Source organism: Pinus tabuliformis, chromosome X, assembly GCF_031772625.1.
Source record: "Pinus tabuliformis cultivar Carrire ecotype Pingquan chromosome X, CPIR1, whole genome shotgun sequence".
NCBI lineage: Eukaryota > Viridiplantae > Streptophyta > Pinopsida > Pinales > Pinaceae > Pinus > Pinus tabuliformis.
Genome location: NC_142308.1, coordinates 638,411,242 through 638,483,330, shown reverse-complemented (window position 1 = coordinate 638,483,330; position 72,089 = coordinate 638,411,242). Strand labels below are relative to the sequence as shown.

General features: G+C 37.0%; 2 protein-coding genes across 2 annotated transcripts; both read right to left on the bottom strand.

Moving 5' to 3' along the window:
- Positions 1-30,344: 30,344 nt before the first annotated feature.
- On the bottom strand, positions 30,345-30,794 carry LOC149141607 (uncharacterized). The gene has a single exon (XM_089451279.1). The coding sequence runs from the start codon at positions 30,792-30,794 to the stop codon at positions 30,345-30,347; it is 450 nt and encodes a 149-aa protein (XP_089307405.1).
- Positions 30,795-34,919: 4,125 nt separating this feature from the next.
- LOC149141606 (uncharacterized) lies at positions 34,920-36,623 on the bottom strand. The gene has a single exon (XM_089451278.1). The coding sequence runs from the start codon at positions 36,621-36,623 to the stop codon at positions 34,920-34,922; it is 1,704 nt and encodes a 567-aa protein (XP_089307404.1).
- Positions 36,624-72,089: the final 35,466 nt, after the last annotated feature.

The window sequence follows — 72,089 nt, the reverse complement described above, 5'->3', positions numbered from 1 at the left end:
TGCCTACTAACAGATGCATAGTGCCAGACCAAAAATACAATGCCCAACTGCAATAGGGGCGCATCGCCAATTTAATGCGCAACACTGGGGAAATAATGCACAGTGCCGGGAAGATGCTGCAAAGTTTTCCTCTATTTTCTCCCTTTGGCTCGAAACCGCATTTTTCAAGTCTCCTTAACTCTCAAAGTCAACAATGAAACATTAGAAGATATGAATTAGCCTTTTTATACTTTTCTCTCTTTCGATTTTTCATAAACAAAAACCCTCTTTCCTAATGTTTTGTCACTTTTGAACAATACTCTGTTTTTTTGAATTTTGGACATTTTGAATTTTTTGCAGGTGGACTTACTCTCTTCATGGAGCTTTTGCAGTGGCAGAAGCTGACATTGTTACCAGGTCATCAGGAGCACTTATTACATATAGTAATAGTAAAATTGCATAATTTACGTGAAATGAAACCATGAAGTACAAATGCTTTGTTTCACTTCAAAACAAAGTTTGGAGGTGAAAGAGCTTTATTTCAGCATATGAGAAGTAAATTCATGACTATATGAACCTTTTTATCCTCCTCCTATGCCTGCTGACATTTTTATTCAACTTGGATGACCATGATGACAAACCCTAAGACCTAGTGAAACTAAACCATAAAACTGGTTTTTATAAATGAAATGAACTGAAATGACTATAATTGACTAAAAAGAGGTTTGAACAGGCCAATAGGTATATGACATGAGGGAAACTAAAATGAAATCATTGCCATCAGTTGATCCATGACCTAATGGAATGCAGCTGATTGAATGAGACCCCTAATATGCATGCAAAAGAGAAATTTTATCACCGATGGAAGTGTGAAGACACTGACACTAACACTAGCCGTGACTTTCCATTAGAAGTTGGTAGAGCATGGAATGATACTAGTTGACTATGGTTAACCAAATATATCCATGATTAATAATGGTTAACCATGGTTGACCATATTAAACCATCAAGACCTTGATCATGGTTGACATTATTCAACCATGGTTGATCATGGTTGACCATATTCAACCATGGTTGAAAATGGTTGACAATGGTTGATGCTGACATATTCTCATTGACATTGGACAACCATAGTTGACAATGGTTGACCATGGTTAAACATAGTTGACCATGGTTGACCATGGTTGGTCACATTGGACCATGGTTAACTATTGTTGACCATAGAGACCTTGATTGACCATTACAGTTTACCATATTAAACCATAGAGACCTCGATTTACCATGTTTGACCATTCTAACCATAGAGATCTTGATTGACCATTATGGTTGATCATGATTAATCATGGTTGAACATGGTCAATCATGCTCAACCATGGTTGATCATGGTTGATCTTGGTTGACCATGTTGATCTTGGTTGACCATGGTTGAATGTGGTTGATCTTGGTTGATCTTAGTTCACCATGTTCGGAAATGGTTGATCATGGTTGACCATATTCAACCATTCTAACCATAGAGATCTTGATTGACCATTATTGCAATCATGGCTGATCATGGTAAACTATGGTAGATCATTGTTGACCGTGGTTGATCATTATTGCCCATGGTAGACCATGGTATAGTTTATCAAGGTTGAAGATGGTTTTCCATGGTTGATGATGGATGACCTGCATGGTAGACCATGGTTGACCATGTTTGACCATCCTAAGCATGTTGATGTTGATTTCCCTTAGTTGATTATGGTTGACCTTGGCTGACCATGGTTGATTATGGTTGACCATGGTTGATCTTGGTTGACCATGTTTGACCATTATAACAATAGATATTTTAGTCGACTATTATAGTTCATCATGGTTGACCATGGTTTACCTTGGTTGACCATGTTCAACGATTTTAACCATGTTGATATCAGTTGACCAAGGTTGACGATGGTTTCCCATGCTTGATATTAGTTGACATTAGTTGACTATGGTTGACCATAGTAGACAATGGGTGACCTTGGTTGACCATTCTAACCATGTTGACCTTAGATGACCTTGGTTGATCATGGTTGGCCATGGTGGATCAGGGTTGACCTAGATACCTTGACTGACCATTATGGTTGACCATGTTTGACCACTCTAACCATAAAGCTATTAACTAACCATTATGGTTGATCATGGTTGAATATGGTCTTATGTTATTGGTATTACCATTAATATTATTAATTAATAGGAAAAATGTTATATTTTTAATATTATTTACATTAATGTTATTGTTTTTCCGAGGAAGAAATTGCAACTTTCTATCAAAAATAAAAAGTTACAATAATACATGCATAGAGTGCATTCGTTTACTATCCCTAAAGACCATTTATGTGTGCTTTAAGTACTCACCATAACTTTTCTACCTAAAAGAAAACTAACATTTACCGAGATAAACTAGGTTTCTCTTTTTTACCTTGTTTCTTTTGAACTTCATGCCAAACACCAGAATTTGGAGTGGCCATTACAATTACCATTTCTTCTTTTGTTGATTTTCCTAGCATTTCCTTGTTCGGCTCTGAATTCTCAGAAACATGTGTTCTCTTAATTTCACCTACTCCTTGGGTGTTTCCATTTTCCTCATGTTGATTTCGAGGATGCTAAATCATTGTTAATTTGGTGGCTTTCTTGTCATGTTTGAATAAATCCTTTTTCCTCTCTTCTCCCTTAATAATTTGGGAGCCTTGTTGATTATGTGCTTTTGAATGTTGTTGACTCTTATCCATAGAGGAAATTTCAACTAAAAAATAACCACCTAAGAAAAAATTAAGAAATTAAATGTAGACAATTTTTTAATAAATCATTTTTATTATTTTACTTTTATCAAAATTATTGAAATAAATGTCAAATTTATCAAAGTATATATATATAGATAAGTAAGTGATGTTTATTTAAATTAATAAAATTAATAAAAAATAATAATTAATAATTATTGTGCTAATATTTTTTTTAAATTAATTTAAATATAATATATATATAATATATATATATATATATATATATATATATATATATATATATATATATATATATATATATAAAGTTATAATGTCGAGAATATTTTTAATGAATGGTATTATATGGGTTGTGTGTTTTTAATGACGTGTAACTAATTTATTTTTTTTTTTTTTTTAAGTTAAATTTTATTAAATCTTGTGTTTATATATATATAAACACAAGATTTCATAAAATTTAACTTAAAAAAAATAAAAAATTAAAAAATTAAATTAGTTACACGTAAAAAAAACACAGTCAAGCCATATAATACCTTTCATTAAAAATATTCTTGACATTATAACTTCACAAAATAATATATTATTTTTGTTTTCAATATTTAATGTAGTTTTGGGTCCCTTGGGCACCATTCATGCTTAAGGTACATAAATTATATTATTAAAAAAAAATCTGGTTTCTAATCACACCTGTATCGCTTTTGAATTTTAAATGATTTTGATTGACTTACAAAACATGACATGAAAATTCAATGTTAATTTTTTATAAATCAAATAACCTGTAATTGGCGTCATCTAAAGAATGCAGATTTGGAAATTTCCATCCCTTTGGATTTTGTGGTATCTCTTTGTCCCTTTTTTACTTAAGGTCATGATTTTTCCAGGTGCCCTGTCTAATGGCAGATGTAATACCTGAAGGTAGTATTTTCAAAATCTAGCCATTATGTCCACTTAAAGTCTTGATGACTCAACCACATGTAGTTTGGGAGGCCTTTTCTAAGGTCTCTCTCCACGCATATATGGGAATAAGTAAATATACATTTTTCCATTCTTTCTCGGTCCATCTTTAAAAATATCCCCAATGAATTTCCAATGCCTTTTAAAATTAATGTTTCCAAAAAGGAAGAGGGAGGTTATGTAACCTTAGTCATATCAACATTTTTGTAACCACCATTGTTGTGGAATCAAAGACTAGAAACCATGTAGTTACAAAAATACCCTCTCGCCCAAAAAACCAAGGAATTTCATTTATGACATAATCCAGATATCTATATTTGTCAAATTGGACCAAAATAAATCCCTTCGCGCATAGGTAAATATCACAATTTCTAGTTTAATTGAGGCAAATATTTTGATGTAGTTCTTCATACATAGGCCATAAACCATTAAATCAACAAATGATGGCTTTGGCTTAGAGAATAGTGAAAAGACCACTCACTTCTGGTAGTTTTATTGATAGATCTGGAATTTTCTCCATCTTATCAACTAGGTAAGGTCCTAGGATTATCAGATTTGTAGATTTTATGTTCGGTGTGGCTGCTTTCCCTTTCATTGCAATCTTAAATAATCTTTAACCCTTTGCAACATAAGATAATCTAGGAAGAAAGCTCACTCATGAGGCTCCTCCCCACAATCTCAAATTGATGATGATGGTAGAATTTTATTTGAAGTCATACTCTTTCAATTAGATGGAATATTGCAATAGTTTATCATCATAGATTAGGTTTTGAATGCTCGTTGATATAACTAATGTTTCTTGCACCACCTTTTTCAGATCTAATACTAGATCCACTGATAACACCCCTAGAATGAGAGATTTTCCACTTAAGGTCTTCAAAAAAGTTTGAAATTCTTCGTTATGATCCAGACCTAAGACCCAATGATCATGACCCTGATATGAGAAAATAAAGGCCCATGATGTAGATTTGGAGAAGATTTGATCCAATCGTCGTCCACCTAATCCAACATCCATCCTCAAACATGAGTGTATCATTACCTGCGCTTCGATATGAAAAGAGAGAACCCATTGGAAGGCAAAAAAAATTGGATCCAAATTGCATATATATGCCAAATATTGGGTATAAATATGGCATGCACACACTATTATTGCAAATGCATATTGCATTGTGGTGTTTGGAAAACCTCGCCGTTAGACACCACATATAATTTGTAACTTGTTAACATTTCGAAAAAAGGAGAAACCTTCAAAAGCCCTGTTGCAAAGACAAGGCAACGTTTGAAATATCTCTCCAAAATCTCCACCATTAGAGACCACAACGTTGATATGAAGCTTGACGACATATGCTACAGAAAAAACCTTAGCCATTTCACCTTTTCTTTCATTTATTTTTATTTTTTTGGTTCTTCCTATCTTCGATTCAAAAGTTGGTAATGTTAATTGAGGGATCATTTACATTAATATCATTATTAATGATATTAATAATAATAATATTAGCCCAAGGGTTATCTCAGTTGGTAAAAATCAATGCCTCTCCATTCGGGAGGTCACAGGGTCCATTCTGCCCGAAGCCCTTGGGATTAGGCCATGCTAGTGGGCCGCAGGGCTAGATTCCCTTTGGGGTCGATCAACCTATATTTTTCTGTGGATGTAGCAACCACCCGTTGAACAAGGTGTTCGTGAACCACAACCAAGAAAATAAAAATAAAAATATTATTATTGTAATAATATTAATAAATGTTATTATTAACTATATTAAAATTAATAAGAATAAGAATATATTAATATGAATACGAGTATTATTTTAATGATATTAACATTAATAATAATAGTAATATTATTATTGTTAATAATATTAATATTTATGTTGATTATGGTTTATCATGATTGACCATGGTTGATTGTGGTTGATCATTTTTTTACTGTGGTAGACCATGGTTGATCTTGGTTAACCATGGTTCACCATGGTTTCTCATCATTTATCTTGATTGACCATGGTTGACCATAATTGATCATCGTTGACTATGGTTGATCACTGTAGACCATGGGTGACATTAACAGACCATTCTAACCATGTTGATCTTGGATGACCTTGGTTGAACATAGTTTACCATGGTTGATCATGGTTGGCACTAATGGTTGACCATGATTGATCGTTGTTGATCATGGTTGCCAATGGTTGGCCATGGTTAACCATGGTTGGCATGGCTAACCATAGATACCTTGATTGACCATTATCATTGATCATATTCAACCCTTGAGACTTTCGTTGACCATGTTAGACCGTTCTAACCAAAGAGGTCTTGATGTACCATTATGGTTGACCATGGTTGATGATGGGAAGCACATTAAACACTCCTATAGAGGAGGATATCTTTTCTTTGGAAGACATGGAGTTTTGGATCAAGAAGCTTGCTAATAGGAAGGCTAACAATATTTAATGGGACCAAGATGAAATTTTCAAGATAGGAAGATCTATCCTCATCCCTCATATACAAAAACTCCTCATCTTGGCAGTGAAACACAACTTTCCTAGGCCTTGGATGGAAAGCCTTATTGTGCTATCATTAAAATTGGGGATAAAAAAATTCCCTCTAACTATAGAACCTTATGATCAACGACATTTTAGCCAAACCATATGGTCTCATTTTGGAAAATAATATTAGCCTCTGTCGTGAAATCCATGGTAAAAGAGCTAAAGGACAAGCTGGTTTTAGGATATATTACTCAAATATTGACCATATTATCACTCTCGGTATTATTTTGAGAAATTTCGTTATAATAAAATGACCTCTTTTATTCTTTTGTTGACTTTAGAAAATACTTTGACATGGCTGCTTTAGATAATCTATGGTAGATACTTGAAGAGAGGATTATTCCTCTTGATTTGAGGATTGTTGTGACTAACCTATACGAGAACATTTTTTCCAAGCCTAATGTAACACCCTGTCGTACCAGGTCCACCCAAGCAACGAACCCATCAGGAAAACATGTCATGAGAGAGGTTACTATAAGGGATTTAATATCCTTGGTGACCTTAATGAAATGGAATCGATGGAACTCACAAAAAAACCCATCCACATCAACAACAACACCCCCAGGAGATATGTCAGACACTCAGGCATCTTGTCCCTAGGTATCACTTATGTTTTAAGCCTTTTAACTCAAAGTGAATCTCGTGCTATAGGAAAGACAAGAACTAGTAGCTCAAATTCACTCTCATAGGCCTCTATGCTAGTGACTATGGAATTTTCTAAGTAGACCTATGCTAACGACCCTACGATTTGAGCCACTTTTCTAGGCCAAAATCCTGACCTCTACCCATAACTTGCTACAACCTTCAAAATCCATCAAAGACATGATAAAAATGCTCATAAATAAAATATCAACCTCAGGATTAGGTCCAAGCATCCCTAACTGGGACTGGCATTCTGTTAGACACTTAACATCAATGAATCCTACAGATATAGGATACAAGAGAGAGTATAAATTACTCAAAAAACTTATGAAAAATAACCAGAAGGAACACCTCCTTCTCCATTCAGCTATTATATAATCAATTAGGTCTTGCATCCATCCATTTAAAAATTACAAGTAAATACATGAAATAACCATGACATGAACAAATCATTTAACCATGCTTATAAGCAACATAAACCATATAAATATCATAGATATGACAACCATTAAATCCACATATAAGCCAATGAAAACATAAGAGAACTTAGCTTTTATTAATCATCGGAAAATCCAACTAGGTTCGAGACTTCGACATACCACCTGACCCTAGAAATGGCTGAACCAAATCTCTCTTTCAACAAGTCACCGTTGTGCCATATTCCAAGAATGAATGTGGGATCTCATAGAAAAACCAATCCAAGGACAACCAAGGGAATCCAAAGGTTAAACCACAACCACCCTCATCAAATCGTGATCACACCAAAACTGGTGCTTCGATCAGAATTGAATCGAACTTGGAATGCCATCTGGAATCCATCACTATCCTTAAGGAAATATTTGTCTCTTTGTCTCTCAGGCTTTACCACAACGCAATCTTAGACCATTAGGCCCTAAACTGAGACTAATATCTCATGCTTTACCACAATCCAGACCCAATCACTAAGCCCTAAACTAAGAATTATCCCTCAGGCTTTATCATGTATCTTTCCAAAGTCGGTCAAGGGATTCCTAGGCATTTGGGAATGAACCATGATACCACTTGTGCCTCAGATTCCAAAATCCATCCGATAAACCAAAGCTCAAAACCGAGATAAACATCCCAACACCATGAAATCCTAAAAAAGGGCAAGGCTAGGTTGAAAACCATTTTCATAACCTGAAAAAACCATGCCATAGACAACAAGAGAACCATACATGAACATGCATAAACATGCATGTCCAAACCAACTAGGAAATCACACATGAATGAGGTTACATGAAAATATTCCTACTAAAGCTTCTTGATCCTACTTTCCTTTCCTTGATCCTTGCTTTCCTTCCTTTCCCTTTGCTTTCTTTTCATTTCTTTCTCCAAAGCTAAAATGACCCAAGAAAGCTCTAAGTTACCAAGAGTATGAGAGAGAGAGAGAATAATCGTTTAGAAATAGCAACAAGAAATTCTAGTTTAATTTTTCCTTGAATTAAACTGCTAGGGTCCCACCCTAACCCCCTTATTTATGTCATGGGATCACGTCATAGTCAAGAGTCAATAAAGCCCATATTAATATTTGTAAGTGGTTAACCCACAATTAATGACGGGACCACAGTTAGTTGCAAATGGGCCGTAGTATTAGATAGATGGTATTAATAAAACCCACAGTATTGGCCCGTGGTATTGCATGTATGAGTCATATATAAAGGATAGAGACTCCCTGCGAGGAGCATGGCGTCTTATTTCTGTAGTCGAGCTCTGCTCTATTGGAGGTTGCCCCCTCGAAGAGGCAAGTGAACATTACTCTCTGAATAATAAAATCATTGCTATTCTGTCTTCTGGGTATCTTTTCTTAGCATATTCTGTATTTGGGTATCATTTTGCAGGTTAAGAGCATAACAAGTGGTATCAGAGCACTTTCCAGGGCCGATGGGATCTCCAATTCTTAGCAAAAAAAAATTTCGGCTAGAGATGTGTTCCGGCGTCTTTAAACGACGGGATCTGTCGTTGAGCGCATAAACCTGCAGATTTGGGGAGGCATACACGCAGGAAATACAAGAGGTGGTCACGTCTGTTGGACTCCCTTGTAACCCCTGTGGGTACCCCTTCGAGTAGTAGCGCATTAGACAGAACCGCGCACGAACTGTCTGCCACGTACCCTCTGGGTATATCGGAAGCCCCCTAGGCTCCCTTGAAACCTGGCCATAGATAAACCGTCGGCCATCTTGTGGCTACAGTACACCAAGAACAGCACTCGGAGAGATTACTCACCCGTATGTTAGGGAAGTCGGGTTGTACGGCTAAGGGTACGGTCGATCCTCCTTAGTTAGAGCCCTGAAACATTGGGCCGAGTACTACTGCCAGACCCTTATGTATATTGCGATCTGTAGCACCTGACACTCCTCACAACCATAGTTTCCTTTTCTATCCGGGGATCACACATCATCTATTCCCGATCCGCGTGTGCAAAGAGGTGCAGCAGCAGCAGACATGAGTCCCGCAGATCCATCAGATTCGCCGCCGCAGTTGTTCCGCCATTCAGATCTCTCAGACCCACCAGATCGGAGTTGTTGTGAAGGGTTCCTATACCGGGGTATACTTTTCGCAAGACTTTTGGCAGCATTGACATTTTGAGGATTTGGCGACTGCAGTATTGATCAAGAAGGAGGAGATCTTCCGGGGCGCTTATTGGTGATATAGCCCATCAGAATCAGGACAACGAGTTGAGCAAGGTGGTACCATTCAATTTATTAGTAAAAAAATTTTAGGCGGTCTCAATTTTTCATCAGGTTGGTGTATGGTAGAAACTAGAGCTCAAGCGATGGCCAATGAAAGGATGGACAAACTGGAAGAAACTGTAAACTCCATCCAAACTGAGATTTGCGGACTAAGTCTCCAGATACAGCAATTACTCCCGAAGGGCAAGGAGCAAGCCCACGAGGAGGCGTATAATGGCCATGAATACAATGAGGGTGAGTCTAGCCACTCTCCTCATGTCTGGCACACCCATCCACCACCCAGTCAGCGACCTCCCAAGTTGGATGTGCATAAATTTGACGGTTCTCACCCGTCCGCATGGCTAGCACAAATGGAGCAGTATTTCAAATTGAATCATATCCCAAAGGATGCAGCTAAGCTTATGTTGGGGAGCATGTACTTGGACAATGAATGGTGGCAATGGTGGGAATGGCATCAGTGTTGCAATGGACCTTTTAGGACTTGGACCCAATTTACCAAAGCTCTTCAAGATCGCCTTGAACAGGAAGACTCCTTTTTGGGTCATCTCACTAAGCTCCGACATACTGTTACATTGGATGAATATATTACCGCTTTTGAAGCCTTAGCCTTCCGCACTAGGGGTCTCACAGATGAGTTCTACACGGAATGTTTTATTAGTGGTCTTAAAGAAGCCATCAAAGCTCAAGTTCTACTTCACCACCCTCCCACATGGACGGAGGCTTGCCAGGTAGCTCGTAAGGTGGAACGTGCATTAGCAGCCCAATACAGTCGCCCAAATTTCCCCGCTAAAGGTCGTCCCCCACAGGCTCACAACACGACTCAAACACTTAAGGTCCAAAAGGTGTCACCTGCGGAAATGGCCGAAAGAAGGAAGCAAGGACTATGTTACTACTGTGATGAAAAATACTCCCCAGGTCATAAATGCAAGGAGCCCAAATTTTTTCAAATAGATGCCACTGACGACAGCTCAACAGAGGAAGATCCACCACTTGAGGAACATGAGGCGCTAGAAGAAGACAACCCAAAGGAGAATGTCTCTGACAAACCAGTTATTTCGCTGCATGCGTTGGTAGGGATTTCTTCCCCTCAAACTCTCAAAATCCGAGGTTTTCTTAAACATCGCCCAGTAGTACTCTTGATTGATAGTGGAAGTACCCATAATTTCATCCATCAAAAAATCGCAGAAGCAGCGCATTGTTTTGTACGAGCAGTTTCTAACTTCCAAGTCCAAATTGCGGATGGGAGCACAATGAAATGTGAAGGCCGCTGTGAAAATGTCAAACTTCAAATGGGGGATTATTAGTTGAAAACCCACATGTTTGCCATACACATGGGGGATTGCGACATTGTCCTCGGCGCTGAATGGCTCCGCACTCTTGGGCCAATCACAATGGATTTCTAGGAGTTATATATGAGTTTTAAGCAGAACAACTCCACACATACCCTCCGTGGACTCCAGGCGGGAGCCCCCTCTATCATCAGCTCGCATAGGATGGAAAAATTGTTAAAAAAGGGCCATCATGGAGTAGTAGCTCAATTTAATGCCATCCAGGTAGTCGAAACCATGTCTCTACCAATTCATCATGAGATGCAACAGATTTTAAATAACCATCGGACGGTCTTTGACAAGCCTCATGAGCTTCCACTCTCGCGAGGGGAACATGATCATAGCATCACCTTGGTTCCAGGGGCCCAACCCCCAAATGTGCGGCCATATAGATATCCGTTCACCCAAAAGAATGAAATAGAAAAAATCATCAAGGAACTGTTGGAAGCAGGTGTCATTCGTCCCAGCATTAGTCCTTATTCATCCCCAGTGGTCATGGTGCTCAAGAAATATGGGGAGTGGCAGATGTGTCCTGACTTCAGGGCCCTCAATAAGTTGACAGTCAAAGATAAATTTCCCATCCAGGTGGTTGACTATTTGCTGGACGAACTCAATGGGGCTCAATTCTTCACTAAGTTGGATCTTCGCTCAGGCTACCACCAAATTCGCATGAAGGAAGTCGACATTCCCAAGACGGCTTTCAGAACTCATGAAGGCCATTATGAGTTCTTGGTCATGCCATTTAGTCTTTGTAATGCCTCCTCTACTTTTCAGAGCCTTATGAATCACATTCTCAAACCATATCTCAGAAAATTTGTCCTTGTCTTCTTCGATGACATCCTCATCTATAGTGGCACTTGGGCGGCACATCTTCAGCAGGTAGATCTACTCTTGCAACTGCTCCACAAGCATAAATTATTTTTCAAGATGTCCAAGTGTTCGTTTGGCATGGAAGAAGTTGAGTATTTGGGCCACATTGTGGGGCGTGAAGGTGTCAAGGTGGACCCCAAAAAGATCTAGGCAATGCAAAAATGGCCTCAACCTAAGACCTTGAAGACCTTGAGAGGATTTTTGGGTCTCAGAGGCTATTATCGTAAATTTGTCCGCAACTATGGCCGCATAGCGAAGCCCCTCACTCAACTCCTAAAGAAAAAATCCTTCTTCTAGAACGAGGAAGCACAACAGGCATTTACCGCTCTCAAAAACGCCATGCGTTCCACTCCAGTCTTAGCACTACCTGACTTCAACAAATCCTTTGTCATTGAATGTGATGCTTCGGGTACAGGTATTGGGGCGGTCTTAATGTAGGAAGGGCGCCCGTTGGCCTTCACAAGCCAGCAACTCAGTGGGAGGAATCTGGGCCAATCTACCTACGAGAAGGAAATGATGGCCATCTTACATGCAGTCGAGACCTGGCGACCTTACTTATTGGGGCGACGTTTCCAAATCCGCACAGATCATCACAGTCTTAAATATTTTTTGGAGCAATGCCTATCCTCCCCACAACAAAATAAATGGCTAGCCAAAATGCTGGGATATGATTATGAGATCATTTACAAGAAAGGGAAAGACAATAGTGTAGTAGATGCATTATCTCACCAATTTGAGGAGGAAAGTACTATGCTCGCAATTTCCCTCCCCATTCCAGACTGGATTGAAGAGGCTCGCAGGGAATGGTTTTCACACCCCGAGCTCTCCCAACTCATTTCTCAATTGCAGGTAGATCCTAATTCCACCAAGGGCTACTCGTGGCAGAATGATATTCTTCGCTACAAGGACAGAGTCGTAATCTCACCAACATCCACCCTCAAAAGTCGTATTTTTGCAGAATTGCACTCATCTCCCATTGCAAGACATTCGGGCTTTCAGAAGACGTATGCTCGCACCAGAAGATCATTTTTTTGGACAGGCATGAAAAAGGACATCCTTACCTTCGTAGCAGAATGTGATGTTTGTCAACGCCACAAAGGGGAAACCATCAACACACCAGGCACATTAAAACCATTGCCCATTCCGGCATCAATTTGGATGGAGGTTTCTATGGATATCATTACAGGTCTTCCAAAGTCAGGGAACAAGTCAGTCATCATGGTGGTTGTGGACTGACTGTCGAAGTATGCTCATTTCTGCGCCCTACCCCACCTGTTTACACCAACTTTGGTTGCTCAATCTTTCATGGATCAGATCTTCAAATTGCATGGCATGCCCACTTCTATTGTGTCCGACCGCGACCCGATCTTCACCAGTAATTTTTGGCAGGAACTCTTTAGAATACAAGGCACTCAACTCAAACTCAGTACTTCATATCATCCGCAAACAGATGGTCAAACTGAAGCTGTCAACAAATGTCTAGAAACCTACCTTAGGTGTTTCACTTTAGAAAAGCAACACCTTTGGGTACAGTGGTTACCTCTGGCGGAATGGTGGTATAACACAAACTATCATGCCACCATCAAAATGACTCCCTATGAAGCAGTATATGGTCAACTTCCGCCTTCCCCTACTTCTTATCTCAAGGGGTGCTCCAAAGTACAAGCAGTGGATCAACTCCTACAACACCGCGCAACCATGCTCGCCCATCTTAGAGAGAATCTTCATCAAGCTTAGGACCACATGAAGCAACAGGTCGACCAGCATCGCTCTGAGCGCCAATTTCAAGAAGGGGATCAGGTCTTTTTGAGGCTGCAACCATATAAGCAAACATCGCTCAAAGACAAGGGTTGTCAAAAGCTCTCTCCAAAATTCTACGGACCATACCAAGTACTTCAGCGCATTGGAGAAGTGGCTTACAAGTTGGCTTTGCCACCTACGGCAAAAATCCATCCAGTTTTCCATGTATTGTGCCTCAAGAAAGTGATTGGGAACAATTGCCGAGTTCAAACTAGTCTACCTGAATTGGATGAAGAAGGGTCAATCTGGCTTCAACCCGAACAGGTTCTAGACACGCGAGACAAGCACCTGCGCAGCCGCATGATTAAGGAAGTCCTCGTCAAATGGAAAGACACCTCTCCGGAAGATGAAACTTGGGAATCAGCCACTATTCACAAGGCTAGTCTTAAGGGGGAGGGCATGTTAGGGTCCCACCCTAACCCCGTTATTTATGTCATGGGATCACGTCATAGTCAAGAGTGAATAAAGCCCATATTAATATTTGTAAGTGGTTCACCCGCAATTAATGACGGGACCACAGTTAGTTGCAAATGGGTCGTAGTATTAGATAGATGGTATTAATAAAACCCACGGTATTGGCCCGTGGTATTGCATGTATGAGTCATATATAAAGGATAGAGACTCCCTGCGAGGAGCATGGTGTCTTATTTCTGTAGTCGAGCTCTGCTCTACTGGAGGTTGCCCCCTCGAAGAGACAAGTGAACATTACTCTCTGAATAATAAAATCATTGCTATTATGTGTTCTGGGTATCTTTTCTTTGCATATTCTATATTTGGGTATCATTTTGCAGGTTAAGAGCATAACATAAACTGAGAATTAAATTTGAATTCTATTCTCATAGCAACTTGTAAATAGTTAATTACATTTAATTAACTTAGTTAACTTAGGAATTTCAAGTTGGAAGTCTTTCTGTATTCATGTATATGTTCTCCCTAATTTTTAGGGGTCCAAGATGAGTTTATTTATGATTTGTAATTAGATAACTCAATTTACTGAGTTATGGTTAGTTAAATTAGTTCTAACTATTTGTGGAACTAATAGAGGATTAACAGTCAGTTGGCACACTAATGAATCCACTAGTGCTACTCCAACTAACTAAAGATTCCCTCATGAGAAACCCATTCATGTTAGTTCAGAGAAAGACCTAGTTGAGACTAGAGTGCAGGGACAATGTACTATCAGTGGTATTATTTTATGGAGCGTAAATATCATGCATCCATCAATCAGAGATTGATCCTATGTTTGGATAGTGTGGTTTTGGAAGAATGAATCCCTTTAAATATGGGCTATTCATCCAGGAATTATGCAATAGATTAAGAGCTTGGAGAGCTACATAATTGGCCAAGTGTTGCCCAAGAGCTAGCTTGTGAGCTGAGAGAGTTGAGCATACTTATGCAGAATTGTTCTAGTGAGAACATGCTTTGTATCTTCACTCATATTTATGATATATGAAATATCGATAGTAGGGTTTTGAGCAACAGATTTCCTTAGATATATCTTGTGTTATGTGTCATTGATTTATGTTCTTCTTGTTCTTATTGTTTTCATCGATCTATTGGCTTCCGCTAGTTGAAAGTGGAAGTAGATTCTTGTCTTTTGCTTTAGTACATTTCACGAGCTTGTGAATCTACATAATTTTTTACATGGTATTAGAGTTGTGAACAATATATTAGAGGAGATTTAGAAGTTTTGGGTTGTAGGTGAAATTTGAATTTGCAATACATACTTCAGGATCAAGAGATGATGTTCTACGATTTGTGGTTTGAGTATGCCTTGGAAGACAACTCAAATTTTATAGTTTGGAGGGATCGAATGGAGGCCGTGCTAGAGGATAATGGCTTGAAGGAATTCGTTGATTAAGAAAATCCTAAGGTTGTAGCATCAGATGAACAGAATTTGGCTAAATGGAGGAAGTGTGGGGTGAAGGCGAGGCAAATAATCCTTAGGGGAGTTCGAGACCACATTGTCATGAGTCTCCATGGCAAGGTAACTTTGTATGCTATGTGGAAAACATTGATAGACTTGTATCAGAACAACAATGGCCAAAGGAAATGGGCATTGAAGGACAAACTTCGAAAAATCAAAATGGAGAAAGGTGAGACTATTCCAAAATACTTGACCAAGTCAACTCAATGTTGTGATGAACTTGGAAGTGTCAGAATCATCGTTTCTGAGGATGATATGGTGAGTATTTATCTTTTGGGACTCCTAAAGAGTTGGCATAGTTATCAAGGCTCTATCAATGGTCGGGAGAAGCTGTTAGATTAGGAATGACTGCAGTCAGATTTGATGCAAAACCAGATCTGGAGGAACACTAGGGACGGCTCTTCATCAATGAATGATGATGAAGAGAATTGTGCCTTGGAGAATAAGGCGAAGAAGGGGAAAGGGAAAGCTTCCAATTCCAAATCAAATTCTTATCATGGAGGTAAGAAGAAAGACATCATGAAAGTTAAGTGCTTTCATTGTCATGAGCTAGGCCATTTTGCTACAAATTGTCCACTCAACATGTCTAAGAAGAAGTCCCCAGGAGGAGCGCCGGGTGAGGCATTGGCCTATGAATTTGAATTGGATTTTTCTCTCATTGCATGCATGGTGTCATCAATGATGGGAAGTGTATGGGACTTTGAAAGTGGAGCTTCATTCCACATGATTGGTGAAAAAGAGTTATTTAGTGACCTAGAGGAGAAAGATCTCTATATGCATATTGAGATGGGTGACAATGGGAAGTATATTGTTACTGGATTGGGCATGATTACTTTTTAGAGTAAGCATGGGGCTCCACTCACCTTGAGTAATGTTATGTATGTGCCTGGGCTGAAGAAGAACTTCGTATCCATTTCCATGCTTGAGGATATAGGCTTTGATGTGATCTTCTCGAAAGGAAAGGCGTTTCTTTGACACATAGCCATGGGTCAAGTAAAGAATACAGGGATTCGAGTGAAGAATCTCTATAAGCTGGAGGTAGAGGAGTGTGCTTCTTGGAGGAAAAAAGTAGAAAGGGTGCAAAGCAAAGACATTCAAGAATTGTGGCACGGATGATTAGGCCACTTGCATAATGGTGCTTTGAAGATATTGTAGCAGATCTTTACTAGTCTTCCCAAAGGTACGCTTGAGCGATTTGATACATGCAAGTGGTGTACTTTGGGAAAATAAACCAAGTATTCCTTTCATGATAGAGACAATCGAGTAGAGGTTATTCTAGAACGAGTCCATTCAGATGTGTGTGGACCATTCTGGATAGCATCCATGACCAAACAAAGGTATAATGTTATATTTGTTGATGACTATTCTCATAAATGTTGGATATTCTTCATACAAAAAAAGGATCAAAATTTCACAAAGTTTTGTGAGTTTAAAGAATTGGTATAGAAAGAATTGGGAAAGAAGGTTAAAGCTCTATGGAGTGATAACGATGGTGAGTATGTCTCAAAAGATTTTTAGAACTTCTGTGCAACGAAAGGGATTAAACAAGAGTTGACGTCACCCCATAAACCTTAACAGAATGGGGTGGATGAGAGGAAGAATAAGAATAGTAGGGGCAGTGAGGGTGATGTTTCATGATCAGGGCCTACCCATACTCTTATGGGTTGAGGCATTCAACACAATGGTTTATATTCAGAACCATAACCGACATCGGATACTTGAGATGAAGGCACAAGAGGATGCTTATTCTGGTAAGAGGAAATATGTTGGAAAATTCAAGATTTTTGGGACATCGGTATATTTCCACGTGAAGAAAGATGCATGGAAAAATATTGAACTAACAACAGAGTTGGGGATATTTGTGCGGTACATTGATACACCTTACAACAATCAGGTGAACTTTTCGACGAACAAGATGAGAGTGGTTCACAGGGATGTCAAATTCGATGAGGAGAAGGCCATGAAAGTTTCCTTTGAGAGGGAGATTGAGCTACATGCAAATGAGGAGCTTTTAGCTCTTAAGGTTGAGGAGCCTTAGATTGATGTGAAGTAGGCACATGCGGAGGATCTGGGAGTGGAGACATCCACTTAGGTAGATTCTTCAAGAGAGGGAATAAAGCACACCAAAGAGGCTGACAGATTTTTGAATGATGCATGGGAGAATGTGGGAGCACCCACATCTTAGCACAGGTAGAGGAGGTCACCTAAAGGTACACTGGATACATGGCTCTTATGGCTGAATGTGTTGTGACAGAGCCATCTTCCTTTAAGGAAGCAGTGCAAGTCAGGTAGCATATGAGGCCATCTGGATGAGGAATATCATGGTTCTTTTCCTTGGTCAGTAGATGGATCCAACTGTGATTTACTGCGATAATAATATTTGTATCAAACTCTCTAAAAATCCAGTTTTTCATGATCATTCGAAGCATATTGATGTATGATATCATCATCTCAGAGATGGTGTATTGAGGTGGATTATGTTGTTAGAGTACATTCACACGGAGGAGCAAGATGCTAACATTTCGACAAAGGCATTGCCAAGATGTAAATTCGAGGTTCACAGAGACACGATCAGGGTAACTGATAATCCCTTTCTTGTTGAGAGGGAGCATTGATAAATGGCAACAAGAAATTCCTGTTTAATTTTTCCTTGAATTAAACTGAGAATTAAAATCGAATTCTATTCTCATAGCAACTTGTAAATAGTTAATTAAGTTTAATTAACTTTGTTAACTTAGAAATTTCGAGTTGGAAGTCTTTCTGTAGTCATGTATATGTTCTCCCTGAGTTTTATGGGTCCGAGATGAGTTTATATGATTTCAAATTAGATAAATCAGTTTATTGAGTTATGGTAAGTTAAATTAGTTATAACTATTTGTGGAACTATTAGAGGATTAACAGTCAGTTGCTGCACTAATCCATCCACTAGTGCTACTCTAGTTAACTAAAAATTCCCTCAAGAGAAACTCATGTATGTCAGTTCAAAGAAAGGCCTACTTGGGACTAGAGTGCAAGGACAATGTACTATCAGTGGTATTATTTACTAGAGTGTAGATATCATGTATGCATAAGAGACTGATCCTATGTTTGGATTGTGTAGTTTTGGAAGCATGAATTCCCTTTAAATACTGGCTATTCATACTAGGAATTACACAAGGGATTAGGAGCTTGGAGAGCTATAGATTTGGCTAAGTGTTTCCCAAGAGCTAGCTTGTGAGCTGAGAGAGTTGAGCATACTTGTACGGAATTTTTCTAGTGAAAAAAAGCTTTGTATCTTCACTCATATTTATGTTATATGACATATAGATAGAGGGGTTTTGAGCAATGGATTTCCATAGATACATCTTGCGTTATGTTCCATTGATTTATCTTCTTCTTGTTCTTATTTTTTTCATCAATCTATTGGCTTCTGTTGGTTGAAAGTAGAAATAGATTCTTGTCTTTTACTTTAGTGCATTTCATGAGCTTGTGAATCTACATGATTGTATTCAATAATGAGAGAGCTTCCAAAATTGAACTGACCAAGAGCTTAACACTGAATAAGAGCTTGCCACCTAATCCTCATAAGCCATTTTATTAATGAGTTCTCTATTTTCTTCATTTTCTATTATTTTCCTTCATTTTCCTGCTCACAAGCAACCTCTGACCTTTCACCTTATGTTTCTCCTAATTTCCGTTATTTTCATCAATAAATGTGCTAAAAGTGACTTTTTTCCTTTTCCTTAGCCTTTTCCAATTTCCTTTTCCATAAAAACATCCAATGATGCCCGCTAGGATATCTTTGCCTAACATTCAACTTGGAATACATGCCCCTTACCCATTGCCTTATCTTTTCCTTTATTAACTTTTATTACATGAGATTTTCACCAAGGCTGTTACAAAACCCTCCCCCTTTGGGAACAGCATCCTCGGTGTTAAACCACACCAAGACCTCAGCAGAACCGATGAAAAACAAGCATACTACCCATGGAGATTTATAACTTAGCTCGTTGTAGTGTTTATAATGAAATACCTGCTCAAAAGTAAAACATCATGACAACATGACAACATATGGCATATTGGAGCTTTATAAGATAGCTCATTATGGTATTTAAAATAACCACATATATACATATGCACATTTTCTAAACCAAAAAAAAAAAGGATACAATGCTTGTATCAATCAACAAGGGAATCTAAAGGCACCTCCACCCTCAAAGTAGTACCAAGATTCACCTCTTTCCTAGGAAGTCCTGAATCCACTGCCACAATCAAAGTTGAATCCAATATCCAACGTTATAATCTTCTGCCACTTGTCCCCTTAGTGAACAGTTACTGACTCATTGTTCCATGGTGCACTCCTAATGTGTATCTAAGTCCATCTGGTAGTGCAAATGACCAAAACCAGTATATGTGCGACCTTCCCTTCTCTCCTACAAAGTCCCTTGGGAAATCTAGTCACCCTCTTCCATGCAGTCACTCACCTTCCAATTTCCTTGAAATCCCCTATCTCGGGCGATCCATCCTTTGGCAAGGATTCTTTGCATTAGAGGACCAATAACCAAGGCATATACCTGCCTCAAAACCATCATATCGGTCAGAACATGCCTAAGGAAATCAATGGAAATTATTGGGTACTAGTGTCCCATAGTGGCCCTACTCTTGAAGCACTCTACCAGCATAATGCTACAAGTTCCAATTTCTTTTGCTGCTTCTGTCAATTCTTATAGTTGATTTCAACCACCTAACTAGGAATGTTCACACATTCATGTTCTAAGCACATAATCTCCATAAGATTAAAATAAATTGAAATCGCCTCAAATCATACCTCATTGGTAGTTTGTCAATAAGGTACATTGCAATCCTATTCGCTTCTTATCACAACAAGTCAAATTAATTGTTTGATCAAAACCTCATGTATAAACATATCACATCTGGTTAGCTCAACACACAACCATCATAGATCAATATCATGCATCATAAAAGAGAATCATAGATCACATATAATCACCATATACCATATTCATAGATCACATATAATCATCATATACCATATTCTTATATCACATGCATAATAAAGCTGAAATAAAATTTTGATACTTATCCTTTATTCAATCCTTATCTTATACATTTTCCTTTATCCTATACGCACTCTCAATCGGTTGCCACACTAGACAAACACTCTGTGCCTTCTCCTCAACCATGTGCACATACACATAGTTTGCATCACACACATACAACTACACATGTCATGCAACACCATGGAATACATGCATCTACACTAGTACCATATGTACCACATGTACACAATACCACCTGCACAACATGTGCACAACATCACATGTACATGACACCACCTGCACAATGTGTACACAACCACATGTGCACTGCACCACTGTACAATGTGTACACAATACCACATGTACACAGTACCACACACAGGACATGTATGCGACACTAATGTACATAACGCCACATGCACGACATGTACACAACACCACCTACACACAGTGCCACTTGTACAACATGTACACAACACCACTTTTACAATCATGCATGCAACACCATATTTACATAACGCCACATGTACAACACGAATAGAAGACCACCTGTACATAGCACTACATATCCAACATGTACATAGCATCATTTGTACATAACACTCGTATCCAACATCTACATGGTACCATTTATACCTAACACTCTATATGAAATATCTGTACAACACTACTGCACATAACATCAAATATACAACATGTGCACAACAATAGTACTACGCATCCAAAACCATACTGTCTTTACCAAGAAACCATGCTTCTAGTGTCTTATCCATGCTTGTCCCAGCATGTCGTAGACCACACTGCTTTCATTTCACTATTGTATCCCTCGGTATAACCTGTCCATAACATAGACATAATATAATCACATAATATCAACTCATAAACACATGATAGTGACCTCATATATTTTTCAGGGCTACTCCTCCCCATTGATTCCTCATAATACCATGAACCTCTTCATGTGATTTTCCTGCATAAGAAATCATTCCTCCACAAGAACGATTCTTGATGACCCTGTCAAATAGTAAAATAGATACATTGACACATACATACATATATATAAAATTAGTATAAAAGAATCATGGTCCTATCAGACAATGACATATGTACACACATATATATACACATAAATGTTAGCGTTAATAATCATGATCGATGAAGAACCTATCAAACATTTCATAGATACACATCTACATGTATATATATATATATATATATATATATATATATATATATATATATATATATATATATATATATATATATATATATATATATATATATATATATATATATATATATATATATAGATAAACATCAACATAATCATGATCATAACATAATTACAAGATATCAAGGTCAAGGTTAAGAGAACTTGCTTTATCCATGAACATCATGCATGACATTGAGAACAACAGTTCCCAACATAGCCAAGGCATCCAACACCTCAGATCCATTTACTTTACCTTCTCTGGTTACCTTCTCATGTCTGAGTTGTGACTGTCTATTTACCATAATGGACCAACCAGTCCAACCGACTGTCATAGTCTTACCTTCTGCAACGCTTACTCATGCAAAGAGCTTCATTTGAGTCTTACATTACTTTTTGGGTACCACACAGCTCTCCTCAAGCTCCATTAACTTTCGTTTGGAATTAGGGTTTCCAAACACAGTCAAAGGAATTTCTTGTCCAATTCCTTGCTTTTATCTTTTTACCTTGTTGTAATCGAGGCTTAGTATGTATTGTCACATCATCCAACTGTTAGTTTTAAAACAAATCAAGTATTACCTTCTCACTCTAATACCAAGCATGTTTCCTACAACTTCTCACACATATAAACCAAATGTTCCAAATATCAAGACCATTACATTTATCAATTTGAAATCAACTTTTTCCAACAATCATGTGTTAACCCATAGTCAACTCATAATCATTAAACATAATGCTACAATTGTCAACTACATTCAAGTACATATCAACTGTCTCAACACATACGTATTAGTACAATCATCTTAAAAGAAGATCATTTGAACACATACTCATATCATGCAATTGATCAAACATTCAATCAACTTGCTAACATACCATGTTAAATAAATCAACTAGATAACCTAATAAAATAGTCAAGCACCACATATATGACATAATCAAACTCGTACCTCAATGTATCTCATGGGAGGCAATCTTGTCTGCACAATCAATATAGTTAGCATGATATAACTTCTGAATGCATCAACTTATACATATATAAGATCATGATATCCATAAAATTCACTAACAAACATGTTCACATCCTAAATCATAAACAATTAACATTTACACATATGCAAAGTCAATCTATATTAGTACAACACCATATCACAAATATGTCGGCTCGTACCTAAATATTGTAACAATAACAATCTACATAGGCCAATCCAACTTAGTGTGATACACATAACATCAAGGTATAAGTGATATAACCCTAATAATCAAGCTAACTATCATTTAAGAATAACAAGTTAACCTATAAGAGACTTCATCAAAAACATATAACATAATCATTAAGTTATCTAACTAACACAACAATAGAAATGCATACAACTTAGGTTACTATAGTTCATGACTATCTGACGCATGTGTGTATGACTACACTAATCAATAGAATCTATCATGTATGTAACCATAACACCAATACACATGTATATAAACCTAATGTGTATAACAATCCTTAACTTACATACCTGCATGCCAAACATACAATACTTGTATGACGATCTACTCTTACCCCAAAGTCGAATGCTACAACCTCATTATGATGACATGCATTTTCTGTTCTATCTCAGCCAACACATTAGCATCATAACATACCAATATCACCTTGATGACCTAAATTTCATACCATGACTTCACAAGGCATGTTTGACCTACTATTCATTCATAACTATAACCAAGACCATAAATGCATGACAACTGCATATAGACATAAAACACGTGAGCACCAAACTATATACACATCATTCTAGTTAGAGTCTAATCACCAATCCATGACCATCTCAACTACACAAACCATGACCTCATGCATGACAACAACCATTACTCCATTGTACACATTGCCACATGCAACCTTCCACATGCATAAGCAATGCCTAATCAACTACACATACACATGAATGCATGTAGTCGAGCATAAGAAATCAATGCTTGTAACCAACCTAAAGGAATGATACATGTAATCAAAAATAGAAGAATGCAACCTAACATACATGGATGTGATCAAATGCATATAATCATGTAACCAGTCAGATAATCATGACAATGCATTCCGTAAAATCAACATCAAGCTCCTCATGATAACATTACTACCATCATGACCAATCATTATGTAATTCAACAAGCACATAGAGTGCAATTTTAAGAGACACACATGAAACTAACATGCATGCATGAACAACACATTCACCAAAGGAGTGCACAACCAGGCTCTGATACCACTCTATAAAACCCACTCCTCCCAGGTCCACCCAAGAAAACAACCAAACAGGAAAACATGTGATGAGAGAGGTTACTATAAGGGATTCATTCTCCTTGGTGACCTTAAGGAAATGGAATCGACGAAAATAATCAAATAAACGCATCCACATTAGCAATAACACCTGTAGGAGACATGTCATCCACTTAGACATCCTATCCCTAGGTCTCACTAATGTTTCAAGACTTTTAACCCAAATTCGGTCTCATAGTCCTCTGTGCCAGTGACTGTGGACTTTTCTTAGCAGTATTGTGCCAACGACCTCGAGATTTAAGCCACTTTTCTAGCCCAGATTCTCGGCCTTTGCCCAGAGCTTGCTAAAACCTTAAGAATCCATCAAACACATGATAAAAATGATGATAAATAAAAACTCAACCTTAGAACTAGGCCTAAGTATCCCCAACCGAGACTGACATTTTGTCAAACACTTGGCATTAATGCAACCTACAAATCTAGGATACAGGACAAAGACTAAATGACCGAAAGAACTTATGAAACATAACCAAAAGGATCACCTCCTTCTCCATTCAACTATTATATCATTAATTAGGTCTTGCATTCATCAATTTAAAAATTACAAGTAAATACATGAAATAACCATGACATGAACTAGTCATTTAACCATGCTTATAACTAGCATAAAACCATATAAAATCAGAGATATGAAAGCCATTAAATCCACATATAAACCAATGCAAAAGTAAGAGAACTTAGCTTTTATTAATCATAGGAAAATCCGACTAGGCTCAGGACTTCCACGTACCACCCAACCATATATATCGCTGAACCAAATCTCTCTTTCAGCCAGTCACCCGCATCCCATATTCCAAACATGGATGTGGGATCTCATAGAATAACCAAGGGAATCTAGTGGTTAAACCGCCTCCATCCACAACAAATCGTGATCACACCAAACCGGTGGTCCGATCACAAACGAACCGAACTTGAAATACAATCTGGAATCCATTACTATCCTTGAGGAATTTTCTATCTCCTTGTCTCTAAGGCCTTACCGCAACCTAATCCTGTATCACTAGGCCCTAATCTGAGACTAGTGTCTCAGGATTTACTGCAATCCAAACATGTAACATGTGACATTCAACTTACTTTTCTCCTAATTTCCTTTATTTTCATAAATAAGTGTGTCAAAAGTGCCTTTTTGCCTTTTAATACGTTTTCCTTAGCCTTTACCAATTTCCTTAGCCATAAACACATCTAGTGATACCCATTACAATATATTTGCCTAACATTCAACTTGGAATACGTCTCCCTTACCTCTGGTCTTATTTTTTCCTTTATTAAATTTTATTACATGAACTTTTCACGGGGGTTCTTACACCTAATACCACCAAGGGTTGGTTTGAAGATAATAAATTCCATATTGGAGTTTAAGCGAGGGTGTCCCCTATCCCTTACCCTTTTTGGAATTTACATTGATAAGCTAAAAGAGTGTTTGGAAGATACATGATGTGATGATCCCAAGCTTGCTGGTATGGTCAATACTCTTCTCTTTTATGTGGATGATATCATTCTTCTTTTCAAAAGCCATGATGATCTCGACAAGAAACTTAGAATCCTCCATGATTACTACTCCGGGATGGTTATGATTGTTAATACCAATAAGACTAAAGTCATGATAATTAATTCCAAAAAGATCAACAATGATAATGTCATTTATCATAACAATTACTTGGAGCAAGTTTCTTCATACAAATATTTAGGTATTGACAATCACCATCATCTCAACTGAAATTATAGCATTGAGAAAATGATTATATGAGGTTGGAAAACTTATTATAATCTTTGAAATAATTGTAAGTCAACATATCTTTGGGTATCGAGTAAAAAAATCTCCTCTTTGATACTCTCATCACCCCTATTATATTATATGGATGTGAGATTTGGGCTTGCATTATATCTAGAGAATAATGGAGAAAGACTGAGTTGATCCAACAACAATTTATAACCTATAACCTCAATATCAAATAAAATACTCCCTACCCCACCCTATTGATTGAACCTAGCATTTCTCCAATTGAAATGGCTATGTTTCAGTATCTGATACATGTATAAGAAGAAGCTTTACAACATGGAAGTCAAGGGGTTCCCCAAAATTTCTTCTAACTCTAGCAAAAAAGCCCACCTCTAGCTGAAGCAAGGCTGGCATAAGGATGTCTAGTCTTGGCTCAACCATTAGGGGATAAAGGAAGAGATTTTCTTGGAGAATAGGGATAAAATTAAAAATACTATTACTTCCGAATTTAAGGATAAGTTATGGGATGAAAATGGGTTAGAAGGGAAAATGAAGCTAAGGTATTATAAGGAGGTGATCAATCCCAATCCTGATAACCATAATTATCTCTCTATGTTGACAAATTCTAAGAAGAAAATGGACATTGCGAAGATAAAAACTAATTCTCATGATCTTCGAAGTGAAAGCAGGCGTTGGTCAATTCCCAAATCACATTGGGACGAAAGATTTTGCCTCCTTTATGATCCTAAGAAGGTAGATGGAAAACATTCTCTCTTAGATTTCCCCACTCTTACTCATCCATTTTAATTTCCAAAACCTTGGCCAGACTACCAACCTTCTTAATTTATTAAGTCCGTGAAACTATAGTGATATGGGAACGTTTCTCTCTCTTCTTTTTTATTATAGAAATAAAATATTAAAGAGTCCCAATAAATCTCTTTATTTCTTAAGGTCCGATAGACCACATTGGTCTTAGTGGATGTTAATCATCATCATGATTTATTATTAATACTATTATTTAACAGTAAATTGTTATGTTCTTAAGATTATTTACATTAATTATATTGTTAGTGATATTCACATTAATAATTATTATGTTGTGGTTATTATTATTACTATTATTAAATGTTATTATTAATAATATTAATATTATATTTTTAATATTAAGGTGAAAAGGCAAAAAGGGAAAAAGTTTCACTCAATACTAATATTATTTTTAATGATATTAACCTTATTACTATTAATATTGTTAATAATACTAATATTTATGTTAATAATATCTTTATTATATTATATTACGTTATTGGAGTAGTATTTTAAGTGCTACATTTTAGAGTTTGATTGATTTTTGGCAAGAATATGGAGAAACAATTGTGGCAAAATCTTAATTTGTGTTATTTAAAATGGGTTTTTGACTACATATATGGATTCAACACCCTCAAAAACGCCGGGGGCACTTAGATTGTGAAGTGTTCACCTCAAACTTGTGATTTCAATGAATCCTTGCTGGATTCTAAACAAATTAGATGGGAAAATAACCCAGAAAACTTTCCAAAAAATTGCACTTAAAGGCTACCTATTTCATCTTAAGTAAAGTAATTAATATTGTAATTCATAATTAATATTAAAGCACTAATTTACTATAAATATTCAATATTAATAAAAATAAAAATAAGATAATTTAATAAAATAATATACTAGCACAACCACATTTACCAATGTAGTTGGTATATGCCAATAGGTGTATATGAAACACATCTACAACCACATTTACCAATGTGGTTGCTATACGCCGATAGGCATATATCCACCACCCACAAATATATGAAATACATATACAACCACATTTACCAATGTGGTTGCTATATGCCAATAGACATATATCCACCACCAACCAATTAATAACCATTAGATGTATTTTGTTAAGAGCTAACTATTTTTCATTATTAATAACTATATAAATAATAATAGCCATATTATTTTTTATTTATATAATACTTATTAAATTAACATTATGTTGGATATTAATATAATATTAGTTCTTACATAAAATTTTGCTAATATATTAATAGATATATTTAAAACTATAATGTAAATATCCTATAACAAAATAATAACATTTAGTTATTGTTAATAATATGTATTTATCTTTACCATTTTGTCATCGTCAATAAGTGTTATATATTTATTGATATAATTGTCAATATATTTTACATATTTAGTTGGAGTATATTAATAATATTAACTATATATATATATTATATATTAAACTAAAATATGTTATACTATTACTTGGAATCTATCTATCTATCTATATATCTACATATACATATACATATACATATACATATCCATATCCATATCCATATCCATATCCATATCCATATACATATACATATACATATACATATACATATACATATACATATATATATATATCTAAGCGTAGTCTAACTTATCGATGAAATAATTTTTTTCACAAGAATTCACCAAAATCCAACAATATAATTTCAAGATCTTTTATTGTTTAAAATACAATTTTGAATGCATAAATGGATTCAACACCCTTAAAACCCCTTGAGCACTAGAATTATGCATATTAAACAATTTAAATGCAAGTTTTTAAAAATCTTTGGTAGATTTTGATTAAAACTAACTAAAACAATGGTCGTGAAAAAGGTCATTTCATCTATAAGTTAGACTACGCATCTATATATATGTATGTAATAGTAAACCCATGGGATAAATATTATAAACCTAAAGGATCAACAAACTTAAGGAATGAATATTAAAAACACATGGGATTAATGAACCCTAACCCTATTATTATTTATTATTATTAATTAATATTAATATTACTATTATTATTAGTTAATAATACTATTTTTATTGTTAATTAAATTTAATATCATTATTAATTAATAAATGTAATAATAATTAACTAATTCATATAATTGAATATTAATGATAATTGTTTAATGATATTAGTTTTGTTTTTGTAGGCTAAGGTGTTGCTCTCCTTTTTCTATTACTTCAAATCCAAATACATATCAAAAAAGGTTGCCTTCCACTCGCCCTCTTGGGGAAACCGAGTGTTTAAGCCACCTGAAGTTCTTAATAGCCGCCCAAAAATAAAAGATCCAAAGTCTGGTTGTCCAAGCTAAATACACTAAGCAGTCTTTCTGATTTCTAGTCCTACTAACTTGCATATAACAGATTTCAACATCTAATACTTGGAACACACTAGAATTATCTATACTATGTATTTTCATCAAAATTAAAAAACATATCTGAAATTACTCAGCTTCTGCCTCTGGACGCTGGGTAGTCTCCTTGTTTGCATTCTGATTTCCTTCCTTTATCAGTTGCTGGATCTCGTCCAGCTTCTTCTCCTGCATCTCCAAGGAAATCTGGATAATTCGGAGCTCTCTCGTCAGGTTGGGAACCCCCTGCGCAAGTTCAGCCATCTCTGTTGCAGCTTGCTCCAGAGCTTTGGCCAGCAATATTTTCATTACCCAGTATATATGAAGTGACTGTTTAAATAAAGACATTCTGCCCCTAGTGTTACCAGGGTCGTGGAGAAGGAACTCCCAATCCTCCATCTCAGAATCCGACTGAGCTTGAATGGCGTCTTCCTCCATATTCTGTATAATTCTTCTAATTCTGGGGCTTGTGTTCTGGTTATATGCCTTCTCTGCTTGCTGGATTTTCCTGTCTAGCGACCAGCTTGTTGTCTTGCCCGGTCTCCCCCTCTGCCCACGTCGACCTCCCCTTGCTCCTCGGTATCTGCTCGCTCCTCTGCCTCCCGTGCTGCTCGGATCCGTCCCGCTTCCAGCCTGTCTGCTTCCCCTTCGTCTGCCACTCTGCCTTACCCTTCCTCCCCACTGTCCCGGCTGCTCATCGTTGTTTTGCTGGTTCTCCCATCCTTCTACCATTCTGCTACGCTCCTTATCTCGTCTGCATTTATCTTGCCAGTCCTCCTCCTCCTCAGAATCATCGTAAACTTCATATATTTCTTTGATTGTCTCTTCCTTCGCAATCGCCTTGCCTTTTCTATCCCTTACCCTGCCTTCCTCAACTTCCATTTCTTCTGTGATCCTTGCTCTCTTTCTCATTTCCATGGCAGCCTCAGTCGGTTTTCGACGTGACCTCTCTCTGTAACTACTCACCACCTCCATTCCTCTCCTCGCTCTCGGGGTTCCAATGCAATTCACTTGCTGTTGCATCCGTTGTTGCCGCTCATTTATAAGCCTTCTTCCCCTACTCCTCTTGCCTATCAACTTGACCTTTCGATGCCACATGTTGATTTGCCCTCTCCCTTTCCTATCAACTGTCCGACTTGCTTCATTTCCATTTATGGGTTCTGACATACCTCTTTTTCCTCCACTCCAATCACTTGTGTTGATTGTCTTGCTGCGAGGTGATTTCTTCATTCCTGTCACCACACACTCCTGCTGTACTACATCATGCCTGTCCATAATATCCTTCCTTCGCCTTATCTGACATTCATTAAATGTCTGGGCCTGCCGATCCAACTCACCTGCCCGTCGCACGAATGCTATGATTCTCGTTAGTTGCTTGTTCATTGTTTTCATTCGTTGCTTGTTCATGGTCCTCATTAATGATACTGGCCAATTCCTCCCACTCTCTGTTGGGCCGCAACGAACTCCATTGATTGTCAACCTTGCCGCTTCGATCCTTGCAACCCCGATTCGCAAGGAAATCTGCCACTCGGTTTCCACTCATTTTCACATGATTAAAGATTTTGCATTCAATTTTTTTCAGAAGGTCCGCTATTTCTTGAACGATCCCTGCCGTGCACCAACTGTTGGTAACCTTCTCCCAATTCTTCCCATTATTCAATTTCTTTAGGATTTCAATTGCCATCTGGGAATCTCTTTCTATTTCGAGTTTTCTATATCCGTTTTGGATCGTAATTCTCAATCCCTGGTGAATCGCCCATAATTCGGCTTCATTATTTGTCATCTCGCCACCCCACAATTGTTTAATGATATTAGTTAATTAATATTATTATTTATTAAAAAAATATAAATATTAATTTTTTGATGATGATGATGATGATGATGATGATGATGATGATGAAGATGATGATCAATTAAATAATAAAATTGATTAATTCATTTATAATTAATTAATATTAGTATGATTATTTATTAAAAAATACAAATAATTTTTTTCTTAAATTTATATTAATTATTGTTAATTAATTAAATTGAAGGGATTTATATCAATCTTAAGGATTAATATTATAAAGTATGAATAATATTACGCCCTAGGGTTATTAAGTTTGATCACGGTCTTCGGGAAATCTATAAGGAATTTCAACTTATCCAATTCCAAATTCAACAACAGAATGTTCCTCTCATCCACATTGAGAAACACATTCTGTGTCTTCCTCGGTCTAAATTACCTGGTTTAAGTGCGAAGGAACTAGCTCCAGTGGATTGCTATGATGAATAGAAATATGCTTGACTTGGTTTTGTTTCAATTTTGTTTATCTCTATATGCTAAATATGTTGATTAGGTTATTATGGTACATTTATTTAGCTTGTAGATGGTTTCAAGAGATTCGGTCTTATAAGGCATTGTTAGACAAACTCAAATTTTGTTGTTTCTGGATGACTTATAATGTTGCTAAGTTCCAACAGACCTAGTTTCCCAATGGACGGGTTGAGGCCACTGAACTCCTTGAATATGGTTGTAACCTGCTTTTGATGAATATGAATGAAAAAGTTCTACCACGCTTACAAAAAAGATTATTACACCCTAGGATTATGAACCCCTAGATTAATAAACCCAACGGATTGATATTATAAAACCATGAGAATAATAAACCCAAGGGATTATAAACCCAAGGGAATAATATTACATCTAAGGGACTAATATTATAAACCCAAGGTATGTAAACCCTAGAATTATCATGGTTGACCATGGTTGATTTTCATATTGAGAAAATATTTGTGACAATGCGACATTGCATCATGGTTAACCATGATTGATTTTCATGTGCATAAATTCTTCATCACAATGCAACGTTGGACCTTGGTTGATTTTCATATTGAGAAAATATTTGACACAATGTGGCGTTGGACCATTGTTGACCATGATTATAAATCACGGGGGTTCATATTAGACCCAATGATTAATATTATAAACCCTATGAATAATATATATAATTTTGTAAATAATATAGTTTCTATTAATTCAAAATCTAGTATTTACAATCTGAGTGGGGTGGCGTGAGCAGGATGCTCAAGCACCAGAACTAGTCTTCTCTTTCACAATGATTATAAAGAAGGCCTCTCCTACATATCCTGAAGTATCTTTTACAGTGGTAGACAAAAAATATCTTTCTTTTGAGTTGTGAATATTTTCTAAAATATATTTTACAATGGCTTACATAAAATATCTTTCTTTTGAACTTAGAAGATAGAGAAGATAGATAGAGGATAAAAGGAGAGATGTAAAAATTTCCAAAAAATCCCCTTGATTCGAGAGGGTGATAACTAAGTATGTTTGGAAAAATAAAACTTCGAGAGTGGCATTGATGTCGGGGGTGCCATAGACAAAAGGAAACTTCTATAAACCTAGAAAAAACGATAGAGAATTTACAATTACGCAGTTTCATCCAAGGGCTCATCCTCCAGACTAATGGGTTTCTTTGGCATGCTACCTGCAAGAACATTCGCCGCTTCTTGGTGACTGGTGGAGGCTCCTGTAGTTTCCTTTTTGATGCTTGAAGATCACCCTCCACTGGGTTGCATGGTAGCCATATTCCTCTTGAGCAATGCATAGTGTGGTGACTCCCATGTAGATCATAAATTTATCACTCATAATATATAACTTATTCTCCACAACTTTCATGTTTTCTGATTTTTCCGAAAATGCTAGCCCTAGAATTGTCTTGAGCTACAGGGAAAGTTCAATGGTGTGGTTCTACATATTTTCCTTAGCCTGGGTGAGCCCCAGGGCGGGAATACATTCAAATTCAACATAAACTGCTTCGTAGATCAATCTATGTCTTATGTTGTACGTGTGTTGTTCCAGGTTACGGATACGATCCTTGGTTTTAGGGTTGACTAAGATAATGTAATTAAGAGCAACTCATCTTGCAGAAGTCTCTACCCTGGTTCAAGGCTGCCTACTTGGGTTGTCCCACCTGGAGTTTTTGTTGCCACGTCTAGGAGCAAGGTTAGAGTTGTGCTGAGAGGCCATGATGTGGAAGGAAAGGGGTTTAGGGGGGGAGCTCTAGCCAAAGGCGATGAGAGCAATTGCACTATGGTAAAAATAATGGTGGGGAAGAGTGATCTGGATGGAAAATTCATAGGTGGAGCGGGTAGCCAAAGAGGAGTAGGCTAGCATGAGAGAGCCATTGAATGTTTCTAGTAGGAGGTAGAAAATTGTCATGAGGAAGAATGTATTAGTACTAGTTGAAGGGGCCGAATGGTGGTCGTTCTAAGGGGACACTATAACTATGTTAAAGCATACTTCATATGAGGAATTGGCACATGGGTAGTCTGAGGAAATCATAATTAGTTGATGCAGGAGTTAAACCATTCCTTTTATGGAGAGTGACAATTGATCTCATTATTGAGAGAGACCGGTACTCCTGGTATGAATGCTATTTATTGTTTCGTAGTCCTGGCGGAGAATACCCTCCTCCAAGTCCCTCCATGCAAGGGAGTAGATTCTAGAGCTGCCAATTATTCCTTTGTTTTCCAGTCTATCCACCAAGCTATTTTCCTTCCTTCTCATGGCCTGGAAGTGGAACCCACTTAGCTCGCCAATGTGTCGGCTAAATCAGTCTAAGGTTTTGTTGAGTTTCCAATTGTCCATTACCTTAGTCATCATCGTTCCTTTCTGAAGCTTCCTGTAGGCTTGGGTGGCGAGAGTTGAATCTCCTTCCACTATGAGCATCCATAATATCTGGGCTTTGCATTGTCTAAACCATGCGAGCTTGGCGTTAAACATCATTATCGATAGTTGTACCTATGTTTCCATGTATATCCATATTATCTCCCCTTGAGAGTTTCTGAAGACACCCCCAAAACCTGCAACCCCCAGATTTCCTTCAGTAGCTCCATTGTAATTCAATTAGAGGATATATTTGGTAGGTGAGTGCGAGTGGTAGGGCACTTTCTGCTTTGCTGTCACTACAGTTAGTGTGTTCTGGGGGGGGAATGTAGCTCGAGGAGATTAAAGATCCTCTACTCAATAGGGTGCAGAGGATCACTAAAGATCAGATGTTTTGAGGTGGCTACAGATTCCCTAATTATCTATTTAATGAAGGTGAGGATGTCCTCTTCAGGCCTTTTTTCTTCTCTGAAAATTCTAGCATTGCATTCTTTCTAGACAACCCAGAAAATGATAATCAAGATGATATTTCAGGCTCTATCGACCATAAGGTGTGAGGAGAAGGAGTTTCTCCAATTTTCAAGAGTATCGAGGATGGAGATTTTGTCCCTGTTAGGAGCTCTTAAAACCATTTCCACCCACTCCCAAAGGTTACTGAAATAATCACAGTCATTTAGAAGGTGGTTTAAGAACAAAAGAGATTAAGGCGGGAACAATACTGAAACACAACCGATAATAAAACCGATAAATAAAACTGAAAATAAAAATGCTTAAGGACAGAAGATTATGCAAAACACATAATATGTAAAACAAATCTCTTGTATTATCAAACTAGTTTCGTCCTTTATGGACTCATCAGTGATACAAAAGAAATGAGATACAAGCTGTCCTTATATAGCAAAAGTGGACAGGGCAAGTGCCATGTTAGAAACTTCTAGAATAGAGACTTCTAGAATAGAGTCTTCTAGAAACATCATGAATAGAGACTTCTAGAAACATCTTGAATAGAGTCTTCTAGAAACATCATGAATAGAGACTTCTAGAAACATCTTGAATAGAGACTTCTAGAAACTTCTTGAATAGAGACTTCTAGAAACTTCTAGAAACATCATGAATAGAGACTTCTAGAAACATCTTGAATAGAGACTTCTAGAAACTTCTAGAGACTTCTAGAAACATCTTGAATAGAGTCTTCTAGAAATATCTGCAGAAAAATATGCACTGCTCCTGAAAGAATCATGGCCGAGGATCTGAACTGCTCATGTAGAATGACCCAATCTTTCGCGGATTTCTCCAACAGATCAAAGGCTTGGGAATATGCTGTAGCAAAGGGTAGCGCTGGAATTCTCCATGCAGTTTAGGGTTTAGGGAACCCCCAAGGTTTAAAGCTCTAGTGGCTTCACAGAAGTCCAGCTTCAACACCAAGGGGGCCCTTTTGAGGCCAGAAGAGTGAAGAGGACCTCGCGCATAGACCTGCTGCATTAGAGCATCCCTTTGATCCCAATGAACTTTGGCAAAACATGCCTGGAGAAAATCCGGTGGATAACCCCTCGACCGAAGCCTGCTGTAGAATGCACGCCTGAGCTCTAGAAACCCCAACTCACTGCTCTCTCGAAGAAGGTATCTCTGCAGCTCATTGACCACGAATGCCACTTTCTGGTGCCGAGGATGCCATGAAGAGAAAGGAATATACTGATAGGCATTCAATGGTTTCTGAAAACATCGAGTAGAAAGCTTTCCAGAGGTATGGAAGTCTGGACCTTTGAAAAGCACAATGTCCAGAATGTTGACACTAGAAGATGAGATGCAAGAAGTGATCTGAATGTGCTCAGGATAGATGGACTGGTAGCAATCCAAGAACTGAACCAATCTGTCTCTGGAGCCATTCCAAACCATGCAGCCATCGTCGATGAACCGTCTGAAGAGCTGAATCTCGGGAGCAGGAAATCTTCTGAAGACTTCTTGCTCAAGGTGGCAAAGAAAGAGGCAGGCATAAACCACAGCAAAGTTGCTGCCCATAGCTGTGCCTCGAATCTGCCAATAGTAAGTGCCGCCAAACTGAAGAAAGTGCCATTTGAGCACCAATTCTGCTGCGCTGACCAGGAAGTTGACATCTTCTGGAGTAAAAAGCTCGGCAGTGCTTTGCTCAAGCATTTCCCGTAAGGCATGCAAGCCTTCCTGAGTAGGAATGCTGGGATACAGAGACTCAACATCAAAGGTTACAAGAAATGAATCTGCAGCAAAACGCTTGGATTCAATATCCTGTAATAAGGTGAGAGAATCTGGAAGATGGTTTGGTTGAGCAAGCAAGGTGCTGAGAAGTTTATAATGCAAGAATTTGGAGAGAGGTTCCAACATAAAACCATTGTAGGCACAGATAGGCCTACCGACAGGCGGGTTTTTATGAACTTTCCAAATGAAGTAGAGTCTGCAAGCTCTAGCATTATGAGTTTTGACTTGCATTATGTATTCCCATTGTTGCACTGAAAGAAGATTTCTATATCTGGCTTGAAGCTGACTGAGAGATCTTCTGATGGCCATCCATGGAACTGCTGCATACTGCCTGTAGACATTGAGATCAGAGAGTTGCCGGTGAGCTTCGGCAACATAACTATCTCTGTCGAGAACAACAATGCCCAGATTTTTATCTGCTGGTTTGATTACAATAGGGAGACGACGAAGACTCCTTAGTGCAAGCAGCTGGGATCTAGAGAATCTGGGTTTTGAGGAAAAGTTTACAGAAGCAATGCGGTCTTGAAGGATGGATAGGCCAATATGAAGAGAGCGATTAAGGTCCGGATCATTGATAGGAGGTTCCCAAGTGGGATTAGGTAAACGAAAGGGATTATAGGTTTCGTTTACAAAAAGTCTAAAAAACCTTCTGAGACGACAAAGACGAGAAAAGTAAGCATACTCTTTGAAGATGTCATCTATGGCCATGGGGGGAGGCCGAGGAATATATTTGTGCCCTAGGCCCAGCAATTTGGTTTGGCTGAAGGAAAGAGGGATGGAAGAAAGATTGTGGATAGCAAGATTGCTAATCCGACGATCTATCTGGGAAGGAGTCATTTTTCCAATCAGATAAGCCAAGTAGGAAGCGGGGCTAATGGAGGGCAACCAGAAAAGATGACGGAGCTTGCTTACACTAAAGGAGCCTTGCCTTTGTTTCGGGCAAGGTTCTGGGGCAAATTTAGCTGCAGTGGCGCATATGGGGCAGCTTCCGGATTCAAACCAGTGTTCTGGAAAGGCTGGTTTGGAATGGAGGCCGACTGCCCAGCAACAGATTGAGTGGAGCGATTCCCTTGGCGGAACCGCCCCCTGCCAACCCCGTTTTTTGGCTGAGGATGCTGCGCAGTAGGCTGCTGGGGTAGCTGTTGAAGCTGCTGCTGTCTCTGAGGTTGTCTGCGCAGTTGCTGGGGCTGACTACGCAGAGGTTGTTGGGGAAGCTGTTGCCTCTTCTGACTGCGCAAAGGCTGCTGTTGTAGCTGGGGCTGTTGCTGCTGCTGTTGCTGCTGTCGCTGTTGCTGCTGCTGTCGCTGCTGCTGCTGCTACTGTCGTTGCTGCTGTTGCTGTCTACGCTGCTGGGGCTGTCTTCGTTGCTGATTATTTTGCTGCTGCTGCTGCTGTTGAGATGCTGCTGGGATGCCAGAAGTCTGAAGCTCTATGAGATAGGCAAGTTGATCTTGCAGGGGCTTCAAAGTAGCATCAAATTTCTGTTGCTGGGCCTGAAGAGATTTAGCAACTTCTCTTTGGACCAGTACAGAAATTGCTTCTTCACGGGGAATATCATTAGCATGCTTAGCTAATTCTTCCCGTGCGGCATTTCTGGCGGCTTGAGCAGCAGATCGGGCTGAGCGGCGTTCAACAAGCTCTATTTGGAATTGATTGACTTGTCGATTGTAAGACGACAAGGCAAGCGAAATCCATTGAGCAGCAATAACGCTACCATCAACAGGACCGGAAGAGCTAGTGAACTGGATATGCTGAAAGGGCATGGCAAGCTGCTGAAGATTGTTGCGGAAATCTGAAGCAAGTTGTGAAACCCTTGCTTCATTTTTCTCAACAATGGTTCTCTCATGCTGCAAATAGAATGCATGGCATTCTTTTCTGTATCTAGCAGTAATTGGTTCTAGCCCAGATTTAAGAGTACCAGTAGCATCAGGGTCGGAAGCCACAAGACCTGGAGTTTTTACCATAAGGCTTTGTATGACTCTGTTGTCTTGCTCAAGAGCCTGCAATTTTTCAACAAGCGACTGAGATCTGAGCAAGATTTCAGTGGCTTTTTGAAAATCTTTCACTGCACATTGTATAACTTCGGCCCAAGAATTTGGCATAGGCGGAATTTCTTCATTACCCGGATGCTGGCGAGCATTAGACGATTCTGGAGCATGATCAATAGTTGGCTGAGCAAAAGAAACTGAAGGACCCTTCTGCGCAGTGCCAGAGAGAGGATCTCTTGGAGGGATTGGCTGCGCAGTTCCTTGAGGGTGCTGTGCAGTCACTGGATGGTGCTGCGCAGTCTCTGGAGGGCACTGCGCAATCTCATCATCATCAATAATTACAGTATTTTCGGGCTCCAGATTCAGATTTGCATCATAAAAATCCTGCCTAGGCTGAGTAGGAATAAAATCAGGCACGACAGCATCCTCACGGCGAGGAAGAGAATTCTCCAAAATATACTGATTAAAAATCCTGTCATAAGAAGAAGCAGAATCATATTCTTGAGGATCCTGAACATTCTGAGGGCAAATATTATGAGAATGTTGAGAAGCCGATCTGGATCTAGTGACAGGACCAGTGATTTCAGTAGGGTTCCGTGCCATGGACTAAGTTTAGGGCTTAAGAACAAAAGAGATTAAGGCGAGAACAATACTGAAACACAACCGATAATAAAACTGATAAATAAAACTGAAAATAAAAATGCTTAAGGACAGAAGATTATGCAAAACACATAATATGTAAAACAAATCGCTTGTATTATCAAACTACTTTCATCCTTTATGGACTCATCAGTGATACAAAAGAAATGAGATACAAGTTGTCCTTATATAGCAAAAGTGGGCAGGCCAAGTGCCATGTTAGAAACTTCTAGAATAGAGACTTCTAGAATAGAGTCTTCTAGAAACATCATGAATAGAGACTTCTAGAAACATCTTGAATAGAGTCTTCTAGAAACATCATGAATAGAGACTTCTAGAAACATCTTGAATAAAGACTTCTAGAAACTTCTTGAATAGCGACTTCTAGAAACTTCTAGAAACATCATGAATAGAGACTTCTAGAAACATCTTGAATAGAGACTTCTAGAAACTTCTAGAGACTTCTAGAAACATCTTGAATAGAGTCTTCTAGAAATATCTGCAGAAAAATATCTTGAATAGAGTCTTCTAGAGGATCTGAACTGCTCATGTAGAATGACCCAATCTTTCGCGGATTTCTCCAACAGGTCAAAGGCTTGGGAATATGTTGTAGCAAAGGGTAGCGCTGGAATTCTCCATGCAGTTTAGGGTTTAGGGAACCCCCAAGGTTTAAAGCTCTAGTGATCTGGCATTTTCTCCATCTTATCAACTAGATAAGGTCCTAGGATTATCAGATCTGTAGATTTTATGTTCGGTGTGGCTGCTTTCCCTTTCAATGCATCCTTAAATAATATTTAACCCTTTGCAACATAAAATAATCAAGGAGGAAAGCTCACTCATGAGGCTCCTCCCCACAATCTCAAATTGATGATGATGGTAGAATTTTATTTGAAGTCATACTCTTTCAATTAGATGGAATATTGCAATAGTTTATCATCATAAATTAGGTTTTGAACGCTCGTTGATATAACTAATGTTTCTTGCACCGCCTTTTTCAGATCTAATACTAGATCCACTGATCACGCCCCTAGAATGAGAGATTTTCCACTTAAGGTCTTAAAAAAAGTTTGAAATTCTTCGTTATGATCCAGATCTAAGACCCAATGATCATGACCGTGATATGAGAAAATAAAGGCCCATGATGTAGATTTGGAGAAGATTTGTTCCAATCGTCGTCCACCTAATCCAACATCCATCCACAAACATGAGTGTATCATTACCTGGGCTTCGATATGAAAAGGGAGAACCCACTAGAAGGCAAACAAATTGGATCCAAATTGCATATATATGCCAAATATTGGGTATAAATATGGCATGCACACACTATTATTTCAAATGCATATTTCATTGTGGTGTTTGGAAAACCTCGCCGTTAGACACCACATACATAATTTGTAACTTGTTAACATTTCCAAAAAAGGAGAAACCTTCAAAAGCCTTGTTGCAAAGACAAGGCAACGTTTGAAAGATCTCTCCAGAAACTCCACCATTAGAGACCACAACGTCGATATGAAGCTTGACGACATATGCTACAGAGAAAACCTTAGCCATTTCACCTTTTATTTCATTTATTTTTATTTTTTTGGTTCTTCCTATCTTCGATTCAAAAGTTGGTAATGTTAATTGAGGGATCATTTACATTAATATCATTATTAATGATATTCATAACAATAATAATATATTATTATTATTATTATTATTAGCCCCAAGGGTTATCTCAGTTGGTCAAAATCAATGCCTCGCTGTTCGGGAGGTCACAGGGTCCATTCTGCCCGAAGCCCATGGGATTAGGCCTTGCTAGTGGGCCGCAGGGCTAGATTCCCTTTGGGGTCGATCAACCTATATTTTTCTGTGGATGTAGCAACCACCCGTTGACCAAGGTGTTCGTGAACCACAACCAAGAAAATAAAAATAAAAATATTATTATTGTAATAATATTAACAAATGTTATTATTAACTATATTAACATTAATAAGAATAAGAATATATTATATGAATATGAGTATTATTTTAATGATATTAACATTAATAATAATAGTAATATTATTATTGTTAATAATAATAATATTTATGTTGATTATGGTTTATCATGATTGACCATGGTTGATTGTGGTTGATGATTTTCTTATTGTGGTAGACCATGGTTTATCATGTTTGACTTTGGCTAAACATGTTCGACCATTCTAACTATGTCTATGTTGGATGACCTTGGTTGATTATGGTTGACCTTAGCTAACCATGGTTGACCATGGTTGATCTTTGTTGACCATGTTAGACCATTCTAACCATAGAGGTATTTATTAACCATTATGGTTAGCCATGGTTAACCATGTTTTACCATTCTAACCATGTTGATCTTGGTTAACCATGGTTCACCATGGTTTCTCATCATTTATCTTGATTGACCATGGTTGACCATAATTGATGATCGTTGACTATGGTTGATCACTGTAGACCATGGGTGACATTAACAGACCATTCTAACCATGTTGATCTTAGATGACCTTGGTTGAACATAGTTTACCATGGTTGATCATGGTTGGCACTAATGGTTGACCATGATTGATCATTGTTGATCATGGTTGCCAATGGTTGGCCATGGTTAACCATGGTTGGCATGGCTAACCATAGATACATTGATTGACCGTTATCATTGATCATATTCAGCCCTCGAGACTTTCGTTGACCATGTTAGACCGTTCTAACCATAGAGGTCTTGATGTACCATTATGGTTGACCATGGTTGATGATGGGAAGCATATTAAACACTCCTATAGAGGAGGATATCTTTTCTTTGGAAGACATGGAGTTTTGGATCAAGAAGCTTGCTAATAGGAACGCTAGCAATATTTAAGGGGACCAAGATGAAATTTTCAAGATAGGAAGATCTATCCTCATCCCTCATATACAAAAACTCCTCATCTTGGCAGCGAAACACAACTTTCCTAGGCCTTGGATGGAAAGCCTTATTGTGCTATCATTAAAATTGGGGATAAAAAAATTCCCTCTAAATATAGAACCTTATGATCAACCACATTTTAGCCAAACCATATGGTCTCATTTTGGAAAATGATATTAGCCTCTGGTGTGAAATCCATGGTAAAAGAGCTAAAGGACAAGCTGGTTTTAGGAGATATTACTCAAATATTGACCATATTATCACTCTCGGTATTATTTTTGAGAAATTTCGTTATAATAAAAATGACCTCTTTTATTCTTTTGTTGACTTTAGAAAATCCTTTGACATGGCTGCTTTAGATAATCTATGGTAGATACTTGAAAAGAGGATCATTCCTCTTGATTTGAGGATTGTTGTGACTAATCTATATGAGAACATTTTTTCCAAGCCTAATGTAACACCCTCTCCTACCAGGTCCACCCAAGAAACCAGCCCATTAGGAAAACATGTGATGAGAGAGGTTACTATAAGGGATTTAATCTCCTTGGTGACCTTAATGAAATGGAATCGATGGAACTCATAAGAAAAACCCATCCACATCAACAACAACACCCCCAGGAGATATGTCAGCCACTTAGACATCTTGTCCCTAGGTATCACTTATGTTTTAAGCCTTTTAGCTCAAAGTCAATCTCATGCTATAGGAAAGACAACAACTATTAGCTCAAATTCAATCTCATAGGCCTCTATGCTAGTGACTATGGAATTTTCTAAGTAGACCTATGCTAACGACCCTACAACTTGAGCCACTTTTCTAGGCCAAAATCATGACCTCTACCCATAACTTGCTACAACCTTCAAAATCCATCAAAGACATGATAAAAATGCTCATAAATAAAAAATCAACCTCAGGATTAGGCCCAAGCATCCCCAACTGGGACTGGCATTCTGTCATACACTTGGCATCAATGCAACCTATAGATATAGGATACAAGAGAGAGTAAAAATTACTCAAAAAAATTATGAAACATAACCAGAAGGAACACCTCCTTCTCCATTCAGCTATTATATAATCAATTAGGTCTTGCATCCATCCATTTAACAATTACAAGTAAATACATGAAATAACCATGACATGAACAAATCATTTAAACATGCTTATAAGAAACATAAACCATATAAATATCATTGATATGACAACGATTAAATCCACATATAAGCCAATGAAAATGTAAGAGAACTTAGCTTTTATTAATCATAGGCAAATCCAACTAGGTTCGAGACTTCGACGTACCACCTGACCCTAGAAATGGCTGAACCAAATCTCTCTTTCAACAAGTCACCACTGTGCCATATTCCAAGAATGAATGTGGGATCTCATAGAAAAACCAATCCAAGGACAACCAAGGGAATCCAAAGGTTAAACCACAACCACCCTCATCAAATCGTGATCACACCAAAACTGGTGCTTCGATCACAATTGAATCGAACTTGGAATGCCATCTGGAATCCATCACTATCCTTAAGGAAATATTTGTCTTCTTGCCTCTCAGGCTTTACCATAACCCAATCTTAGACCACTAGGCCCTAAACTGAGACTAATATCTCATGCTTTACCACAATCCAAACCCAATCACTAAGCCCTAAAATAAGAATTATCCCTCAGGCTTTATCATGTATCTTTCCAAAGTCGGTCAAGAGATTCCTAGGCCTTTGGGAATGAACCATGCCACCACCCGTGCCTCAGATTCCGAAATCCATCTGATAAACCAAAGCTTAAAATCGAGATAAACATCCCAACACCATGACATCCTAAAAAAGGGCAAGGCTAGGTTGAAAACCATTGTCATAACCTGAAAAAACCATGCCATAGACAACAAGAGAACCATACATGAACATGCATAAATGTGCATGTCCAAACCAACTAGGAAATCACACATGAATGAGGTTACCTGCAAATATTCCTACTAAAGCTGCTTGATCCTACTTTCCTTTCCTTGATCCTTGCTTTCCTTCCTTTCCCTTTGCTTTCTTTTCATTTCTTTCTCCAAAGCTAAAATGACCCAAGAAAGCTCTAAGTTACCAAGAGTATGAGAGAAAGAGAATAATTGGTTAGAAATAGCAACAAGAAATTCTAGTTTAATTTGTCCTTGAATTAAACTGAGAATTAAATTTGAATTCTATTCTCATAGCAACTTGTAAATAGTTAATTACATTTAATTAACTTAGTTAACTTAGGAATTTCAAGTTGGAAGTCTTTCTGTAGTCATGTATATGTTCTCCCTAATTTTAAGGGGTCCAAGATGAGTTTATTTATGAGTTGTAATTAGATAACTCAATTTACTGAGTTATGGTTACTTAAATTAGTTCTAACTATTTGTGGAACTAATAGAGGATTAATAGTCAGTTGGCACACTAATGAATCCACTAGTGCTACTCCAACTAACTAAATATTACCTCATGAGAAACCCATGCATGTTAGTTGAGAGAAAGACCTAGTTGAGACTAGAGTGAAGGGACAATGTACTATCAGTGGTATTATTTTCTGGAGTGTAAATATCATGCATCCATCAATCAGAGATTGATCCTATGTTTGGATAGTGCGGTTTTGGAAGAATGAATCCCTTTAAATATGGGCTATTCATCCCAAGAATTATGCAAGAGATTAAGAGCTTGGAGAGCTACATAATTGGCTAAGTGTTGACCAAGAGCTAGCTTGTGAGCTAAGAGAGTTGAGCATACTTATGCAGAATTGTTCTAGTGAGAACACACTTTGTATCTTCACTCATATTTATGATATATGAAATACAGATAGTAGGGTTTTGAGCAATGGATTTCCTTAGTTATATCTTGTGTTATGTGTCATTGATTTATGTTCTTCTTGTTCTTATTGTTTTCATGGATCTATTGGCTTCCGCTAGTTGAAAGTGGAAGTAGATTCTTGTCTTTTTCTTTAGTACATTTCACGTGCTTGTGAATCTACATAATTTTTCACATGGTATTAGAGTTGTGAAAAATATATTAGAGGAGATTTAGAAGTTTTGGGTTGTAGGTGAAATTTGAATTTGCAATACATACTTCAGGATCAACAGATGATGTTCTACGATTTGTGGTTCGAGTATGCCTTGGAAGACAACTCAAATTTTATAGTTTGAAGGGATCGAATGGAGGCTGTGCTAGAGGATAATGGCTTGAAGGAATTCTTTGATTAAGAAAATCCTAAGGTTGTAGCATCAGATGCACAGAATTTGGCTAAATGGAGGAAGTGTGGGGCGAAGGCGAGGCAAATAATCCTTAGTGGAGTTCGAGACCACATTGTCATGAGTCTCCATGGCAAGGTAACTTTGTATGCTATGTGGAAAACATGGATAGACTTGTATTAGAACAACAATGGCCAAAGGAAATGGGCGTTGAAGGACAAACTTCGAAAAATCAAAATGGAGAAAGGTGAGACTATTCCAAAATACTTGACCAAGTCAACTCATTGTTGTGATGAACTTGGAAGTGTAGGAATCATGGTTGCTGAGGATGATATGGTGAGTATTTATCTTTTGGGACTCCTAAAGAGTTGGCATAGTTATCAAGGCTCTATCAATGGTCGAGAGAAACTGTTAGATTAGGAATGACTGCAGTCAGATTTGATGAAAAACTAGATCTGGAGGAACACTAGGGATGGCTCTTCATCAAAGAATGATGATGAAGAGAATTGTGCCTTAGAGAATAAGGCGAAGAAGGGGAAAGGGAAAGCTTCCCATTCCAAATCAAATTCTTATCATGGAGGTAAGAAGAAAGACATCATGAAAGTTAAGTGCTTTCATTGTCATGAGCTAGACCATTTTGCTACAAATTGTCCACTCAACATGTCTAAGAAGAAGTCCTCAGGAGGAGCGGCGGGTGAGGCAGTGGCCTCTGAATTCGAATTGGATTTTTCTCTCATTGCATGCATGGTGTCATCAATGATGGGAAGTGTATGGGACTTTGAAAGTGGAGCTTCATTCCACATGATTGGCGAAAAAGAGTTATTCAGTGACCTGGAGGGGAAAGATCTCTATATGCATATTGAGATGGGTGACAATGGGAAGTATATTGTTACTGGATTGGGCATGATTACTTTTTAGAGTAAGCATGGGGCTCCACTCACCTTGAGTAATGTTATGTATGTGCCTGGGTTGAAGAAGAACTTGGTATCCATTTCCATGCTTGAGGATAGAGGCTTTGATGTGATCTTCTCGAAAGGAAAGGCGTTTCTTTGACACATAGCCATGGGTCAAGTAAAGAATACAGGGATTCGAGTGAAGAATCTCTATAAGCTAGAGGTAGAGAAGTGTGCTTCTTGGAGGAAAAAAGTAGAAATGGTTCAAAGCAAAGACATTAGCGAATTGTGGCACAGACGATTGGGCCACTTGCATAATGGGGCTTTGAAGATATTGTAGCAGATCTTTACTAGCCTTCCCAAAGGTACACTTAAGCGAGTTGATACATGCAAGGGGTGTACTTTTGGAAAATACACCAAGTATTCCTTTCATGACATAGATAGTCGAGTAGAGGTTATTCTAGATCGAGTCGATTCAGATGTGTGTGGACCATTCTGGATAGCATCCATGACCAAACAAAGGTATAATGTTATATTTGTTGATGACTATTCTCATAAATGTTGGATATTCTTCATACAAAAAAAGGATCAAAATTTTGCAAAGTTTTGTGAGTTTAAAGAATTGGTAGAGAAAGAATTGGGCAAGAAGGTTAAAGCTCTATGGAGTGATAACGATGGTGAGTATGTCTCAAACGATTTTTAGAACTTCTGTGCAACGAAAGGGATTAAACAAGAGTTGACGTCACCCCATAAACCCTAACAAAATGGGGTGGATGAGAGGAAGAATATAAGAATAGTAGGGGAAATGAGGGTGATGTTTCATGATCAGGGCCTACCAATACTCTTATGGGTTGAGGCATTCAACACAATGGTTTATGTTCATAACCAAAACCCACATCGGATACTTGAGATGAAGGCACAAGAGGATGCTTATTCTGGTAACAGGACATATGTTGGAAAATTAAGGATTTTTGGGACATCGGTAGATTTCCACGTGAACAAAGATGCATGGAAAAATATTGAACTAACAACAGAGTTGGGGATATTTGTGCGGTACATTGATACACCTTACAACTATCAGGTGAACTTTTCGACGAACAGGATGAGAGTGGTTCGCAGGGATGTCAAATTCGATGAGGAGAAGGCCATGAAAGTTTCCTTTGAGAGGGAGATTGAGCTACATGCAAATGAGGAGATTTTAGCTATGAAGGTTGAGGAGCCTTAGATTGATGTGAAGTAGGCACATGTGGAGGATCCGGGAGTGGAGACATCCACTGAGGTAGAGTCTTCAAGAGAGGGAATAAAGCACACCAAAGAGGCTAACAAATTTTTGAATGATGCATGGGAGAATGTGGGAGCACCCACGTCTCAGCATAGGTAGAGGAGGTCACCTAAGAGGTACTCTGGATACATGGCTTTTATGGGTGAATGTGTTGTAACAAAGCCATCTTCCTTTAAGGAAGCAGTGCAGCAGTCTTTTTGGGTTGATGGCATGGTGGAGTATGACTCCATAGTTTGTAACAGTGTTTGGGATGTTTTCCCAAGACCGGAGGACAAGTCAATGGTGATCTCCCATTGGCTTTACAAGGTAAAGCAATCTGCATATGCTAGTGTGGAGAAGAATAAGGACATATTTGTGGCCTGTGGCATTTCACATGTAGAGGGGATTAACTATGATGAGACCTTTGTTCCTAGTGCAGGGTACTGATAAATAAAATATATATTGGCACTATCATCATAGATAGGTTGGAAGATACCTCATGTGGATGTGAAGACAATCTTCCTTAATGGCATGATTCAAGAGGAGGTGTACATAGAGCAACCTGAAGTTTTTGAAACATTTGACCGTGAGTCGCATGTGTGCCAGCTCAAGAGATCATTATATCGGATGAAGCATGAACCCCATATGTGGTACTCCAGGATAGATAGCTACTTCACTAGGTTGGGCTTCACGAAGGGTGAAGAGGATGTGAACCTATACCACATAGTGGTGGAAGGTAAATTGTTGATCATTATACTTCATGTTGATGATCTCATAATGATAGATGATGATCATTTGATCAGTTCTTGAAAGGAGTACCTTGCAAGAGAGTTTGAGATGAAGGGCATGGGGCTCATGCATTACTTTCTTGGTATGGAGGTATGGAAGGGATATGGGGAGTTGTTTGTGTCTTAAGGAAAGTATGCCAATGATATACTCAGGAGATTCCGCATGGAGAGTAGCAAACCCATGGAGACTCGTCTAGCAGGTAATTAGAGGAAGGAGGATGCTACTTCAAGGGAAGTAGTGAGAGCTACTCTTTACAAGAAGCTTGTGGGTTCACTCATGTACTTGGTGAACACACTACCGAACGACCGATATGTGCTATGCAGTTAACCATCTTAGTCAAGAGATGGTAAGGCCTACCAAGCTGTATTTGAAGGTGACAAAGCATATTTTGAGATACCTCAAGGGCACTACTTAGTACAAATTATGGTACAAACAAACATAGGGAGTGAAGCTTCAAGGCTTCACCAATGCAGATTGGGCAAGGATTCCATCTGACAGGAAGGGTACATTAGGAGGGATCTTCAGTATTAGGTCAACAACAGTTTATTGGTACTGTAGGAAATAGAGATCAGTTGCACTTAGTTTGGGAGAGGCAGAGTACATGGCTGCAAGTCAGGTAACATATGAGGCCATCTAGATGAGGAATATCATGGTTCTTTTCCTTGGTCAGTAGATGGATCCAACTGTGATTTACTGCGATAATAAGATTTGTATCAAACTCTCTAAAAATCCTGTTTTTCATGATCAGTCCAAGCATATTGATGTATGATATCATCATCTCAGAGATGGTGTATTGAGGTGGATTATTTTGTTAGAGTACATTCACACGGAGGAGCAAGATGCTAACATTTTGACAAAGGAATTGCCAAGATGTAAATTCGAGGTTCACAGAGACAGGATCGGGGTAGCTGATAATCCCTTTCTTGTTGAGAGGGAGCATTGATAAATGGCAACAAGAAATTCCTGTTTAATTTTTCCTTGAATTAAACTGAGAATAAAAATCGAATTCTATTCTCATAGCAACTTGTAAATAGTTAATTAAGTTTAATTAAGTTAGTTAACTTAGAAATTTCGAGTTGGAAGTCTTTCTGTAGTCATGTATATGTTCTCCCTAAGTTTTATGGGTCCGAGATGAGTTTATATGAGTTCAAATTGGATAAATCAGTTTACTGAGTTATGGTAAGTTAAATTAGTTATAACTATTTGTGGAACTAATAGAGGATTAACAGTCAGTTGTTGCACTAATCCATCCACTAGTGCTACTCTAGTTGACTAAAGATTCCCTCAAGAGAAACGCATGCATGTCAGTTCAAAGAAAGGCCTACTTGGGACTAGAGTGCAAGGACAATGTACTATCAGTGGTATTATTTACTAGAGTGTAAATATCATGTATGCATAAGAGATTGATCCTATGTTTGGATTGTGTAGTTTTGGAAGCATGAATTCCCTTTAAATGGTGGCTATTCATACTAGGAATTACACAAGGGATTAGGAGCTTGGAGAGCTATATATTTGGCTAAGTGTTTCCCAAGAGCTAGCTTGTGAGCTGAGAGAGTTGAGCATACTTGTGCAGAATTTTTCTAGTGAAAACAAGATTTGTATCTTCACTCATATTTATGTTATATGACATATAGATAGAGGGGTTTTGAGCAATGGATTTCCACAGATACATCTTGCGTCATGTGCCATTGATTTATCTTCTTCTTGTTCTTATTTTTTTCATCGATCTATTGGCTTCTGTTGGTGGAAAGTAGAAATAGATTCTTGTCTTTTACTTTAGTGCATTGCATGAGCTTGTGAATCTACATGATTGTATTCAATAATGAGAGAGCTTCCAAACTTGAACTGACCAAGAGCTTAACATTGAATAAGAGCTTTCCACCTAATCCTCATAAGCCTTTTTATTAATGAGTTCTCTATTTTCTTCATTTTCCATTATTTTCCTTCATTTTCCTGCTCACAAGCAACCTTTGACCTTTCACCTTATGTTTCTCCTAATTTCCTTTATTTTCATAAATAAATGTGCTAAAAGTGACTTTTTTCCTTTTCCTTAGCCTTTTCCAATTTCCTTTTCCATAAACACATCCAGTGATGCCCACTAGGATATCTTTGCCTAACATTCAACTTGGAATACATGCCCCTTACCCATTTCCTTATCTTTTCCTTTATTAACTTTTATTACATGAGATTTTCACCAAGGTTGTTACAAAACCCTCCCCCTTTGGGAACACCATCCTCGGTGTTAAACCACACCAAGACCTCGACAGAACCGATGAAAAACAAACATACTACCCATGGAGATTTATAACTTAGCTCCTTGTAGTGTTTATAATGAAATACCTGCTCAAAAGTAAAACATCATGACAACATGACAACATATGGCATATTGGAGCTTTATAACATAGCTCATTATGGTATTTACAATAACCACATATATACATATGAAAATTTTCTAAACCAACAAATAAACGGATACAATGCTCGTATCAATCAACAAGGGAATCTAGAGGCACCTCCACCCTCAAAGTAGTACCAGGATTCACCTCTTTCCTAGGAAGTCCTGAATCCACTACCACAATCAAAGTTGAATCCAATATCCAACGTTATAATCTTATGCCACTTGTCCCCTTAGTGAACAGTTACTGACTCATTGTTCCATGGCGCACTCCCAATGTGTATCTAAGTCCATTTGGTAGTGCAAATGACCAAAACCAATACATGTGCGACCTTCCCTTCTCTGCTACAAAGTCCCTTGGGAAATCCAGTCACCCTCTTCCATGCAGTCACTCACCTTCCAATTTCCTTGAAATCCCCTATCTCGGGCAATCCATCCTTTGGCAAGGATTCTTTGCATTAGACGACCAATAACCAAGGAATATACGTGCCTCAAAACCATCATATCGGTCAGAACATGCCTAAGGAAATCAATGGACATTATTGGGTACTAGTGTCCCATAGTGGCCCTACTCTTGAAGTACTCTACCAGCATAATGTTGCAAGTTCCAATTTCTTTTGCTGCGGCTGTCAATTCTTATAGTTGATTTCAACCACCTAACTAGGAATGTTCACAGGTTCATGTTCTAAGCACATAATCTCCATAAGATTAAAATAAATTGAAATCGCCTCAAATCATACCTCATTGGTAGTTTGTCAATAAGGTACATTGCAATCCTATTCACTTCCTATCACAACAGATCAAATTGTTTGATCAAAACCTCATGTATAAACATATCACATCTGGTTAGCTCAACACACAACCATCATAGATCAATGTCAGCCATCATAAAAGAGAATCATAGATCACATATAATCACCATATACCATATTCATAAATCACATATAATCATCATATACCATATTCATAAATCACATGCATAATAAAGCTGAAATAAAATGTTGATACTTATCCTTTATTCAATCCTTATCTTATACATTTGTCTTTATCCTATACGCACTCTCAATCGGTTGCCACACTAGACAAACACCCTGTGCCTTCTCCTCAACCATGTGCACATACACATAGTTTGCATCACACACATACAACTACACACATCATGCAACACCATGGAATACATGCATCTACACTAGTACCATATGTACCACATGTACACAATACCACCTGTACACTACAACCACCTGCACAACATGTGCACAACATCACATTTACATGACACCACCTGCACAATGTGTACACAACCGCATGTGCACTGCACCATTGTACAATGTGTACACAATACCGCATATACACAGTACCACACACATGACATGTATGTGACACTATATGTACATAACGCCACATGCACAACATGTACACAACACCACCTACACACAGTGGCACTTGTACAACATGTACACAACACCACTTTTACAATCATGCACGCAACACCATATTTACATAACGCCACATGTACAACACGAATAGAAGACCACCTGTACATAGCACTACATATCCAACATGTACATAGCATCATTTGTACATAACACCTCGTATCCAACATCTACATGGTACCATTTATACCTAACACTCTATATGAAATATCTGTACAACACTACATGCACATAACATCAAATATACAACATGTGCACAACAATAGTACTACACGTCCAAAACCATACTATCTTTACCAAGCAACCGTGCTTCTAGTGTCTTATCCATGCTTGTCCTAGCATGTCGCAGAACACACTGCTTTCATTTCACTATTGTATCCCTCGGTATAACCTGTCCATAACATAGACATAATATAATCACATAATATCAACTCATAAACACATGATAGTGACCTCATATATTTTTCAGGGCTACTCCTCCCCATTGATTCCTCATAATACCATGAACCTCTTCATGTCATTTTCCTGCGTAAGAAATCATTCCTCCATAAGAACAATTCTTGATGACCCTGTCAAATAGTAAAATAGCTACTTGGACACATACATACGTACATATATATAAAAATTAGTATAAAAGAATCATGGTTCTATCAGACAATGACATACGTACACACATATATATACATATAAATGTTAGCGTTTATAATCATGATCGATGAAGAACCTATCAAACATTTCATAGATACACATCTACATCTATATGTATATATCTATATATATATATATATATATATATATATATATATATATATAACATCAACATAATCATGATCATAACATAATTACAAGATATCAAGGTCAGGGTTAAGAGAACTTGCTTTATTCATGAACATCATGCATGACATTGAGAACAATAGTTCCCAACATAGCCAAGGCATCCAACACCTCAGATGCATGTACTTTACCTCTTCTGGTTACCTTCTCATGTCTATGTTGCGACTGTCTATTTACCATAATGGACCAACCAGTCCAACCGACTGTCATAGTGTTACCTTCTGCTGTGCTTACTCATGCAAAGAGCTTCATTTGAGTCTTACATTACTTTTTGGGTACCACACAGCTCTCCTCGAGCTCCATTAACTTTGCTCTTTCCCAACCAATTTCCAAGACTCAAAACAATAAAAGGAAAAAACGGAAACAACAACAAGAAGACCATGAAAACCAAAAGAAATATGACACCATAACAAAGTGCCATACCCATGTAGTAGACACAATCAAAATCACAAATCAAGCACAACAATCGCAAAATACCAAAAGCACAAGACTAACAAAAGACACCATGACTCAATCCCCATGGTTCCCAAGGAAATCTCAACCTGAGCCTCCTTTAATATTTCATGGAAATTTCTTGTTCCATGTAACTTCCTGCATCACACTATCATAGCCACATAACTATCATTGCATAAATAAACATAGCAATACACTGGTTACCTTATCTTTCTGTGCCATGCACATTGCTTGCAACGAAACACATCCATTCCATCTCTCAAGGGACCCGAATCCCATTGATATATCCACCTCTAGCTAATGTACATGTCAAGTACATGTTCATGAGTCTAGCACATATCCACATAATTTAAGACAAATCAAGGTTAAGAAGACTTCATGTATGCAAAGTACTCATTCGTTTGGAATTAGGGTTTCCAGACATTGTCAAAGGAATTTCTTGTCCAATTCCTTGCTTTTATCTTTTTACCTTGTTGTAATCGAGGCTTAGTATGTATTGTCACATCATCCAACTGTTAGTTTTAAAACAAATCAAGTATTACCTTATCACTCTAATACCAAGCATGTTTCCTACAACTTCTCACACATATCAACCAAATGTTCCAAATATCAAGACCATTACATTTATCAATTTGAAGTCAACTTTTTCCAACAATCATGTGTTAACCCATAGTCAAGTCATAATCATTAGACATAATGCTACAATTGTCAACTACATTCAAGTACATATCAACTGTCTCAACACATAAGTATTAGTACAATCATCTTAAAACAAGATCATTTGAACACATACTCATATCATGCAATTGATCAAACATTCAGTAAACTTGCTAACATACCATGTTAAATAAATCAACTAGATAACCTAATCAAATAGTCAAGCACCACATATATGACATAATCAAACTCGTACCTCAATGTATCTCATGGGAGGCAATCTTGTCTGCACAATCAAGATAGTTAGCATGATATAACTTCTGAATGCATCAACTTAAACATATATAAGATCATGATATCCATAAAATTCACTAACAAACATGTTCAAATTCTAAATCATAAACAATTAACATTTACACATATGCAAAGTAAATCTATATTAGTACAACATGATATCACAAATATGTCGGCTCGTACCTAAATATCGTAACAATAACAATCTACATAGGCCAATCCAAATTAGTGTGATACACATAACATCAAGGTATAAGTGCTATAACCCTAATCATCAAGATAACTATCATTTAATAATAACAAGTTAACCTATAAGAGACTTCATCAAATACATATAACATAATCATGAAGTTATCTAACCTAACACAACAATAGAAATGCATACAACTTAGGTTACTATAGTTCATGACTATCTGACACATGTGTGTATGACTACACTAATCAATAGAATCTATCATGTATATAACAATAACATCAATACACATGTATATAAACCTAATGCGTATAACAATCCTTAACTTACATACCTGCATGCAAAACATACAATACTTGTATGACGATCTACTCTTACCCCAAAGTCGAATGCTACAACCTCATTATGATGACATGCATTTTTTGTTCTATCTCAGCCAACACATTAGCATCATAACATACCAATATCGCCTTGATGACCTAACTTTCATACCATGACTTCACAAGGCATGTTTGACCTACTATTCATGCATAACTATAACCAAGAGCATACATGCATGACAACTGCATATAGACATATAACACGTGAGCAAAAAACTATATACACATCATTCTAGTTAGAGTCTAGTCACCAATCCATGACCATCTCAACTACACAAACCATGACCTCATGCATGACAACAACCATTACTCCACTGTACACATTGCCACATGCAACCATCCACATGCATAAGCAATGCCTAATCAACTACACATACAAATGAACGCATGTAGTCGAGCATAAGAAATCAATTCTTGTAAACAACCTACAGGAATGATACATGTAATCAAAAATAGAAGAATGCAACCTAACATACATGGATGTGATCAAAATGCATATAATCATGTAACCAGTCAGATACTCATGACAATGCATTCCATAAAATCAACATCAAGCTCCTCATGATAACATTACTACCATCATGACCAATCATTATGTAATTCAACAAGCACATAGAGTGCAAGTTTAAGAGACACACATGCAACTAACATGCATGCATGAACAACACATTCACCAAGGGAGTGCGCAACCAGCCTCTGATACCACTTTATAAAACCCACTCCTCCTAGGTCCACCCAAGAAAGCAACCAAACAGGAAAACATGTGATGAGAGAGGTTACTATAAGGGATTCATTCTCCTTGGTGACCTTAAGGAAATGGAATCGAAGAAAATCATCAAATAAACCCATCCACATTAGCAATAACACATGTAGGAGACATGTCATCCACTTAGACATCCTATCCCCAGGTCTCACTAATGTTTTAAGACTTTTAACCCAAATTCGGTCTCATAGTCCTCTGTGCCAGTGACTGTGGACTTTTCTTAGCAGTCTTGTGCCAATGACCTCGAGATTTAAGCCACTTTTCTAGCCCAGAATCTCGGCCTTTTCCCAGAGCTTGCTAATACCTTAAGAATCAATCAAACACATGATAAAAATGCTGATAAATAAAAGCTCAACCTTAGAACTAGGCCTAAGTATCCGCAACTGAGACTGACATTTTGTCAAACACTTGGCATTAATGCAACCTACAAATCTAGGATACAAGACAAAGAATAAATGACCGAAAGAACTTATGAAACATAACCAAAAGGATCACCTCCTTCTCCATTCAACTATTATATCATTAATTAGGTCTTGCATTCATCAATTTAAAAATTACAAGTAAATACATGAAATAACCATGACATGAACTAGTCATTTAACCATGATTATAACTAGCATAAAACCATGTAAAATCAGAGATATGAAAACCATTAAATCCACATATAAACCAATGCAAAAGTAAGAGAACTTAGCTTTTATTAATCATAGGAAAATCTGACTAGGCTCAGGACTTCTACGTACCACCCAACCATATATATCGCTGAACCAAATCTCTCTTACAGCCAGTCACCCGCATCCCATATTCCAAACATGAATGTGGGATCCCATAGAATAGCCATTTAGGGGTTAAACCGCCTCCATCCACATCAAATCGTGATCACACCAAACTGGTGGTCCGATCACAAACGAACTGAACTTGAAATACCATCTGGAATCCATCACTATCCTTGAGGAATTTTCCATCTCCTTGTCTCTAAGGCCTTACGGAACCTAATCTTGTATCACCAGGCCCTAAACTGAGACTAGTGTCTCAGGATTTACTGCAATCCAAACCCAGGTCACTAGGCCCTAAATCTATACTTCTCCATGAGGCTTTACTGTGTATCCCGCTGAAACTGGTCAAGGGATTCCTAGGCCTTTGGGAATGAATGTTGAGACCAACTCTACCCCAGATTCTGAAATCCATCTGGAAAGCCAACTATCAAAACTAAGATAAACATCCCAACACCATGACATCCGAAAAAAAGGAAAGGCTAGGCTGAAAACCACTGTCATAACCCGGCAAAACCATGGAGCTGACAACAAGAGAACCATGCACCAACATGTAAATCCATGCACGCCCAAACCAGCTAGGAAATAACACATGCGAAAGGTTTCCTACAAAAATTCTTGTTGAAGCTGCTTGATCCTACTTTCCTTTCCTCGATCCTTTCTTTCCTCCAATCCCCTTTTTTTTCTTTTCCTTTCTTGCTCCAAAACTAGAATGCGCCAAGAAAGCTATATGTGACCAAGAGTATGAGGGAGAGAGAGAATAATGAGAGAGATTCCAAACTTGAACTGACCAAGAGCTTAACAGTAACTAAGATCTTGCCAAATGATCCTCATAAGCCTTTTTATTATTGAGGCCTCTATTTTCTTCATTTTTCATTATTTTCCTTCATTTTCCTCCTCACATGTAACATGTGACCTTTCAACTTACTTTTCTCCTAATTTCCTTTATTTTCATAAATAAGTGTGTCAAAAGTGCCTTTTTGCCTTTTAATACATTTTCCTTAGCCTTTACCAATTTCCTTAGCCATAAACACATCTAGTGATGCCCATTACAATATCTTTGCCCAACATTCAACTTGGAATATGTGTCCCTTACCTCTGGTATTATTTTTTCTTTATTAAATTTTATTACATGAACTTTTCACAGGGGTTATTACACCTAATACCACCAAGGGTTGGTGTGAAGATAATAAATTCCATATTGGAGTTTAAGCAAGGGTGTCCCCTATCCCTTACCCTTTTTGGAATTTACATTGATAAGCTAAAAGAGTGTTTGGAAGCTACATGATGTGATGATCCCAAGCTTGCTGGTATGGTCAATACTCTTCTCTTTTATGTGGATGATATCATTCTTCTTTTCAAAAGCCATGATGATATCGACAAGAAACTTAGAATCCTCCATGATTACTGCTCCAGGATGGTTATGATTGTTAATACCAATAAGACTAAAGTCATGATAATTAATTCCAAAAAGATCAACTATGATAATGTCATTTATCATAACAATTACTTGGAGAAAGTTTCTTCATACAAATATTTAGGTATTGACAGTCACCATCATCTCAACTCAAATTATACCATTGAGAAAACGATTATATGAGGTTGGAAATCTTATTATAATATTTGAAATAATTGTAAGTCAACATATCTTTGGGTATCGAGTAAAAAAAGCTCCTCTTTGATACTCTCATCACCCCTATTATATTACATGGATGTGAGATTTGGGCTTGTGGTATATCTATAGAATAATGGAGAAAGACTGAGTTGATCCAACAAAAATTTATAACCTACAACCTCAAGATCAAATAAAATACTCCCTACCCCACCCTATTGATTGAACCTAGCGTTTCTCCAATTGAAATGGCTATGTTTCAGTATCTGATACATGTATAAGAAGAAGCTTTACAACATGGAAGTCAAGGGGTTCCCCAAAATTGCTTCTAACTCTAGAAACAAAACCCACCTCTAGCTGAAGCGAGGCTAGCATAAGGATGTCTAGTCTTGGCTCAACCATTAGGGGATAAAGGAAGAGATTTTCTTGGAGAATGGGGATAAAATTAAAAATACTATTACTTCCGAATTTAAGGATAATTTATGGAATGAAAATGGGTTAGAAGGGAAAATGAAGCTAAGGTATTATAAGGAGGTGATCAATCCCAATCCTGATAACCATAATTATCTCTCTGTGTTGACAGATTCTAAGAAGAAAATGAACATTGCAAAGATAAAAACTAATTCTCATGATCTTCGAAGTGAAAGCAGGCGTTGGTCAATTCCCAAATCACATTGGGACGAAAGATTTTGCCTCCTTTATGATCCTAAGAAGGTAGATGGAAAATATTCTCTCTTAGATTTCGCCACTCTTACTCATCCATTTTCATTTCCAAAACCTTGGCCAGACTACCAACCTTCTTAATTTATTAAGTCCGTGAAACTATAGTGATATGGGAACGTTTCTCTCCCTTCTCTTTTATTATAGAAATAAAATATTAAAGAGTCCCAATTAATCTCTTTATTTCTTAAGGTCCAATAGACCACATTGGTCTTAGTGGATGTTAATCATCATCATGATTTATTATTAATACTATTATTTAACACTAAATTGTTATGTTCTTAAGATTATTTACATTAATTATATTATTAGTGATATTCACATTAATAATTATTATGTTGTGGTTATTATTATTATTAAATGTTATTATTAATAATATTAAGATTAATAATATTAATATTATATTTTTAATATTAAGGTGAAAAGGCAAAAAGGGAGAAAATTTCACTCAATACTAATATTATTTTTAATGATATTAACCTTATTACTATTAATATTGTTAATAATACTAATATTTATGTTAATAATATCTTTATTATCTTATATTACGTTATTGGAGTAGTATTTTAAGTGCTACATTTTAGAGTTTGATTGATTTTTGGCTAGAATCTGGAGAAACAATTGTGGCAAAATCTTAATTTGTGTTATTTAAAATGGGTTTTTGACTACATATATGGATTCAACACCCTCAAAAATGCCGGGGCACTTAGATTGTGAAGAGTTCACCTCAAACTTGTGATTTCAATGAATCCTTGCTGGATTCTAAACAAATTAGATGGAAAATAACCCATAGAACTTTCCAAAAAATTGCACTTAAAGGCTACCTATTTCATATTAAGTAAAGTAATTAATATTGTAATTCATAATTAATATTAAAGCACTAATTTAATATAAATATTCAATATTAATAAAAATAAAATATAAAATAATTTAATAAAATAATATACTAGCACAACCACATTTACCAATGTAGTTGGTATACGCCAATAGGTGTATCTACAACCACATTTACCAATGTGGTTGCTATATGTCGATAGGCATATATCCACCACCCACCAATATATGCAACACATATACAACCACATTTACCAATGTGGTTGCTATATGCCAATAGACATATATCCATCACCAACCAATTAATAACCATTAGATGTATTTTGTTAAAGGCTAACTATTTTTCATTATTAATAACTATATAAATAATAATAGCCATATTATTTTTTATTTATATAATACTTATTAAATTAACATTATGTTGTATATTAATATAATATTAGTTATTACATAAAATTTTGCTAATATATTAATAAATATATTTAAAACTATAATGTAAATATCCTATAACAAAATAATAACATTTAGTTATTGTTAATAAGATGTATTTATCTCTACCATTTTGTCATCGTCAATAAGTGTTATATATTTATTGATATGATTGTCAATATATTTTACATATTTAGTTGGAGTATATTAATAATATTAACTATATATACATTATATATTAAACTAAAATATGTTATACTATTAATTGGAATATATCTATATATATATATATATATATATATATATATATATATATAACGTAGTCTAACTTATCAATGAAATAATTTTTTTCACAGGAATTCACCAAAATCCATGATGGCGAGGGTGCAAGCGTTAGGGACAATCTCCCTAATCTACCAGCAAGCTCTTCAATGTCTTGATCAACTTCCCTTTCTTCTGCTCTGGGCGCATCAGTCATTAAACTGATATTTCATTTCTTAAGAAAACCCACTATCATGCTTATTTAACAAACAATGGCTCTTCAGGGAATTCTTAAAAGAAACATACAATTGGTGGACTTACGCACACAATATATATATATATCCACTTATATACACCCACAGTATGTTCTCCCCTTCTCTTTCACATCGGCGACGGTTATAGGCTGGACGTTATCATGTACAAAAGCTCAGATCTCATGGACTGACGGCTATATATATCCATCTTCTATGCTGGTCTCGATTGATATATATATAAGTCTGTAATCACACAAACAACGAGCTTCCTTCCTCCGAATTAATGGACCTGGTGATATGTATAACCCACAGTTTATATCGTTCGCTCCTAAATTGGACCTCGGCCCTTGTTACGCTATGGCTCCCTTGAAACCGAAAGACTTTGAACGCCTATCACACAACTAACAGTTCCAAAGGTCTTCGATGCTGATATGGTCTTGAACCGATATGGTAAAACTTACAGGTATAAAAATTCAAATCGCTACAGCCACTTAATGGGAAAATTCAAGAGTTCTTAGGGAAACAGAGACATATGTGTAACTGTAAAATCAAGCCTGTATAAAGGAAAGTAGAGACATATGCGTAACTGTAAAATCAAGCCTGTATAAACATAAAACGAAAGGGAAATTGATTTCAATGATTAATACACAACAATTGCAGTGTAAGGAATTAGAACCATTTAACACCGTCCGCCCTATCCCATAGTCTATGCCTGTATATTACAGAGGCATTAGTAAAGGACGCCAAGAGAATAATTTTCTTGCTTTAAAGTAATGCTCAGGCGCTCGCTCTCTCCTCTCTCCCATTGAGAGATTTTCCGCCTCTTTATTTTTATCTAAGGATAGACCCTCTCGGTCCTTATCCGATACAAAGAAAAGCATGCTTTACAGAATGATTTAAAGCTTGAAGGCTTTGTTACAAATAACATGATTTATTGCTAGAATTTATTCTATTTTTAACTAAGAAAGCATAGAAATTGCAGGCTAAAGGATCCCACTCCCTTGCCTGTAGATTTTTTTGGATTTTTTGGAATAATTTGGAAGATTTTTCCCTCTGAGTCACATGCTCCCGCATCAGACTCCTGAGGACAAAATTCTTCATGGGCTCCTGTCCATGAGCTCATCTATAGATTTTCCCAATTTCTGTAGAATGTCTTCTGTAACCCAAGTAGCTTCAGCGATCGGCTGTCCCTTCCATTTCATCAGATACTAGAAATATTCTTGCCCCCATGTCTTTTTATACACTTTCTTATCTAGAATTCTTTCTGGCTTTAAATCCTTGGCTGTGGACAACTGTTTTACCCAGTCAATCTCTGGAGTCTCTTGATCCTGTGTTGTATCATCTGCAGCTTCATTTTCATACTTATACAAGTCTGCAACATTAAAAGTTGGTGATATTCCCACACCAGGTGGTAATTCAATCTCATAAGCATTTGCAGAGAATTTCCTCAGCACCCTGCATGGTCCAATTTTCTTGGACTTTAACTTATTATACTTTCCCTTTGGAAATCTCTCCTTTCTGAAGTGTGCTAAAACCAAGTCTCCAACTTCAAAGTTCATTTCTCTTCTCCTCATGTCTGCTTTGGTTTTATATTGAATGTTGTTGTCTTGTAGCTGTTGTTTCACCTGTTCATGTATCGCCTGCATTCTTGAAGCAAAGTTTTCACCTTCTACACTTCTCACTTCTTCCTTTCCCAAATTCCTTAATTCAGATATTCTGCTTGGGTGCATTCCATACACAATATGGAATGGGCTCTGTCCTGTGCACCTGTTTGGTGAGTCATTATATGCATATTCAACTTGTGGTAACACTTGATCCCATTGCTTTGGGTGTTCTGCAGTAAAGCTCCTCAAAAGATTTCCTAAACTTCTGTTCACAACTTCAGTCTGTCCATCAGTTTGTGGATGATAGGCAGAACTGAAACTTAATTTAGTTCCCAGCTTCTTCCATAGTGTTCTCCAGAAATGTCCAACGAACTTTGAATCCCTGTCTGAAACAATGATTTTGGGCAATCCATGTAATCTTACAATTTCTTTAAAAAACAAGTTAGCAATATGAGAAGCATCACTAGTTTTATAACATGGAATAAAGTGTTCCATTTTTGAAAATCTGTCCACTACAACAAAAATTGAATCATAGCCTCTTTGAGTCTTTGGCAATCCTAGCACAAAATCCATACTTACCATATCCCAAGGCCTATCTGGAATTGGAAATGGAATATACAACCCTGTGTTCTGGCTCCTTCCTTTTGCATATTGGCAGACTTTACAATTTCTTACATACTTCTCTACTTCATATCTCATTTTCGGCTAGAAGTAAAATCTGTTGAGCTGTTCAAAGGTCTTCTCTCTACCAAAATGTCCTGCAAGTCCTCCACTATGCTTTTCTTTGATTAAATTTTCTCTCATTGAACAGTTTGGGATGCACAACTGATTTTTCTTAAATAACAATCCATCTTGTATAAAATAATCCAGCCACTTGCTCCTGTCCGCCAAAACAGGATTTTTACAAGCCTCAAATGCCTCCTTAAAATATGAATCGGTCTCATATAATTCCTTAAGAAAATCAAACCCCAGCACTTGGATTTGACTTTCTTGCAGCAATACACTTCTCCTACTTAAGGCATCTGCGACTTTGTTTGACTGTCCAGTTATATGCTTTAACACAAAATGAAAGCCTTGAAGATATTCTACCCATTTAGCATGTCTCTGGCTGAGTTTTGGCTGCTGCATTATAAACTGCAATGCATGGTTATCTGAATAAAGAATAAATTCTTTCGACATTAAATAATGCCTCCACTTCTTTAGTGCCTGCACAACTGTGTAAAACTCCTTATCATAAGAAGAATACTTCCTTTTTGCATCATTTAGCTTTTCACTGAAATAATCTATTGGTCTATCTTCTTGGCTTAAAACTCCTCCAATTGTTTTGCGCTGGCATCACACTTAACTTGAAAAGTTTTGCTAAAATCAAGAAGAACCAAAACAAGCTTTTAAGTTATTTTGCTCTTTAACAGCTGAAAATTTCTCTCTGCTTCAACAATCCACTTAAATGGTTGTTTATCTTTCTTTATGGTCTCAAGAATAGGTGCATTAATCTTACTAAAATTCTTAATAAATTTTCTGTAAAAACTAGCAAGACCATGAAAACTCCTTACCTCAAAAATACTTTTGGGTGAAGGCCACTCCACAATTGCTTTGATCTTGTCTGGATCCATCTTCAATCCTTCAGCTGAGATAACAAATCCCAAGTACACCAGCTCCTCTTTCATAAATAAACACTTCTTCATATTCAACAATAGTTTTTCTTGCTGCAGCTTCTGTAAAACATAATTTAAATGCCTCAAGTGTTCCTCCTTGGATCTGCTATAGACTAATATGTCGTCCAGATATACTATTACAAATTTACCAATGAATTCTTTAAGAACTTCATTCATCAGCCTCATGAATGTACTTGGTGCATTGGACAACCCAAAAGGCATCACTCTCCACTCATATAATCCTTCATTGGTCTTAAAAGCAGTTTTCCATTCATCCCCTTCTCTTATTCTTATATGATGATAGCCACTTTTAAGATCTAACTTTGAAAAATATTTTGCGCCAGACAAGCAATCCATTAAATCTTCAATTCTAGGTAATGGAAATCTGTACCTGATTGTAATCTTATTGATGGCTCTTGAATCTGTACACATCCTCCAGCCTCCATCTTTCTTCGGGCTCAGCACTATTGGCACTGCACAAGGACTCAGACTTTCTTTGATCAATCCCTTGTCAAGCAATTCTTGCACCTATTTCTTAACTTCTTCATTTTCTGCAGGATTCATTCTATATAATGCTTTGTTAGGTAGGCTTGCTCCAGAAATCAAGTCTATATGATGAATGATTTTTCGAATTGGCGGTAATTCATTAGGCAAGTCATCAACAATAATATCATAATAATTCTCCAGCATTTCTTGAATTTCAATGGGTAATTCAGAAATTTTAGTAGAAGTAATTATTACCTTGGGCTTGCAAATCACAACAAAATTTACCTCATTTTCTTCAATCTGCTTCAAGTATTCCTTCCCTCCAAGTAACAGAGTTTTTGGACCAGTCTTCTGTCCCGATACATCTTCTTCTTGCAGAGGCAACAATGTATGATTAACACCATCTTTTCCAAACTTGTAGGTGTTTCTCTTCCCGTCATGTATGGCTCCTCTGTCATATTGCCAAGGCCTTCCAAGCAATATGTGACACACATCTATAAGCATCACATCGCAAACAATTTTATCTTTGTACTTGCCCACTTGAAATTCCACCTCACACTGTTCACTTACCAACAGTTGATGTCCCTTTTGTAACCATGACACCTTATAAGGTGTTGGATGCTTCATTATCTTTAGCTTCAATTTCTCCACTACTTCTGTAGAGACCAAATTATCAGTGCTGCCACTATCAATGATCATCTGGCAACATTTCCCTTGGACTTTGGACACTGTCCTGAATAAAGTTTTCCTTTGTGGCAATTCAGCCACCTCTTTTACTGGTTTAAGTAAGACTTTATTAACCACCAAAGATTCTCCTCTTTCTGGTGTATTTTCTTCTTCTGCTACCGCTGTCGTTGGTACTTCTTCTTCAACTGGAGCAACAATTGCATTCCTCTCCTTTATGTCTACATTATCTGGGCACTCAAAAGCTCTATGTCCCAGCTTGTTACATCTGTAACATCTTAATTCTCTGCCTCTTCCTCTGCCTCCTCTTCCTCTGGAAAAACTCCCTCTGCCTCTTGCATGAACTTCTCTGGGTGCATGCTGGGTTGAGCTACTGCTAGCTCCATCTCTAGGTGTTGTAGTTCTTCCTCTACCACCTTGACTTCCTTTTCCTCTGAAAGTCCCTCTCCCTTTGGCAGACTGCTTCCTTATGAGTTTTTCCTCAGCTTTCAGTGCTATCTGATAAGCTTCCTCTACTATTTTTGGAGACAACAGACTTATCTCATCCTGAATGTCCATACTGAGGCCATTCATATATCTAGCCACCTTCTCATCTATGTCTTGAGCTTCTCCTGCTCTTATGCTTACTTTATAAAACTCTTATGTATATTCTTTTACTGTTAAAGCTCTCTATCTAAGATTTTGCATTTGTCTAAACAATGTTTGCTGATAATTACTTGGCAAGAACTTACCTCTTAACTTTGCTACCATTCGGCTCCAGTTCTTGATTGGCTTCTTACCAAGTCTCTTCCTTTCCGCCTACACACCATCCCACCAGAGTGCTGCGTGGCCTTTTAACTTGGTGATAGCAAACTTTACTTTCTTCTCATCTTCTGTTTCTTCGTAATCGAAGAATTTCTCCATGCTGTTAATCCAGTCGATCAATTCTTCTGGATTCAGTCCTCCTTGATATACCGGTACTAATTGGTTCCATGGCCTGGCTATAGATTTTAACATTGACTAAACGAACCTCATCTCAGGAGTAACCTGTACAACTTCCTCCTCTTCAGCAGCTTCAATTTCGGGCTCACTGACATCTCCATCATCTATATTTCTATCCGAAGTTAATGCATCCACTCTAGCTCACAACTCTTCTACTGTTGCCATTAGTTCAGCATTTGTAGCAGGTCGTCCTCTTCCACCACGTCCTCGTCCTCTTCCAACTCTGACAGCCATCCTTCTTCTGCTCCTGAGATTCAATTCAATGTCAGTTGATGTCTCCGATACCACTAATGATGGCGAGGGTGCAAGCATTAGGGACAATCTCCCTAATTTGCCAGCAAGCTCTTCAATGTCTTGATCAACTTCCCTTTCTCCTGCTCTGGGCGCATCAGTCATTAAACTGATATTTCATTTCTTAAGAAAACCCACTATCATGCTTATTTAACAAACCGTGGCTCTTCAGGGAATTCTTAAAAGAAACATACAATTGGTGGACTTACGCACACAATATATATATATATCCACTTATATACACCCACAATATGTTCTCCCCTTCTCTTTCACATCGGCGACGGTTACAGGCTGGACGTTATAATGTACAAAAGCTCAGATCTCACGGAATGACGACTATATATATCCATCTTCTATGCTGGTCTCGATTGATATATATATAAGTCTGTAATCACATAAACAACGAGCTTCCTTCCTCCGAATTAACGGACCTGGTGATATGTATAACCCACAGTTTATATCGTTCACTCCTAAATTGGACCTCGGCCCTTATTACGCTATGGCTCCCTTCAAACCGAAAGACTTTGAACGCCTATCACACAACTAACAGTTCCAAAGGTCTTCGACGCTGATATGGTCTTGAACCGATATGGTAAAACTTACAGGTATAAATATTCAAATCGCTACAGCCACTTAATGGGAAAATTCAAGAGTTCTTAGGGAAACAGATACATATGTGTAACTGTAAAATCAAGCCTATATAAAGGAAAGTAGAGACATGTGCGTAACTATAAAATCAAGCCTGTATAAACATAAAACGAAAGGGAAATTGATTTCAATGATTAATACACAGCAATTGCGGCGTGAGGAATTAGAACCATTTAACACCGTCCGCCCTATCCCATAGTCTATGCCTGTATATTACAGAGGCATTAGTAAAGGACGCCGAGAGAATAGTTTTCTTGCTTTAAAGTAATGCTCAGGTGCTCGCTCTCTCCTCTCTCCCCTTGAGAGCTTTTCTTCCTCTTTATTTTTATGTAAGGATAGGCCCTCTTGGTCCTTATCTGATACAAAGAAAAGCATGCTTTACAGAATGATTTAAAGCTTGAAGGCTTTGTTACAAATAGCATGATTTATTGCTAGAATTTATTATATTTTTAACTAAGAAAACATAGAAATTGCAGGCTAAAGGATCCCACTCCCTTGCCTGTAGATTTTTTTGGATTTTTTGGAATAATTTGGAAGATTTTTCCCTCTGAGTCACATGCTCCCGCATCAATCCAACAATATAATTTCAAGATCTTTTATTGTTTAAAATATAATTTTTAATGCATAAATGGATTCAACACCCTTTAAAACCCCTCGAGCACTAGAATTATGCATATTAAACAATTTAAATGCAATTTTTTAAAAATCTTTGGCAGATTTTGATTAAAACTAACTAAAACAATGGTCGTGAAAAATGTCATTTCATCTATAAGTTAAACTACACATCTATATATATGTATGTAATATAATAATATATATAATAATATATTATTTAATAATATAATATGTAATAATAATATATTATAAAAATTAAATTGGGTTTATTAATCCCTTGTGTTTTAAATATTGATCCCAAGATATTAATAACGGAGTTGTCTTTAGTGTGACTTTTTGGACTTTCAGGTGTTGGAATCTGGTGGAAACAATTGAGGTGAAATCTTGATTTATGTTATTTAAACTAGTTTTTTTCCTATATATATGGATTCGTCACCCTGGAAAACCCCTAGGGCACTTCCATTGACCATGATTACCCATCAAGCTTGTGATTTCAATAAATTCCTGTGAGATTTTAGAGCAATTTGGCTGGAAAAATCCACTGTAAAAGCGTCCAAAAAGTCGCACTAAAGACAACTCCATTAATAACCCCTAAGAATTAATATTTTAAACCCAACAGATTAATAAACTGAAGGGATTAAATTATAAACCCAAGCTATTATTAATATTATAAATCAAAGCGACTAATAAACCCAATGAATTAGTATACCCAAGGGATAAATATTATAAACCTAAAGGATCAACAAACTTAAGGAATGAATATTAAAAAAACATGGGATTAATGAACCCTAACCCTATTACTATTTATTATTATTAATTAATATTAATATTACTATTATTATTAGTTAATAATACTATTTTTATTGTTAATTAAATTTAATATCATTATTAATTAATAAATGTAATAATAATTAACTAATTCATATAATTGAATATTAATAATAATTGTTTAATAATATTAGTTAATTAATATTATTATTTATTAAAAAATATAAATAAATATATGATGATGATGATGATGATGATGATGATGATGATGATGATGATGATGATGATGATGATGATGATGATGATGAAGAAGAAGAATTAAATAATAAAATTGATTAATTCATTTATAATTAATTAATATTAGTATGATTATTTATTAAAAAATACAAATAATTTTTTTCTTAAATTTATATTAATTATTGGTAATTAATTAAATGGAAAGGATTTATATCAATCTTAAGGATTAATATTATAAACTCCGAATAATATTACACCCTAGGGTTATTAAGTTTGATCATGGTCTTCGGGAAATCTAGAAGGAATTTCAACTTATGGAGTTCTAAATTCAAAAACAGAATGTTCCTCTCAGCCACATTGAGAAACACATTCTGTGTCTTCCTCAGTCTAAATTACCTGGTTTAAGTGTGAAGGAACTAGCTCCAGTGGATTGCTCTGATGAATAGAAATATGCTTGACTTGGTTTGGTTTCATTTTTGTCTATCTCTATATGGTAAATATGTTGATTAGGTTATTATGGTACATTTATTTAGCTTGTAGATGGTTTCAAGACATTCAGTCTTATAAGGCGTTGTTAGACAAACTCAAATTTTGTTGTTTCTGGATGACTTATAATGTTGTTAAGTGCCAACAGACCTAGTTTCCCAATGGATGGGTTGAGGCCACTGAAATCCTTGAATATGGTTGTAACCTGCTTTTGATGAAAGAAAATACTAGTTCTGGTTTATAAATCAAAGCGACTAATAAACCCAATGAATTAGTAAACCCATGGGATAAATATTATAAACCTAAAGGATCAACAAACTTAAGGAATGAATATTAAAAACACATGGGATTAATGAACCCTAAACCTATTATTATTTATTATTATTAATTAATATTAATATTACTATTATTATTAGTTAATAATACTATTTTTATTGTTAATTAAATTTAATATCATTATTAATTAATAAATGTAATAATAATTAACTAATTCATATAATTGAATATTAATAATAATTGTTTAATAATATTAGTTAATTAATATTATTATTTATTAAAAAAATATAAATATTAGTTTTTTGATGATGATGATGATGATGATGATGATGATGATGATGATGATGATGATGATGATGATGATGATGATGATGATGATGATGATGATGATGATCAATTAAATAATAAAATTGATTAATTCATTTATAATTAATTAATATTAGTATGATTATTTATTAAAAAATACAGATAATTTTTTTTCTTAAATTTATATTAATTATTGTTAATTAATTAAATTGAAGGGATTTATATCAATCTTAAGGATTAATATTATAAACTTTGAATAATATTACGCCCTAGGGTTATTAAGTTTGATCATGGTCTTCGTGAAATCTAGAAGGAATTTCAACTTATCCAGTTCCAAATTCAACAACAGAATGTTCCTCTCATCCACATTCAGAAACACATTCTGTGTCTTCCTTAGTCTAAATTACCTGGTTTAAGTGTGAAGGAACTAGCTCCAGTGGATTGCTCTGATGAATAGATATATGCTTGACTTGGTTGGGTTTCAATTTTGTTTATCTCTATATGGTAAATATGTTGATTAGGTTATTATGGTACGTTTATTTAGCTTGCAGATGGTTTCAAGACATTCAGTCTTATAAGGCATTGTTAGAAAAACTCAAATTTTGTTGTTTCTGGATGACTTATAATGTTGTTAAGTGCCAACAGACCTAGTTTCCTAATGGACGGGTTGAGGCCACTGAACTCCTTGAATATGGTTGTAACATACTTTTGATGAATATGAATGAAAAAGTTCTACCATGCTTACAAAAAGATTATTACACCCTAGGATTATGAACCCCTAGATTAATAAACTCAACGGATTGATATTATAAAACCATGAGAATTATAAACCCAAGGGATTATAAACCCAAGGGAATAATATTACACCTAAGGGATTAATATTATAAATCCAAGGTATGTAAACCCTAGAATTATCATGGTTGACCATGGTTGATTTTCATATTGAGAAAATATTTGTGACAAGGCGATATTGCATCATGGTTAACCATAATTGATTTTCATATGCATAAATTCTTCATCACAATGCAACATTGGACCTTGGTTGATTTTCATATTGAGAAAATATTTGACACAATGTGGCGTTGGACCATTCTTGACCATGATTATAAAGCACGGGGGTTCATATTAGACCCAATGATTAATATTATAAACCCTATGAATAATATATATAATTTTGTAAATAAGATAGTTTCTATTAATTCAAAATCTAGTATTTACAATCTGAGTGGGGTGGCGTGAGCAGGATGCTCAAGCACCAGAACTAGTCTTTTCTTTCACAATTATTATAAAGAAGGCCTCTCTTACATATCCTGAAGTATCTTTTATAGTGGTAGACAAAAAATATCTTTCTTTTGAGTCGTGAATATTTTCTAAAATATATTTTACAATGGCTTACATAAAATCTCTTTCTTTTGAACTTAGAAGATAGAGAAGATAGATAGAGGATAAAAGGAGAGACGTAAAAATTTCCAAAAAATCCCCTTGATTCGAGAGGGTGATAACTTAGTATGTTTGGAAAAAATAAAACTTCGAGAGTGGCATTGATGTCGGGGGTGCCATAGACAAAAGGAATGTTCTAGAAACCTAGAAAAAATAGTAGAGAATTTACCATTACGCAGTGTCATCCAAGGGCTCATCCTCCAGACTAATGGGTTTCTTTGGGGTGCTACCTGCAAGAACATTTTCCGCTTCTTGGTGACTGGTGGAGGCTCCTGTAGTTTCCTTTTTGATTCTTGGAGATCCCCCTCCACTGGGTTGCATGGTAGCCATATGCCTCTTGAGCAATGCATAGTGTGGTGACTCCCATGTAGATCATAAATTTATCACTCATAATATATAACTTATTCTCCACAACTTTCATGTTTTCTAATTTTTCCGGTAATGCTAGCCCTAGAATTGTCTTGAGCTACAGGGAAAGTTTAATGGTGTGGTTCTACATATTTTCCTTAGCCTGGGTGAGGCCCAGGGAGGGAATCCATTCAAATTCAACATCAACTGCTTCGCAGATCAATCTATGTCTTATGTTGTACACGTGTTGTTCCAGGTTACGGATTTGATCCTTGGTTTTAGGGTTGACTGAGATAAAGTAATTAAGAGCAACTCATCTTGCAGAAGTCTCTACCCTTGTTCAAGGCTGCCTACTTGGGTTGTCCCACTTGGAGTTTTCGTCGCCACATCTAGGAGCAAGGTTAGAGTTGTGCTGAGAGGCCATGATGTGGAAGGAAAGGGGTTTAGGGGGGGAGCTCTAGCCAAAGGCGATGAGAGCGATTGCACTAGGGTAAAAGTAATGGTGGGGAAGAGCGATCTGGATGGTGAATTCATAGGTGGAGCGAGTAGCCAAAGAGGAGTAGGCTAGCGTGAGAGAGTCATTGAATGATTCTAGTAGGAGGTAGAACATTGTCATGACGAAGAATGTATTAGTACTGGTTGAAGGGGCCGAATGGCGGTGGCTCTGAGTGGACACTCTAAATATGTTAAAGCATACTTCATATGAGGAATTGGCACATGGGTAGTCTGAGGAAATCATAATTAGTTCATGCGGGAGTTAAACCGTTCCTTTTATGGAGAGTGACAATTGATCTCATTATTGAGAGAGACCAGTACTCCTGGTACGAATGCTATTTATTGTTTTGCAGTCCTGGTGGAGAAGACCCTCCTCCAAGTCCCTCCATGCAAGGGAGTAGATTCTCAAGCTGCCAATTATTCCTTTTTTTTCCAGTCTATCCACCAAGCTATTTTCCTTCCTTCTTATGGCCTGGAAGTGGAACCCACTTAGCTCGCCAATGTGTCGGCTAAATCAGTCTGAGGTTTTGTTGAGTTTCCAATTGTCCATTACCTTAGTAAGCATCGTTCCTTTCTGAAGCTTCATGTAGGCTTGGGTGGCGAGAGTTGAATCTCCTTCCACTATGAGCATCCATAATATCTGGGCTTTGCAATGTCTAACCCATGCGAGCTTGGCGTTAAGCATCATTATCGGTAGTTGTACCTAGGTTTCCACGTATATCCATATTATTTCCCCTTGAGAGTTTCTGAAGACACCCCCAAAACCTGTAGCCCCCAGATTTCCTTCAGTAGCTCCATTGTAATTCAATTAGAGGATATATTTGGTAGGTGGGTGCGAGTGGTAGGGCACTTTCTGCTTTGTTGTCACTACAGTTAGTGTGTTCTGAGGGGGGGAATGTA

Excerpts from the sequence above, each read along its gene's own strand:
- LOC149141607 (XM_089451279.1), bottom strand. The coding sequence starts at position 30,794 with ATGACAAATAATGAAGCCGAATTATGGGCGATTCACCAGGGATTGAGA.
- LOC149141606 (XM_089451278.1), bottom strand. The coding sequence starts at position 36,623 with ATGGCCATAGATGACATCTTCAAAGAGTATGCTTACTTTTCTCGTCTT.